This window comes from Zophobas morio, unplaced genomic scaffold, assembly GCF_036711695.1.
Source record: "Zophobas morio isolate AGI-343-1 ecotype UQ-CSIRO unplaced genomic scaffold, CSIRO_AGI_Zmor_V1 ptg000016l, whole genome shotgun sequence".
Classification (NCBI taxonomy): domain Eukaryota; kingdom Metazoa; phylum Arthropoda; class Insecta; order Coleoptera; family Tenebrionidae; genus Zophobas; species Zophobas morio.
Genome location: NW_026972121.1, coordinates 3,765,442 through 3,833,238, shown reverse-complemented (window position 1 = coordinate 3,833,238; position 67,797 = coordinate 3,765,442). Strand labels below are relative to the sequence as shown.

General features: G+C 37.8%; 12 protein-coding genes and 2 pseudogenes across 12 annotated transcripts in view; 8 read left to right on the top strand and 6 right to left on the bottom strand.

The window, feature by feature from the left end:
• LOC135129781 (UDP-glucuronosyltransferase 2B2-like) overlaps window positions 1-2,170 on the top strand; it is a 5,466-nt gene extending 3,296 nt beyond the window's left edge. The window contains exons 3-10 of the mRNA XM_064057031.1: window positions 200-361; window positions 440-550; window positions 597-816; window positions 865-1,058; window positions 1,150-1,241; window positions 1,296-1,518; window positions 1,566-1,785; window positions 1,840-2,170. Of these exons, the coding sequence (XP_063913101.1) occupies window positions 200-361; window positions 440-550; window positions 597-816; window positions 865-1,058; window positions 1,150-1,241; window positions 1,296-1,518; window positions 1,566-1,785; window positions 1,840-2,086 (1,469 nt within the window). The 3' untranslated portion in view covers window positions 2,087-2,170. The remainder of the gene's footprint in view (window positions 1-199; window positions 362-439; window positions 551-596; window positions 817-864; window positions 1,059-1,149; window positions 1,242-1,295; window positions 1,519-1,565; window positions 1,786-1,839) is intronic.
• An 801-nt stretch (window positions 2,171-2,971) lies between these two features.
• Window positions 2,972-4,659, top strand: LOC135129780 (UDP-glucosyltransferase 2-like). Its single transcript, XM_064057030.1, has 4 exons — window positions 2,972-3,790; window positions 3,843-4,065; window positions 4,112-4,331; window positions 4,395-4,659. The coding sequence occupies exons 1-4, from the start codon at window positions 2,972-2,974 to the stop codon at window positions 4,657-4,659; spliced, it is 1,527 nt and encodes a 508-aa protein (XP_063913100.1).
• A 4,112-nt stretch (window positions 4,660-8,771) lies between these two features.
• Window positions 8,772-10,530, bottom strand: LOC135129779 (UDP-glycosyltransferase UGT5-like). Its single transcript, XM_064057029.1, has 4 exons — window positions 10,493-10,530; window positions 9,327-10,447; window positions 9,061-9,280; window positions 8,772-9,012 (listed from the first exon to the last, which is right to left on the bottom strand). The coding sequence occupies exons 1-4, from the start codon at window positions 10,528-10,530 to the stop codon at window positions 8,772-8,774; spliced, it is 1,620 nt and encodes a 539-aa protein (XP_063913099.1).
• A 129-nt stretch (window positions 10,531-10,659) lies between these two features.
• LOC135129778 (UDP-glycosyltransferase UGT5-like) lies at window positions 10,660-12,425 on the bottom strand. Its single transcript, XM_064057027.1, has 4 exons — window positions 11,499-12,425; window positions 11,222-11,444; window positions 10,955-11,174; window positions 10,660-10,900 (listed from the first exon to the last, which is right to left on the bottom strand). The coding sequence occupies exons 1-4, from the start codon at window positions 12,315-12,317 to the stop codon at window positions 10,660-10,662; spliced, it is 1,503 nt and encodes a 500-aa protein (XP_063913097.1). The 5' UTR covers window positions 12,318-12,425.
• Window positions 12,426-22,811: 10,386 nt separating this feature from the next.
• LOC135129777 (UDP-glycosyltransferase UGT5-like) lies at window positions 22,812-32,443 on the top strand. The gene is made up of 7 exons (XM_064057026.1): window positions 22,812-22,824; window positions 29,310-29,924; window positions 31,165-31,352; window positions 31,405-31,627; window positions 31,674-31,893; window positions 31,950-32,169; window positions 32,414-32,443. Exons 1-7 carry the CDS (start codon window positions 22,812-22,814, stop codon window positions 32,441-32,443), a joined length of 1,509 nt encoding a protein of 502 aa, XP_063913096.1.
• On the bottom strand, window positions 23,573-25,049 carry LOC135129739 (UDP-glucosyltransferase 2-like; annotated as a pseudogene).
• Window positions 25,342-27,035, bottom strand: LOC135129738 (UDP-glucosyltransferase 2-like). Its single transcript, XM_064056984.1, has 4 exons — window positions 26,217-27,035; window positions 25,942-26,164; window positions 25,676-25,895; window positions 25,342-25,606 (listed from the first exon to the last, which is right to left on the bottom strand). The coding sequence occupies exons 1-4, from the start codon at window positions 27,033-27,035 to the stop codon at window positions 25,342-25,344; spliced, it is 1,527 nt and encodes a 508-aa protein (XP_063913054.1).
• Window positions 32,444-34,146: 1,703 nt separating the features above from the next.
• Window positions 34,147-36,157, bottom strand: LOC135129776 (golgin subfamily A member 6-like protein 25). Its single transcript, XM_064057025.1, has 3 exons — window positions 35,797-36,157; window positions 35,163-35,275; window positions 34,147-34,446 (listed from the first exon to the last, which is right to left on the bottom strand). Exons 1-3 carry the CDS (start codon window positions 36,155-36,157, stop codon window positions 34,147-34,149), a joined length of 774 nt encoding a protein of 257 aa, XP_063913095.1.
• A 269-nt stretch (window positions 36,158-36,426) lies between these two features.
• Window positions 36,427-38,087, top strand: LOC135129503 (UDP-glucosyltransferase 2-like). The gene is made up of 4 exons (XM_064056666.1): window positions 36,427-37,245; window positions 37,298-37,520; window positions 37,567-37,786; window positions 37,847-38,087. The coding sequence occupies exons 1-4, from the start codon at window positions 36,427-36,429 to the stop codon at window positions 38,085-38,087; spliced, it is 1,503 nt and encodes a 500-aa protein (XP_063912736.1).
• Window positions 38,088-38,400: 313 nt separating this feature from the next.
• LOC135129774 (UDP-glycosyltransferase UGT5-like) lies at window positions 38,401-39,998 on the top strand. The gene is made up of 3 exons (XM_064057024.1): window positions 38,401-39,443; window positions 39,490-39,709; window positions 39,758-39,998. The coding sequence occupies exons 1-3, from the start codon at window positions 38,402-38,404 to the stop codon at window positions 39,996-39,998; spliced, it is 1,503 nt and encodes a 500-aa protein (XP_063913094.1). The 5' UTR covers window position 38,401.
• A 3,302-nt stretch (window positions 39,999-43,300) lies between these two features.
• Window positions 43,301-47,122, top strand: LOC135129773 (UDP-glucosyltransferase 2-like). Its single transcript, XM_064057023.1, has 9 exons — window positions 43,301-43,369; window positions 43,427-43,547; window positions 44,197-44,975; window positions 45,024-45,243; window positions 45,290-45,509; window positions 45,557-45,758; window positions 46,025-46,108; window positions 46,877-47,003; window positions 47,067-47,122. Exons 1-9 carry the CDS (start codon window positions 43,301-43,303, stop codon window positions 47,120-47,122), a joined length of 1,878 nt encoding a protein of 625 aa, XP_063913093.1.
• A 4,430-nt stretch (window positions 47,123-51,552) lies between these two features.
• Window positions 51,553-53,158, top strand: LOC135129772 (UDP-glycosyltransferase UGT5-like; annotated as a pseudogene).
• A 7,164-nt stretch (window positions 53,159-60,322) lies between these two features.
• Window positions 60,323-62,009, top strand: LOC135129771 (UDP-glucosyltransferase 2-like). Its single transcript, XM_064057022.1, has 4 exons — window positions 60,323-61,175; window positions 61,224-61,443; window positions 61,490-61,709; window positions 61,757-62,009. The coding sequence occupies exons 1-4, from the start codon at window positions 60,372-60,374 to the stop codon at window positions 62,007-62,009; spliced, it is 1,497 nt and encodes a 498-aa protein (XP_063913092.1). The 5' UTR covers window positions 60,323-60,371.
• Window positions 62,010-67,605: 5,596 nt separating this feature from the next.
• Window positions 67,606-67,797, bottom strand: part of LOC135129770 (UDP-glucosyltransferase 2-like) — a 1,654-nt gene continuing 1,462 nt past the window's right edge. Inside the window, exon 4 of the mRNA XM_064057021.1 lies at window positions 67,606-67,797. This exon is cut by the window's right edge and continues 70 nt beyond it. Within this exon, the coding sequence (XP_063913091.1) occupies window positions 67,606-67,797 (192 nt within the window).

Sequence of the window (67,797 nt, the reverse complement as noted above, 5' to 3'; positions counted from 1 at the left end):
TAATCAGATATCTAGTAACTACAGTTAACATTACTTATTGGTTACATAACCGTAGTACCCCATTGTGATGTTACAAGGCTTACCTGCCAACTATATCGCTGCGACACAATAATGAGATATCTAGTAAATGCAGTTAACATTAGGTGTTGATTACATAGCATGAGTACTCCATGGTGATGTTATATAGCTTACGTTCCAGGTATTGAGGCAAATCAAAGTTTGTGTTTCCTTAATACAAACCTTTTGGTGTACCCGCCGAGACCTAATGTACCCGTCGTGGTCGAAATTGGACAGATGCACATTAAACCAGTGAAACCGCTTCCTCAGGATTTGCAACAAATACTAGACGATGCTACCGAAGGTGTGATCTAATTTAGTTTAGGGTCGAACGTTAAAAGCGTAAATTTAGAGAAATAAGTAAGGAACACGATAAGACAAGCTTTGTCTGAGTTACCTTACAAAGTTCTGTGGAAATGGGAGTCCGACTATTTACTTGGAAGACCAAAGAACGTGATCAGAAAAAAGTGGTTTCCCCAACAGGATCTCCTAGGTCAGTGTTTACTTATTGATTTTTCTATCATAATAAATGTTTGCAGCACATCGAAATATCCGAGCTTTCGTTACACAAGGTGGTCTTCAGTCCATTGAAGAAGCAATCTTTAGAGGGGTACCATTAATTGGGATGCCTTTCATGCGTGATCAACCTATGAATGTACAAAAAATCATCGACATGGGGATCGGATTAGGTATTGATTCTGTTACTATGAGCAAGGAAGAGCTAAAAAAGTGTATAATTGACGTTGCCGAAAACCACAAGTGAGTTATAGTTGTTGTGATTTGAGTTTAACGAAGGAACAATTTTAGATACCATGAGAGAATTCAGGAAATTCGAGACATATTGTACGACAAGCCAATGACTGGGCTGCAAAAGGTTGTCTGGTGGTCTGAGTACGTTATTAGACATAAGGAAGCGGAACTCTTGAGGAGTCCGGCAGCTGATTTTACTTGGTTTGACTATTTATTATTGGAAGTTGTCTTAGTTGCAGTTGTACTGAGTGGTACTACTATCTACCTCTGGTACAAACTAATCCAATTAACCATTTACTGACGCAAATAAAATATAAACAAACTCTTTAAATTCTAAATTAGTAAACCCTTTGTTGTATCCGCTGAGGCCCAACGTGCCTGCTATAGTCGAAATGGGGCAAATGCACATCAAACCGGTACAACCGCTTCCTCAAGTAAGTACCACCAATACTAATAAGCCACATAACCTAACATTTTGATATGTACAGGATTTGCAACAAATATTAGACGATGCCACCGAAGGTGTGATCTATGTCAGCTTAGGGTCAAACATCAAGAGCGTAAATTTAGACGAAAAACTGAGGAACACAATAATAGAAGCCTTATCTGAATTACCTTACAAAGTTTTGTGGAAATGGGAGTCCGAATACTTGCCTGGAAGACCAAAGAACGTGGTAACAAAAGAGTGGTTTCCCCAACAAGATCTCCTTGGTTAGTGATTTCTTACCACATTTTCTATTTTAGTAAATTCTTTACAGCACATCGAAATATTCGCGCTTTCGTTACACAAGGGGGTCTTCAATCTATTGAAGAAGCAGTCTCTAGAGGGGTACCACTCATTGGGATGCCTTTCATGGGAGATCAGCCATCAAATGTGCAAAAAATTGTAGACACGGAGATCGGGCTAGGTGTTGATCCAAGTACCGTGAGCAAGGACGAACTAAGACAATGTATAGTTAATGTCGCCGAAAACAATAAGTACTTGTTTTTACTTTAAGTTTAATGTTGTCTGACTACTATTTATTATTTTAGATATAAAAAACGAATCGAAGAAAGTCGTAAACTTTTGTACGATAAGCCGATGACGGGGCTGGAAAAAGTTGTTTGGTGGGTTGAGTACGTTATTGGGCATAAGGGGGCAAAACACCTGAGGAGTCCAACAGCTGATTTTTCTTATTTTGACTATTTCCTAGTGGAAGTTGTGTTAATAGCAATTGTAATGATTAGTATCATTATTTATCTCTCGTACAAAATAATCCAATGGACTAAATGTGTGTGAAAATAGTACTGAACTGTACTGTTTAGTGCCGCTAAAATAATTTACCCTTATATATGTGTTTAAATAATCATCAAATGTGTAAGCAGTCGTCAACAATTTATATGTAACGATATCGATTTTGTCGTTTTTTTCCCTTGTATAGAAAATTACAATTTCGTTAGTCGTAGTTGGAAATAATAAAAACATGTTTCTTGGATCTGTGGTACTTCTTCTATTTCCCACACCTGTTCTGTGCATCGTCTTCCAATCAATTTGGAAAGAACTATCCTTAAATGACCCTTCTCTAACCAACCTAACCGAAATTAGTGTTCGTTTCACCTACAATTTTCTAAAACAAATCAAAATTCAGGAGGTTTTATCGAAAGACACCATTGTTTTCCAAAATTTATACGAAGCGTGTCGTTTCCTATATGTGATTGTAGAAGCTGAGCTTAATAGTACAGGGTTCAGGGAACTAATAAATGACAAATATAATGAAATTGACTTGGTATTAATGGAGTGTATTAATCCCGTCATGTACCCTTTATCTGGAAGTTTCAAGGCACCTGTCGTTGGAATTTGTGTATTTGGAGTACTGACAGTTCACTACAACATTTCTGGTAGTTCTGTTTGAGGAGAGGAGACTCAGCAGTGTAACACTTCTTGCTGCTTAATACCGACAATATTTCTAGGTGCAATAATAATTTTCTACAGGGAATTTAATATATTATGTACATAAATAACCCCTTGGCTAAACTTATAGTGTGACCTGTTTTTGAACATTCACGCTGTGATTTATATGCCAGATATCGCTTTTATTTTTTGATTATAATTTATATTTTTATTTTTTTTGCACTGAGTATAAAGCGCCAACGGCCCATTTAATCGTTTAATAGTGACAAGAAAATGTACCCTGCAACTATTGTACTTCTTCTATTTTCCACACCTATCCTGTGCAGCAATATACTCGCAGTGTTCTTCTTTCCCTCAGTTAGTCACCAACTCGTTTTCCAATTAATATGGAAAGAACTATCCTTGAGAGGTCACAACGTCACGGTAGTAACAACCGACCCTTTAAACGACTCCTCTCTAACAAACCTGACCGAAATTAGTGTTCGCGTCGCCTACGACATTTTAAAACAAACCAAAATCCATGATGTGTATTCAAAAGACTCAAACGTTTTTCAGAGATTGTTTTCTGGGTACCGTTTCATGGATTCTATTGTAGAAGCCGAACTGAACACTTCTATGTTCAAACAACTAATAGCTGACCAGTCCAATCATTTTGATTTGGTTTTGGTAGAAGGTCTTCATCCCGTTATGTATGCGTTAGCTGGGAGGTTCAAAGCACCTGTAATTGCGGTTGCTACCTTTGGACTAATGGCAGTCAACTACAACATTCTTGGCAATCCCTCACACCCATTACTATACCCAGATGTTTTATTTGGTTTCCACAATGTTGAAAAATCGCTGTGGAGCAAAATTGAAAGTGTTCTGTGGAGTTTGTGGTCATGGTACCACCACCATTATATTTTGGTACCGAGATCTCAAGGTATGGCAGAAAGGTATTTTGGGGAGAGTGTGTCGTACGTAGGTGATATGGAGGCGAGTCAAAGTATGCTTTTTATTAATCTAAACCCTGTTGTGTACCCACCGAAGCCTAATGTACCCGCTATAGTGGAAATGGATCAAATACACATTAAACCGGCGAAACCACTGCCTGAAGTAAGTACCACAAACGCATTCTTATAACCTTAACTCACCTTGAAATGTGTAGGATTTGCAAAAACTATTAGACCATGCTGTGGAAGGTGCGATTTACTTCAGCTTGGGCTCTAACGTTAAAAGCACAAATTTAGATGAAAAACTAAGGAACAATATATTGGGAGCCTTGTCTGAACTACCTTACAAAGTTCTGTGGAAATGGGAGTCCGATTACTTGCCTGGAAAACCAAAGAACGTGGTCACAAGAAAGTGGTTTCCCCAACAAGATCTCCTTGGTTAGCGTTTACCTACTAATTTCCTTCTTTTAAGAAATTCTTTTAGCACATCGAAATATTCGTGTTTTCGTTACACAAGGTGGTCTTCAATCCATTGAAGAAGCAGTCTCTAGAGGGGTACCACTCATTGGGATACCGTTCATGACTGACCAGCCTTCGAATGTCCACAAAATTATAGACATGGGGATCGGATTAGGTGTTGATCCGGTTACTGTGAGCATGGAGGAACTAAAAAAGTGTATTATCGAGGTTGCTGAAAATAACAAGTGAGTTGCGGTTGTTTTTATATCGACTTTACTGAAGAGACAATACAATGTTGATTATTCTAGATATAAGAAACGAATCGAGGAACTTCGTGACGTTTTGTACGACAAGCCCATGGCAGGACTGGAAAAGGTTGTTTGGTGGACTGAATACGTTATTAGGCATAAGGGAGAAATACGTTTGAAGAGTCCAGGGGCTGATTTTTCTTGGTTTGACTATTTATTAGCGGAAGTTGTCTTAGTAGCAACTGTTATCATTACTATTATAATTTATCTCTTGTACAAAGTAAGGTCATATATTAACGGTTTAATCTCAGAATACAGTAAATAAAATAATGTGAATTATGACTCAATAAACTGTTTTAAAATTAGACCAATTAAGTATTTCAAATATTAGGTTTCCAAATTTTCCCTATGACGTAACGTTAGACAAATGGATGACTGGTAGTACGCCATATCACCTTAACAATTCATAGATAAGGCTTGAAATACATTTTTATTGTTGAGAAAATTTACAGCTATACATTTAAACGGATACCATGCCCGATTTTATTGTAACGAAGCGAATTTTCGGAGGCCACACACATTCCATTTATTTTACAGTCCCGTTGCTTGTATTTCCATTCCTCACCGGCACCGACTTCACTCTTATTTCATTCTCTCATTCTTCTTCACCCGCATCCCCATACCTCACTCCGTCACACCCTATCCTTTATACACCACTCGTACCGTTCGTTTATCCAGACCCCATTCTTTCCTCAATGCACGCCTCAATTTCCCCATCACTCCGATCACCCTACAGCTCAGACTCTCGACTTACCTAAAATTCATACGCTCACTAACTCTTATACGCAGATACTTCACCTCTTTCACATACTTCACACGCTTTTCCTGAACCGTCACCTTCGGCGGTCTCGACTTAGACAACGATCCCTTCAACAGCATCATAACCGTTTTCTTCGTGGAGATCTCGACACTCACTCCATTCCCCCAAGCAACCACCGTTTCCATCACTTCGGTTCCCACATCCTCAATCTCTTTTTATTATCCGCCTCAATCATACACAACAGATCCTCCGCATACGCCACACACGCTATGCCTTTTCTTCCAATTCCTTCCAACAACCCATCCATCATCATGTTCTAAATCGCCGGTCCACAGATAGATCCTTGTAGACATCCTCTACGCACCTTCCTTTCCATCTCATTTTCCCTTCCTACCACACACACTTTCCGATCTCTAAAATAACTCGCCCAAACTTTGATCTCCTTACATCCAACTTCCATCAATTTACTCAACACCGCATTCCAGCTCAGATTATCAAACGCACCTTTAAAATCAACAACAATTCCCAACACGTACTTCTTTTCCGACCACTCCACAACCTGTTTCACTCTTATCCACGCCTTCTGTATTCCCAATTCTTTCACGAAAGCGAACTGAAACCTTGACCTTCTTCTTTCAAGTACCCTCGCCAATCTCCCCACCAGTACCCTCTCAAACACTTTGCCCATCACACTCAAGAGGCAGATAGGTCTATACGACCTCGGTAATGACCTATCTTTATCCATGCCTTTCAAGAGGATGACCAGTCGCGCTACCTTCCATTCATCTGGAACCCATCCTTCCTCCGTACATGCATTAAACACCTTCAACACATACTCCAGAACAGTCTCCCACACAAGCGTCATCATTTCAGGCGTCACACCATCCATTTCCGGCGACTTCTTCTTCCTCATACTCCCAACTCTCCTTTCAACCTCATCATAATTCACTCTCTCGACGACACCCTCCACCCCTTTATACAATTCACAGTTCACGGGAACGTCAACTGGGAAAAACTCTCTCAACAATACCTCCATCGTATCCCTCCACGTTTCCGTTTTCCTATCACCGCCCCATACGCCTACCAGTCCTTCGTTCTTCTCACTCCTACAGAGCTTATAAACTGCACTCCACAGATCTGCATTGCCAACAAACCGGACAAAATTCCTCCACCATAAGACCTTTGTCTCCTTGATGGCCATTTTATAATGTCTGAGCAAACCTTAGTACTCGAACCTGCACCTCTCGTTTCCGTCCAAATTCCCCTCTCGTTTACGAGTCAATTGCCATTTTTTCTTGCTTTTGCAACTCGACCTTTTAAATCCTTTAGTTGCTGGGTCCACCAGGCTGCTCTTTTACCTTTACCCCTTACAAACCTTTTTGTCGCCTTGTCCATAGCAATGCAGATCCATCCGTGCAGGCTTTCTAGCTGCTCCGTATCCGGAAGTCTCGCAAAGCTTTCAAGACTGGTCATATAGACCTCCATTCCCAATTCTGATTTGAACATCTCCCAGTTGACGTTTCCCATGAACCACCCTCTTCCCTTTTTTATCTTCTCTTTGAACTTCCCTCGCACACCTTCCACACCGATTAATATACAATTGTGCTCACTCACATTCCAGTCTTCCTTAACATCCCAAGTGTCACACACAAACCTCTTCAACCAGCCACCATTCACTATCGTGACGTCTATGTCCGACTTTCCCATTGGCCCGCTAAAAGTGAACAGATCAGATGGTCTGTTCAAAACCTCCAAGTCCAATTCCCCACATACTTACTATACCACAGGGGGAGACGGCATTGGCATCCATACCTATCATCATTGCCTTTCCCTCGCATCCACCTAACACCTTCCTTATCCATTCCAAATACGGCCGAATCTCATCCCCATATCGACAATACACAGACACCACACACATGCTACCTAACTCACAGTCTATATCCAAATTTTAACCCTCCATGCTTATTTGTACAGCATCCATACCTCTGTCATCCATCAACACTGCAGCTCCACAACCATCAGCGGACATATACACTCTCATATCATCAGCCACACCAACAACCCGGCCCTCTCTTGCATATGGTTCCTGCAACAACGCCACCCATATATCATTCTCTTTCATACATACCCCTATGTCACACATCACACTATAACAACCCTGACAATTTGCTTGCAGGATTTTAAGGCCCATAAATAAATTTCCTGACCGCACCTGGCTGCTGTACAAATATCGGGCGTATACTGGGAAACACCGAGTGGCCAAATTCCTTTCCCGCTACCTTACAATTCCTACACTGGTCGATCGTCGCCTTACATTGTTTCCCTACATGTCCCTGTTCCCCACATTTCCTGCAAACCTTATTTCTGATCTTACAATCAAACGCACCATGACCGTATCCGTAACAGTTATAACACCTCAACACATCGACCCAATCTTTACATTTGAACGAATGCCAGCCTGCATACACCCTACCCTGGTCCAAAAATACCTCGCTAACTTTATTCGTAACCTCAATCACAACAATTTCGAAATTTTGACTTACCTTACCCGTTCCTGCTTGCCCGATCCTCTAGTCCCAACAATTCTAACACTATCCCCAAACTGTTCCTCGGCCATCTTCCCCACGAAATTTTTCCGATATATCGACTCAACCAATTCCTGATTCCCCATTTCCACAGGTACATCATACAACATAATCCTAAATCTTCTCCTTTTCACATCTTCCGTGGACCAGTTCGGGTTTGCCTTAGCCACTTGCTTTATCACCTCTATCTCCTCCTTATTCCTCGTCTCAGTTATTAATCCACCACTTCTGTTCCTCCTCAGATTTTCCACTTTCACGTCTACATCCATTTTGTTAACTTTCTCTCTAATCTTATCCCCATCTTCCTCAGGATCCTTAGACTTAACCATAACAGAAGATGCGCCCGTATCCCGAGGGGTATCACTTCATTGTCGAGACGGACCATCAGTCGTTAAAGTGGTTACTGAGACAATCGAATCCTCGTGGTTGCCTCTCCCGCTGGATAATGTCCTTACAGACATACGACTTTGAGATGGTGTACCGAAAGGGTGTTCTGAACCAGGTGGCCGACGTCTTGTCCCGACATCCGAAGACGTCGATCCCGTTAGCGTGGACCTGGTTGGCCATCACCGCCACCGTAATCCGAACGCTAACCGACCGAAACATATCCAGATTTGGGTGTCCCAAGGTAATGATTATAGGCAATGGCGTCCAGTTCGACAGTCGATCTTTTGAGCGTTTTCTGAATGATCATCGCCTCAAGCGAACCCCATTGAAAGAGCTAATAGCATCGTAAAAACTATGATCACCCAGTATTGCGAAACCGAAAACCTGGACAACTTTATGCTCGCGATAAAGTCCTCACAACATGAATCCGCCAGATTTTCCCCGGCATTCCCGAATTTTGACCATGAAATCCGTATCTTGGTGTCACGATCCGATGGCCGCAGCGACACCGATTCTGTTGCAGATGGCCCTTACGTCACCCCTGAGCAACATTCCTATCGTATGTCCAAGCAAGAAATAGAACCTGTCATATAGGGAACCGCGTGATGAAAAGAGAGCATCCGTTGTCATTTTAATTTTAATTTGTTACAACAAGAGTTGGATTACTTTGTACGAGAAATAAACAATAGTACTAATCATTACAACTGCTGTTAAGACAACTTCCACTAATAAATAGTCGTACCAAGAAAAATCAACTGTGGGACTTCTCAGGTGTTTCGCCCCCTTATGTCTAACAACATATTCCGTCCACCAAACGACCTTTTCCAGTCCAGTCATTGGCTTGTCGTACAAAATGTCACGAATTTGCTGAATTCTTTCACGGTATCTAAAATTGTCCCTTCATTATACTCAAACTACAACAACTACAACTCACTTGTTGTTTTCGGCAACCTCAATTATACGCTTTTTTAGCTCTTCCTTGCTCATAATAACAGGATCAACACCTAATCCGATCCCCATGTCGATGAGTTTTTGTACATTCATTGGTTGATCACGCATGAAAGGCATCCCAATTAATGGTACCCCTGTAAAGATTGCTTCTTCAATGGATTGAAGACCACCTTGTGTAACGAAAGCACGAATATTTCGATGTGCTACAACCATTTATTAAAATAAAAAAATCAGTAAGTATACACTGACCCAGGACATCCTGTTGTGGAAACCACTTTCTTGTGACCACGTTCTTTGGCCTTCCAGGTAAATAGTCGGACTCCCATTTCCACAGAACTTTGTAAGGTACCTCAGACAAAGCTTGTCTTATGGTGTTCTTTACTTTGTTCTCTAAATTTACGCTTTTAACATTCGACCCTAAGCTAAAGTAGATCACACCTTCGGTAGCACCGTCTAGAATTTGTTGCAAATCCTCAGGAAGCGGTTTCACCGGTTTAATGTGTATCTGTCCGGTTTCGACCACGACGGGTACAATAGGTCTCGGCGGGTACACCAAAGGGTTTGTGTTAAGAAAAAACAGACTTTGATTTGCCTCGATATCCCCTATGTATGGCATATCCACCCCAAAATACTTCATTGCAGTTTCATGCCCCCTTGGTACCAAAATAGCATGGTGGTAGTACCACGACCACAAATTCCACAAAACGCTTTTAATTTTGTTCCACAGTGATAACCGTCCATTGTGGAAGTTTAACAAGGCGTCTGGATACAGTACCGGGTGTGTTGGGTTACCAAAAATGGTGTAAATGACTGCCATAACTCCACGGGCGGAAATTGCAATGATAGGTGCCTTGAACCTTCCCGCTAAGGCGTACATAACTGGATGAAAAGATTCAATTAAAATCAAATCAAACTGTTTAGTCTGATCATCTATTAATTCTTTGAATTGACTACTATTAAGTTGAGCTTCTGCGACTAAATCCATGAAACGAAAAGTGGCATCCAGGTTGAGAAAGATGTTTGAGTCGTTAGACATCAGCTCATGGATTTTAATCTGTTTTAAAAAGACGTAACTGAAGTGAAGACTGATTTCGGTTAGGTTTGTAAGAGACGGGTCGTTTAAAGGATCTGGTGTTACCACAGTGACGTTGTTACCTCTCAAAGACAGTTCGCTCCATACTGATTGGAAAACGCGCTGATGACTGAATGAGGGAACCATAAACACTCCTAATATATTGATGCAGAAGACCGGTGTGGAATGTAGAAGGAGTATGACAGGTGCAGGCAACATTTTCTTGTTAGTTCTGACCACTACTGACTTTCCACACACGAAGAAATAAATAATGATTTCATGGTACATAAATTCCAGTCTGACGAAACTGGTTATAATTTAAATACAGATTCGGGCTTGGTACCTGTTTAAATGCACGTGGTTGTAAATTTTCTCGCCCATAAATGTGTGTTTTAAGCCTTATCTCTGAATTCTTAAGGTTGTATGGCGTACTAAAAGTCATCCATTTGTCTAAATTTACGTCATAAAAAAAATGTAAGCCTAATACTTGAAATAATTTAATTGAATTTTTTATTTAATATACGACCTTACTTTATACAAGAGATAAATTATAGTAATAATGATAATCGTTACTACTAAGACAACTTGCACTAATAAATACTCAAACCAAGAAAAATCAGCCCCTGGACTCCTCAAATGTATTGCTCCCTTATGCCTTATAACGTACTCAGCCCACCAAACAACCTTTTCCAGCCCCGTCATCGGCTTATCGTACAAAAGTTTACGACTTTCTTCGATTCGTTTTTTATATCTAAAATAATAAACAGTAGTCAGACAACATTAAACTTAAAGTAAAAACAAGTACTTATTGTTTTCGGCAACCTGAATTATACATTGTCTTAGTTCCTCCTTGCTCACGGTACTTGGATCAACACCTACCCCGATCCCCGTGTCTACGATCTTTTGCACATTTGAAGGCTGATCTCCCATGAAAGGCATCCCAATAAGTGGTACCCCTCTAGAGACTGCTTCTTCAATGGATTGAAGACCCCCTTGTGTAACGAAAGCACGAATGTTTCGATGTGCTGTAAAGAATTGACTAAAATAGAAAAATTGGTAAGCAATCACTAACCAAGGAGATCCTGTTGGGGAAACCAGTTTCTTGTTACCACGTTCTTTGGTTTTCCAGGCAAAGATTCGTACTCCCATTTCCACAAAACTTTGTAAGGTAATTCAGATAAGGCTTCTACTATTGTATTCCTCAGTTTTTCATCTAAATTTACGCTTTTGACGTTCGAACCTAAGCTGACATAGATCACACCTTTGGTGGCATCGTCTAATATTTGTTGCAAATCCTGTACATATCAAATTGTTAGGTTATGTGGCTTACCAGTATTGGTGGTACTTACTTGAGGAAGCGGTTGTACCGGTTTGATGTGCATTTGCCCCATTTCGACTATAGCCGGCACGTTGGGCCTCAGCGGATACAACAAAGGGTTTACATTTAGAAAAAACATATTTTGAGCCTTCTCGAGATCCCCTAAGAACGGCAAATCTTCACCAAAGTATTTCTTGGCAACTCTATGTTCTCTTGGTACCCAAATAACATGGTGGTAGTACTCCGTCCACACGTTCCATAATCCACTTTTAATTTTTTTCCACACTGACGACTCGATATTATAGAAACCAAATAAAAGATCTGGATACAGTACTGGATGTCTTGGATTACCAATAATGTTATGGTGGACCGACATTATTCCAAAGGCCGAAACTCCAATGACAGGTGCTTCGAATCTCCCTCCTAAAGCGTACACAATTGGATGAAGAAATTCAACAAAAATCAAATCAAAACGTCTGGACTGATCAGCTATCAGTTCTTTGAAGCCAGTACTGTTGAGTTCGGCTTCTACAATAATATCCATAAAGCGGGCAGTAGCATCATAGTTGTGGAAAATGTTGCCTTCTTTTGACAAAAGTTTTGGGATTGTGCTTTGTTTCAGAAAGTTGTAGGTGAAGCTAATACTAATTTCAGTTAGATTTGTCAAGGTTGGGTCGTTTAAAGGATTTGGTGTTATCACGGTAACGTTGTGACCTTTCAAGGACAGTTCTTTCCAGATTGACTGAAAGACGCTTTGGTGGCTAACTGAAGGGAATATGAACACGCCTAATATGTTGCTGCATAGGATGGACACTGATTGTAGAAGAAGTACCACGGTAACGAGGTACATTTTGTGACAAAACTAAAACCAATGAAACGTTGATGGTTCACATAAATAGTGGGCGGCGATAAAGGTACACATAAATAGTAATTTACATCACAACCTGCGTAAGTAAACTTTTTTGTCGAGGTGGATTTGACGGGCCGAGGCAACGCCGTTTTTTCTGCTACCGACACCAGTAACTAAAAAGTAATAATTGTAGTAACTAAAAAATATTTAACAAATTATCAGGAACTCGTATTCGAATGTATTCATTTCCGTAGCAACAAGGTAAAAAATTTGTTTACACATGAAGTTTCCTAAAAAATAGTTGTTCAAAGTGAAAAATGAGTGTTTTAAGTTATTTAAAGGCAATAGAAGACGCTGCCAACATTGCTTGCGCATCTCTGTTACCTGAAAAATCGAAATTACGTTATAATGAAACCTACAAAGCATTTTCAAATTGGTATACATCACGAAACACTCAAGGTGTTAATGAAACCGTAATGCTTGATTATTTTGAGGAAGGATCCGAAGCCCTCAAGTATCTTAGCAGTTTATAGTGTGAATATTCAATGCTGAAATTAACGTCGTGTCAGTTCTTCTGTTGTTACCTCAATTATGAAAGAAAATGCTGGAGGCTCATGCAATTGATGAAAATGTGACAGTTACTAATTTTGACCTCTCAAGGATAGTTCTTTCCAAATTGATTGGAAGACAATTTGGTAACTAATTGGTAATTTTTGACAGTTGGTCATTTGGTGGCTAATTGAAGGAAATATGAACACGTCTTAATGTTGCCGCACAGGATTGACACTGATTGTAGAAGAAGTACTACAGTAATGAGGTACATTTTGTGACAAAACTAAAACCAAAGTAACGTTGATAGTTGGCGTAAATGGTGAACGGCGATAAATCTACACATAAAAATAATTTGGTGATACTTAATTTAGAATTTAACGCATTTGTGTATATTTTATTTACGCCAGAAATTGGGTCACTTTGTACCAGAGGTAGATAACAGTACCACTCAGAACAACTGCAACTAAGACAACTTCCACTAATAAATAGTCAAACTAAGTAAAATCAGGCTCGGGCCTCAACTCCCGCTCTGGGAGCACCGGGGTTGTTCTCAAGCCGGAGACACGGATCTCCAGGTGGTGAGCGTCCGCGAGAGACAAGAAAATAAACTAAAACGGAAAGAAGTATTTTAGAATAAATCGGGTTTATTCCCTGCCACCAGCTGCACTGCTAAAATAATAATGTTACGACAAATTGTTCAATAATTACAAGATAAATTAAATAAACAAAAAGAATAAAACGTCCAGGACGGACTCCTCCTGAACCTGGCAGCGGGTTGGATATACGTGTTTCCTTGTCAAACATCTTACTAGTTTTATAATTTTAACTTTGGTGAAGAAATTCTCCATGCAGTACACAATCGTAAACTTGTTTCTGACCCTCTAGGTTTATTTTTTTTTGAATTGCATTTCTTGTAGAGCTTTATTTTTTTGTTGATTTTGAGCAGTGAGTAGCGCTATTTTAGTTTTTGGTGTTTTAATTTCGCTCCTTAATTTTTTTATTTTCTCAAATGTAAGAATGTCGGCTTGAATACATTTATTACTGCTTACAGATAGATAATCACCAATAAGCCAAGGTAAATTTTGGTTTTGCTCTGATAAAGGTTCAGGAACAACAAGAGAAACTACTGAGTGATGAATTAAGTAATGATTCTACAAATTAAGAAAGTAATTAAATTCATTAATTTATTATAAAGCAAATATTTACTGGTTTTTCAGTTGGGAATGGATCATCAAAGGATGTAGACGGGCATGACGGAGTGTTGTATGGTATGTCGTACTAAAAAAAATCCGTAAAACTAATGTAATTATGAGTTTTTGAGAAAAAAGTGAACATTCAAAAATAAAAATTTGATTTATAACTACACTTATGAACAGGCAGGATTAATACAGCTGGCAGTGGCCAAGCTTGTTACATCTGTACAAAATTTATTAAGAAAAAACATACAAAAAACAAACTAATGTTATAGTAAGTTTTAAAACTCTTTCATTTTACAAAGTTTAACAATACAATAATCAGACAATGAATTAAAAAAACCAAAACTGCTACTATAGCAATCGTTATCCCTATAACATCTAAGAAAAAATACGTAACCCAAGACACATGAACGGATGAAGTTTTCAAGTGCTTGGCACCCCCATGTTTAATCACGTACTCGGACCACCAAATCACATCTTCTAATCCACTTCGTGGTTTATCGGAAACGACCCCACTTATTTTCCTGATGTTGTCTTTATACCTGTAAGACTCAACTTTAATTCGTCTACCTGTAAACATCAGACACCCACATCATAGATCCAGCTACTTGAAGAATAACTTTTTTTAGCTTTCCTGCAGTAATAGAAGTCGGATTGATTTGTTCACCTATACCTAAAGCCACAAACTTGCGAACATTTTCGGGTTGATCAGCATAAAACGGTATTCCAACAATGGGTACTTCCCTAGACACGGCTTCTTCAAGCGAATGCAACCCTCCATGTGTCACAAAAACCTTAACATTACTATGCGCTAAAAAATAACAATGAAGAAACAAAACCTTAAGAACGAAACACACCTAGAAGGTCTTTCTGCGGAAACCAGTTTCTAATAACCACATTGTTGGGTAGTTTAGGTAAATCAACATCACATTTGAGTAAAACTTGATAAGGAAGTTCGGCCAGAGCTTGTAAAATATTGTCTCGGGTTTGTGGTTCCAAACGGGACATTCTCACGTTGGTTCCTAAACTAAAATAAACCACACCGGTTTTAGCGTCATCTAAAATTTTTTGCAAATCCTGAAACAGTACTTTCTTTATTTGAAGCGAAAAGTGTTATTTGGGTACGTTTGGTAAAGGTTTAGGTGAGTGGTACTCCAAAGGTAAAATTTCAACAACTGCAGGTACGTTAGGTCTCAAACTTTGTACTTGGTGATGTCTGTTAAGCAAAAACATGCTGACACTGTTCTCATACTCAGAAATGTAAGCTACATCCCCGAAATACTTCTTTGCCAGCTTATCAGCCGTCGGCAGAACCACATTCTGGTAGTAGTAAATATTCCACACAAAAAACGCCAAACTTTGAACCTTTTCCCACATCGTCATGTTTCCAGCCGGAAGGTTTATGACAAAATCAGGGTACAAAACTGGATGATTCACATTACCAACAGCATCATACTGGGTGTTGAAGATGTTCATCGACATGATTCCAATCACTGGTGCCTTAAATTTTCCAGATAATGCGTACATAACTGGATGCATTAGTTCGACAAGAATCAAATCGAACGTCCTATTATGATCCCCAAGCAATTTTTTAAATGAAGGACTGTTTAATTCTCTGTCTGCGATAATTTCCAAAAGTTGAAAAAAATTTCGCGTTATGTCATAGAAAGTCAAGTCTTTGAAAAACAATTTTTGGACACTTTTCTCTTCCAAAAGGTCATACGCACAGTGAATGTCGATTTCTGTGAGGTTTGTAAAAGCGGAGTTGTTCACGGGGTCAGGTGTTACAACGGTGACGTGGTGACCCCGTAAGGATAGTTCTTGCATGATGTTGTGGTAGACCATTTGGTGACTGATGGAAGGGTACATGAACACCCCCAAGATATTAGCACAGTTGGCTGTACCTATAAAAAGTATAAGAGTTACAATGGACATCTTTGTTTGTTGTGACCAATAGCCACTTTGTAATCTTTTGTTTGACTGTCCACTACAATGGCAAATTATGCATGACGTCCTAAATTTATCGCTACACTTGTGTAATACTAAAAAGTAGGTAAAACATAATTTATTATACAAGACGATAAAGAGAATCTTTATCTACGAGTAAAAGTTGTAGTCACGAGTGACGGTATATTCTTTATCGTCGAATATAATAAAGTATTTTAATTTTAGAACTGTAAAACGTCGGTCATAAATCAAATACTTGTATTGTCTTGGTTTCACTTTGTTAATTTGGTTTCATTTTGCAATGCTTTGCACAGTTATATATCTTTTAACGCTTCTATAACCACGTTTAAGTTTTAGTAAGTACTGAAAATTTGAAGCAGACAGTAGAAACATAGTGGAGTAAACACTAGGCCTGTAAGAAAAATTACAATTAAGTCTCCCAGATGGTAAGAAAACTACGAAATGCCAACACACATTCCATTTATTTTACCCGCAGCCCCAGACCTCACTCCGTCACACCCTCTCTCATCCTTCTCCTTTTTTTAAACACCCTTTTCGCAACTTTCATTAATCTCTCATACATCTCCTTTGATTCTAACAACCTCTCAAACCGTCTTTCCTCTTCTTCAATCCATCCGGACCATTCAAAACTCATCATATAATCCACACTCGAAAACAATATGCCAAACATTCTCTACCCTACCGCAACCACACAGTTGCGTATCACTCAGTCCTCTTTTATTCAAAAACCCATTCATTCTGCCATGCCCCGTCAACAAACATTTCTGGCTCAAACCAAATATTCTCACTCGCAAACCTCACACTCCGAACAAAATCATGAGTCACTCTATCCTTTTCGCTCATATTCCATCTTCTCTGCCAGATCTCTCACAATTTCGCATCCAACACATCCTTTTTCGCCAGATTCTCTCCCTCTTCCATCCTAATCTACATCTATCCCAATTCTCATAGACTAGATACTTCACCTCTTTTACATACTTCACAAGCTTTTCTTAAACCCTCACCTTCGAGGGTCTCGACTTAGACAACGATCCCTTCAGCAGCATCATAACCGTTTTCTCCCAGGAGATCTCAACACCCACTCCATTCCCCCAAGCAACCATCATTTCCATCATTTCCATTCCCACATCCTCAATCTCCTTTTTATTATCCGCCTCCACGCTATCCCTCTTCTTCCAATCCCTTCCAACAACCCATCCATCATCATGTTCCAAACCGCCGGTCACAGATAGATCCTTATGGATATCCTCTACGCACCTTCCTTTCCACCTCATTTGCCCCTCCTACCACACCAACTTTCCGATCTCTAAAATAACTCGCCCAAACTTTGATCTCCTTACACCCAACTTACATCTATTTACCCAACACCGCATTCCAGCTCAGATTATCAAACGCATCTTTAAAATCAACAAAAATTCCCAACACGTACTTCTTTTACGACCACTCCACAACCTGTTTCACTCTTATCCACGCATCCTTTGTTCCCAATTCTTTCACGAATCCGAACTGAGACCTCGACATTCTTCTTTCAAGTACCCTCGTCAATCTCCCCAATAGTACCCTCTCAAACATTTTGCCCATCATACTCAAAAGGCAGATAGGTCTACACGACCTCGGTAATAACCTATCCTTATCAATGTCTTTCAAGAGGATGACCAGTCGCGCTACCTTCCATTCATCCGGAACCCATCCTTCCTCCATACATGCATTAAACACCTTCAACACATACTCCGGAACAGTCTCCCACACAAGCGTCATCATTTCAGGCGTCACACCATCCATTCCCGGCGACTTCTTCTTCCTCATACTCCTCACGCACCTTTCAACTTCATCAAAATTTTCTCTCTCGACGACACCCTCCACCCCTTCATACAATTCATAGTTCACGGGAACGTCAACTGGGAAAAACTCTGTCAACAATACCTCCACCGTATCCCTTCACGTTGTGACGTCAAACTGCTTAAACAGGTGTTGCGATAGGTGGCGGCCAGCCAGCTAGTCGTGTGGGTGGGTTTCAAAAAAAGAGCAAAATTATTAGGGCGCCACGAGTTCGTTATAACGCCCCTATCGCAATCGTCTAATCCTATTTTGCCTCCCCAAACTCGAAAAAAGCAGCTAGCAACCCGCAATGAGGGGAAATAAATAATAGTTTAAAAAACTAAAAAAACACGCTTTTATTGCTAATCGAACTAAAAACTAGAAAATAATTTTTAATGACAGAGTTTAATATTACAGTAGTAGAAGATCAAACAATCAATCATAATAAATCACCTCAAATTAAAATTATAATAAAATTTAAGTTATTAACAGAATAATTCAATTCAGAGTAAAAAGCGTGGGGTGCATTTTACTGCGGTTCATAACTATCCTCTCATAGATAGTTGCCAATAGAATGATTGTAATATTTAAAATATCAAGCACCCCACGCTTTTTACTCTGAATTGAATTATTCTGTTAATAACTTAAATTTTATTATAATTTTAATTTGAGGTGATTTATTATGATTGATTGTTTGATCTTCTACTACTGTAATATTAAACTCTGTCATTAAAAATTATTTTCTAGTTTTTAGTTCGATTAGCAATAAAAGCGTGTTTTTTTAGTTTTTTAAACTATTATTTATTTTTCATTTTTTAGTCTGCGACAAATTCATAAATTGGGGAATTAATTACTTATTTAGATTTTTCTAGAAAGAACCACTCAGTGGTCTCCGTATGATCGATCAACGGGAATTAGTTTCAAAATCAATCGCCCTCCCGGACCAACGGGACACAATTCATCATTGTGGTTAGTTTTACCCCCCAAATGGTTAATTTTCCTCCATGTTTGTATTTCTGAATCAAAATTTGTTATCTTTATTTAAGTTGGTGAGAATTCATGATTAGATATGTTTTAATTATAATTAATTCCTTCTTTACCGACTGTAAAACCAAAGCTATGCAGAAATTGTCCTTGAAACAGAAATAATCGGTATAGATCGGTATAATCGACACGGAGAGAGATAACCGTGGTATATACTGACACAATTAAGATGCGATCAGCCATTTTTGCACACGTTTAGTTAATTAAAAGTCCGTTCTTGTTTTTTTCATTTAATATCCGTTATTTGTATTTTAATCAAGACTATAATTACAACGAAGAGTAAACCAGATACTACAGGCATGCGCAGATCGCGCGCTAGCTTTATCTCTTTTACTCCACTACACAGGATCCATAAAAGAATTTATAAATCCTGGCGCTCCTAATAAGGATAATGGGAAACTGTTATCAAATTATTGCATTGTCATCGATCCTTGAGACGTGTGCAAAGTTTCAAGATGATTAGACTTTTAGAAACCGATGAAAATTAAGCTCAAAGATTCCGTTACATACAACCCAAGCTAATAAAAGCGTGATAAAAAAGAACAAATTTATATCTGCAGTCTATATTGTACGGTAAACAGAAAAAAAAAAGAGTCTAGTTAAATGATGATAATGACAGATAGTGTTTCTAAAATATAATCCAAGAAGATCCAAAAATCGATAAAGCTTATCGAAGACCAAAAAAACAGTGAAAGTTGTACAAGGGTGAAATTGTTACGTTGTGAGATTGTCACACAATGAGTGAAACGTAAGTCAATATCAACTAAATGCATAAACAAATAAATAAGACCAAGTTGTTATTATATTTCGCGCACTTTATCGTCAACCGATGTTCGTGAACGTACCTTATATCAAACGCAGAGCGTATCAGCTGAGTCGAACGGCGTCTTATCAGTAACGTGATATGGAAATAAGCGATAACGCAACCAACCAACAAAATAGCGCTCCCAAAATAACAACCGGTGCACAAGTTATACCACAGTGAGGTGAAGCTCCAACTGCAGGACTACAATAATTAGGTAAGTTACACAAGAAAACCTAAATAAAAAAAAAAGGTGAATAAAATCGACAATGGCACACAAAAAAAAATGCCAAAATTAAACTGTTACAACGATGTTATGGTATTATCGTAATATACGCTCGCACGATCGTAGGTAGGATGGTATTCCGGGTACTTATCGTTCCGGTGTCCTCCACGTCACCTTCAGCTAGATGGAAGGGTTCTCCTCAAAAAGGATTCGGGAATCCGGATTTAAGTCATAATCGAGCAATCACAGCAAGACCCCGAAAATCGTGGCTCCAGGAGCTGCTGAATTTTCCTTTAGCGTCCAGGCAATGAAGCACCAAACGAAGGGAACTTGGTGGAAAACTCCGGGTGAGTAGTACACTCCAATAATAAAAGCCTAAAAAAACGAAGTTCTAGAAAATTCGCCAGGAAATTGACAATGGGGCACAAATTGGTTCATCGACGAGAAAAGTTGAAACTGTGAGAATATTTAATCATTTTACCTCTGGATGGGCGAGGCTGCTTTAGATATTGAGGGTGTGGTGGCGTCCAAAAAAAAATCCAACAAACGTTGCGTGCTTTGCAAGCACTTTTTCCTCCGTTTTTTTTCCAAAATCCTACACAATAAGTCGTTTGAGTAAGACCTTAGCGACAATTACTCCAAGCAATTTCACAAATCTAAACTTTTAGGTCTCTCAAAGCTAAAAATTCCGGGAACAGAATTCGCACAACCACACAAGAAGGTTAGCAAAAATCTAACGGATGAAGATATATTTTTTTTTTGCCTCAAAAAAGTGATCCGTCATCAGCAGAAGCCTTCCCGCCTTTTTAGGAACCAATTAGAATTAAGTTTATTTTCGACAAGATGGTGTCAATTCCGGTGGCGCTGTTGTTCAGTTCGAGTCAAAAATCCCTATTTCAGATGACAAGGCGACAGGGTTGCCAAAAGATGATGACGTGTTTTGTTTACAGTAACCTCAAATGGTGAACAACATAAAAGGTTTGCGAGGGACGCTATTCTGGCATAAATATAATAAGTGTACACTATGATGGAATAAAACGGTATCCTATTTTTATGCCGTTACAACGTTTCCGTTTTCCTATCACCGTCCCACACGCCTACCAGTCCTTCGTTCTTCTCACTCCCGCAGAGCTTATAAACTGCACTCCACGGATCTGCATTGCCAACAAACCGGACAAAATTCCTCCACCATAAGACCTTTGTCTCCTTGATGGCCTTTTTATAATGTTTGAGCAAGCCTTGGTACTTGAACCTGCACGTCTCGTTTCCGTCCAAATTCCCCTCTCGTTTACGAGTCAACTGCAATTTTTTCCTTGCTTTTGCAACTCGACCTTTTAAGTCCTTTAGTTGCTCGGTCCACCAGGCTGCTCTTTCACCTTTACCCCTTACAAACCTTTTTGTCGCCTTGTCGCAATACAGATCCATCCGTGCAGGCTTTCTAGCTGCTCCCTACGCGGGAGTCTCGCGAAGTTTTCAAGACTGGTCATATAGCCCTCCCTTCCCAATTCTGATTTGACGTTTCCCATGAACCATCCTCTCTTGTTTTTTAAATTCTCTTTGAACTTCCCTCGCACACCTTCCACACCGATCAATATACAACTGTGGTCACTCACACCCCAGTCTTTCTTAACCTTCCACGTGTCACGCACAAACCTCTCCAACCAGCCATCATTCACTACCAACAATTCTAACACTATCCCCAAACTGTTCCTCGGCCATCTTCTCCACCAAATTTTTCCGATATATCGACTCAACCAATTCCTGATTCCCCATTTCCACAGGTACATCATACAACATAATCCTAAATCCTCTACTTTTCACATCTTCCGTGGAACAGTTCGGGTTTGTCTTAACCACTTGCTTTATCGTCTATATCTCCTCCTTACTCCTCGTCTCAATTATTAATCCACCACTTCTGTTTCTCCTTATATGTTCCACTTTCACGTCTACATCCATTTTATTAACTTTCTTTCTAATCTTATCCCAATCTTCCTCAGGATCCTTAGACTTAACCATAACAGAATACGTTTCCTTCCTTCTTGGCATTTCCTTACTGTCCTGCCCAGATCCAGCACCTCCGACAACTCCAGCGTACGTCTTCCTATCCGTCGATTCCAGTTCTTTAATCCTTCCCTTCATAAAACTTGTCTCAACTGCTAGTTCCAATGCTATGGTCTCCACCTTGCCCCAAAGTCCCGATACCTAGTCATTCACCGTCTTGCCAACTCTACTCGACTCCAAAAATAGGCACGCCCACAAGGACCCCTCTAATTCCTTTACCCTTTCTGTCACAATTTCCTCCATCTTCTCTTCACTTGGCATTCCTGCCCCTCCCTTCAAACCCCTCTCGTCCAGAACAGTTATAATTCTATATTCCCAACCTCAAATCAAAGTTATTCTAAGTCCTAAAAACCAAAAACAAAATTTCTTCCTGATTTACTCCGATCTCCCACCGGTTTATTTCTATCCACCGATTTTTCTTCCCTCAGAATGTTCCAGGTCCCGAAAAATTCTCAAAAAATTTTCCAAGTCCACCGACACGGCTGTGCATGAAATCCGTTTAATCAATAATCAGTGCAGAAGTGAACCGGATGCTACAAGAGGGCGTCATTGAACTTTCAGACAGCCCGTGGAGCTCACCCATTATCTTGACGCGGAAGAAAAATGGTGAACACCGTTTCTGTATTGACTTCCGCCGAATCAACACCGTCTCCCAGAAGAATGCTTATCTGTTACCGTATATCAATTCGATATTGGACACATGGCGAGGAGCCAGGTATTTTTCCAGTATCGATTTGAAACAAGGGTATTGCCAAGTTCCTCTTGCGGAAGACAGTAAGCCAATCACCGCTTTCATCGTCCTGAACCTAGGGTTGTTTCAATTTCGAATGATGCCCTTCGGCCTCCATTCCGCTTGTGCGACTTTCCAGAAACTTCTGAATGCTGTGCTGGGTCCGGAAATGGACAGTAAAGCGTTTGACGTGGGAGGAATACAAGATTAATCTAGAAACAGTCTGCGCCACGCCAAATTGGTGCCGAATCCAGAGAAGTTCACGTTTTTCCAGACATCTTTGAAATATCTTGGGCATGTTGTTTCCGAACATGGAATGTCGACCGATCCACACAAGGTTAAAGCGATCCAGGGCATGTGGCCGGCAAGGTCCGTTCGCGGGTTACGTCGCATCCTAGGAGTAGAGTCCTGGTACCGTAAATTTGTGCCCGCATTTGCCCGAATCGCCTCTGACACTTTCGAGAAGGAATGTTTGGTCATTGTGTAGGCAATCCAGAAGATGCTCCCGTATCCCGAGCGGTATCACTTCATTGTCGAGACGGACCATCAGTCATTGAAATGGTTACTGAGACAATCGAATCCTCGTGGTCGCCTCTCCTGCTGGATAATGTCCTTACAGCCATACGACTTTGAGATGGTGTACCGAAAGGGTGTCCTGAACCAGGTGGCCGACGTCGATACCGCCGAAGTGGCCGCCAGATCCATGGCCCGCGGCACACCGTATGGCCAAGCTGAACTTAAGTCGCGCGTTCCAAATGCAGAAGAAACATTATTATCTCCCCCGTAGAAATATGGCCTGTCATATAGGGGACCACGTGATGAAAAGAAAGCATCCGTTATCATTTTAATTTTAATTTGTTACAACAAGAATTGGATTACTTTGTACGAGAAATAAACAATAGTAACAATCATTACAACTGCTGTTAAGACAACTTCCACTAATAAATAGTCGTACCAAGAAAAATCAACTGTGGGACTTCTCAGGTGTTTCGCCCCCTTATGCCTAACAACATATTCCGTCCACCAAACGACTTTTTCCAGTCCAGTCATTGGCTTGTCGTACAAAATGTCACGAATTTCCTGAATTCTTTCACTGTATCTAAAATTCTCCCTTCATTATACTCAAACTACAACAACTACAACTCACTTGTTGTTTTCGGCAACCTCAATTATACACTTTTTTAGTTCTTTCTTGCTCATAGTAACAGGATCAACACCTAATCCGATCCCCATGTCGATGATTTTTTGTACATTCATTGGTTGATCACGCATGAAAGGCATCCCAATTAATGGTACCCCTCTAGAAATGGCTTCTTCAATGGATTGAAGACCACCTTGTGTAACGAAAGCACGAATATTTCGATGTGCATTTCCACAGAACCTTGTAAGGTAACTCAGACAAAGCTTGTCTTATGGTGTTCTTTACCTTGTTCTCTAAGTTTACGCTTTTAACGTTCGACCCTAAACTAAAGTAGATCACACCTTCAGCAGCACCGTCTAGAATTTGTTGCAAATCCTCAGGAAGCGGTTTCACCGGTTTAATGTGCATCTGTCCGGTTTCGACCACGACGGGTACGTTAGGTCTCGGCGGGTACACCAAAGGGTTTGTGTTAAGAAAAAACAGACTTTGATTTGCCTCGATATCCCCCATGTGTGGTATATCCACCCCAAGATACTTCCTTGCAGTTTCATGCCCCCTTGGTACCAAAATAGCATGGTGGTAGTACCACGACCACAAATTCCATAAAACGCTTTTAATTTTGTTCCACAGTGATAACCGTCCATTGTGGAAATTTAACAAGGCGTCTGGATACAGTACCGGGTATGTAGGATTACCAAAAATGGTGTAAATGACTGCCATAACTCCACGGGCGGAAATTGCAATGATAGGCGCCTTGAATCTTCCCGCTAAGGCGTACATAACTGGATGAAAAGATTCAATGAAAATCAAATCAAACTGTTTAGTCTGATCATCTATTAATTCTTTGAATTGACTACTATTAAGTTGAGCTTCTGCGACTAAATCCATGAAACGAAAAGTGGCATCCAGGTTGAGAAAGATGTTTGAGTCTTTAGACATCAGCTCGTGGATTTTAATTTGTTTTAAAAAGACGTAACTGAAGTGAAGACTGATTTCGGTTAGGTTTGTAAGAGACGGATCGTTTAAAGGATCTGGTGTTACCACAGTGACTTTGTGACCTCTCAAGGACAGTTCGCTCCATACTGATTGGAAGACAAGTTGATGACTGAATGAGGGAACCATAAACACTCCTAGTATATTGATGCACAAGACCGGTGTGGAATGTAGAAGGAGTATGACAGGTACAGGCAACATTTTCTTGTTAGTTCTGACCACTACTGACTTTCCACACACGAAGAAAAAAAAGACGATTTCATGGTACATAAATTCCAGTCTGACAAAACTGGTTATAATTTAAATCCAAATTCGGGCTTGGTATCTGTTTAAATGCACGTGGCTGTAAATTTTTTCACCCATAAAAGTGTGTTTCAAGCCTTATCTCTGAATTCTTAAGGTACTATGGCGTACTAAAAGTCATCCATTTGTCTAACTTTACGTCATAGAAAAAAACGTGTAAACCTAATATTTGAAATAATTTGAGCTAATTTTAAATTGGTTTATTGAGTTTTTTATTTAATATATATGACCATACTTTATACAAGAAATAAATTATAGTACTAATGATAACAGTTACTACTAAGACAACTTGCACTAATAAATAGTCAAACCAAGAAAAATCAGCGCCTGGGCTCCTCAAATGTATTGCTCCCTTATGCCTTATAACGTACTCAGCCCACCAAACAACTTTTTCCAGTCCCGTCATGGGCTTGTCGTACAAAACGTCACGAAGTTCCTCGGTTCGTTTCTTATATCTGGAATAACCACAGTGCATTATTGTCTCTTCAGTAGGTAATTTCAATGTCAAAACCACTGCAACTCACTTGCTATTTTCAGCAACCTCAATTATACAATTTTTTAGTTCTTCCTTGCTCACAGTAACTGGATCAACACCTAGTCCGATCCCTTGGTCTACGATACTCTGGACATTCATTGGCTGTTCACACATGAAAGGCATTCCAATGAGTGGTACCCCTCTAAAGACTGCTTCTTCAATTGATTGAAGACCGCCTTGTGTGAAAAAAGCACGAATATTTCGATGTGCTACAAAAAGTTATTATATTATGAAAATTACCAAGTGAGCACCAACCAAGGAGATCTTGTTGTGGAAACCACTTTCTTGTGACCACGTTCTTTGGTTTTCCAGGTAAGTAATCGGACTCCCATTTCCACAGAACTTTGTAAGGGAGTTCAGACAATGCTCCCATTATGGTGTTCCTTAGTTTTTCATTTAAATTTGTGCTTTTAACATTCGAGCCTAAACTGAAGTAAACCACACCTTCGACAGCCTCGTCTAATACTTTTTGCAAATCCTACACATTTCAAGGTTAGTTGAGGTTATCAGAATGTCTTTGTGGTACTAACCTCAGGTAGTGGTTTCGCCGGTTTAATGTGCATTTGATCCATTTCCACTATAGCAGGTACATTAGGCTTTGGCGGGTACACGACAGGGTTTAGATTCATAAAAAGCATACTTTGACTCGCTTCCAGAGCACCTATGTACGACACACTCTCCCCAAAATACCTTTCTGCAATACCTTGAGATCTCGGTACCAAAATATAATGGTGGTGGTACCATGACCACAAACTCCACACAGCGCTTTCAATTTTGCTCCACAGCGATTTATCGACATTGTGGAAACCAAATAAAACATCTGGGTATAGTATTGGGTGTGAGGGATCACCAACAGTGTTGTAATGGACTGCCGTTAGTCCAAAAGTAGCAACTCCAATGACAGGTGCTTTGAACCTTCCAGCTAACGCATACACAGCGGGATGAAAACCTTCTACCAAAACCAAATCAAAATGATTTGATTGGTCAGCTATTAGTTCTTTGAAACGAGAACTGTTCAGTTCGGCTTCAACAATAAAATCGATGAGGCGGTACGCAGGAATCAGTCTCTGAAAAACATTTGAGTCTTTTGAATACACTTCCTCGATTTTGGATTGTTTTAAAATGTCGTAGGTGAAGCGAACACTAATTTCAGTCAGGTTTGTTAAAGAGGGGTCGTTTAAAGGGTCGGGTGTTACCACCGTGACGTTGTGACCTCTCAAGGATAATTCTTTCCATATTAATTGGAAAACGATTTGGTGACTAATTGAGGGAAAGAAGAACACTCCGAGTATATTGCTGCAAAGGACAGGTGTGGAAAATAGAAGAAGTACAGTAGTTGCAGGGTACATTTTCTTGTCACTATTAAACGATTAAGTGCGGCGTTAGCCCTTTATACTTAGTGCAAAACAAATAAAAATATAAATTATAATCAAAAAATAAAAGCGGTATCTGGTATATAAATCACAGCGTAAATGTTCAAAAACAGGTCACACTATAAGTTAAGCCTAGGGATTATTTATGAGCACAATATTTTTAATTCCTTGTAGAAAGTTACTATTGCATGCAAAAATATTGTCGGTATTCAGCAGAGAGACGTCTTAGACCGCTTGGTCTCCTCAATGGTGATCTCCAAAACCCCTAAATACTAGAATAGAATAAAGTGGACACGTGACAATGAAAAGTTTATTTACACAAAGTATTTAACATATTTAACCTATGTTCATTGAATTATTCCAATACACAGTTAACAGTCGAATTACTCTGTAGAAGAGATACATAGTAGTACTAAACATTAAAACTACTACTAAAACAACTTCTGCTAATAAAGAGTCAAACCAAGGAAAATCAACCCCGGGACTCTTCAAGTATGTTGCCCCATTATGTCTAATAGCATACTCAGACCACCAAACAATCTTCTCCAGTCCAGTCATTGGCATATCATATACAATGTCACGAATTTCCTGAATTCCTTTATGGTACCTAAAATTGTCCTATCATTAAAGTCAAATCACAACAACTACGACCTACTTGTTGTTCCCGGCAACCTCAATTATACATTTCTTCAGTTCTTCTTTGCTTACAGTACTCGGATCAACACCTTGTCCGATCCCCATGTCAACGATTCCAGTATCACCCGAAAATTTCTCTCCGTCCACTTGCATGTCGTAAAGCCTATCTTTTGTTCACCCTTCTCAGTAATACTTATCGTTTCCCAGATTTCAAATACCTTCCAAGAACCCTTTAGACACAACCGTTTCCACCGCTTTCTACCGACCTTTCTTTCCATTTGAATTTCACAAACTCCAAGACTCTTCCTTCATCTGCCGTACCGACAACATCAAAATAAATACGCCAAATCGCAAGTACCATATCAATCACTTTTCTTGTTAGTTCTGACCACTACTGACGTTCCGCACACAAAGAAATAAGTAATGATATCATGGTACATAAATCATTATTTCTTGTATAAATTAAGCTCATACGAGTATATCAACGGTTCAATCTCAAAATACAGAAAATAAAATAATGTGAATTATAACTCAATAAACTGATTTAAAATTAGACCAATTATTTCAAATATTAGGTTTTCAAATTTTCCTTATGACGTAACGTTAGACGAATAGATTATTTTAGTACCCCATATAACCTTAACAATTCATAGATAAGGCTTGAAACACATTTTTATGGTTGAGAAAATTTACAGCTGCACATTTAAACGGATACCATGCCCGATTTTGTATTTAAACAATAACCTGTTGTAACGAAGCGAATTTTCGCGGGCCGGAAACCACGACGCGTCCCGAGAGAACAGGGGAAAAATTACAATCGCCGCACCGACGCGGCGGAAGAGGAGGATTCTGTCTTGAAGCTTCAAAAGGTGTGAAAGTGCTGCGGCCGTTTCACCACAAGTGTATTCTTGTAGTTTGAGTTTTTGGAGAAGCCCTGAAAGAACTGACCACTAAAAGTACCGTTTTTTTGCCATTACCGTCAAACGTCGAAACCGCCGAGCACGCGTCGTGTTCCGCCACCGCACTCTCCTTGCGCGATTTCCAAGTTTCAAGTTCGCCGCCCCCAGGTCTAGGAGGAGTCCGTCCTGAAGGAAGCCGCCTTCCATGAGGGAACGACCGTGCCGGACGTTTTATTCATTTTGTTTATTTAATTTATCTTGTAGTTATTGAACAATGAGTCATAAGATTATTATTTTAGCAGTGTAGCTGGTGGCAGGGAATAAACCCGATTTATTCTAAAATATTTCTTTCCGTTTGAGTTTATTTTCTTGTTTCTCGCGGACGCTCACCACCTGGAGATCCGTGTCTCCGGCTTGAGAACAACCCCGGTGCTCCCAAAGCGGAAGTTGAGATACGAGCCTGATTTTACTTGGTTTGACTATTTATTAGAGAAGGTTGCAGTTGTTCTGAGTGGTACTGTTATCCACCTCTAGTACAAAGTGATCCAATTACATGCGTAAATAAAATATACACAAACGCGTTAAATTCTAAATTATGTATCACAAAATTATTTTTATGTGTACCTTTATTGCCGTCCACCATTTACCTTGTGTGGAAAGTGAGTTTCGTTAGTCGTATTCGGAAATAATAACAAAATGTTCCTCGAATCTGTAGTACTTCTTCTACTTTCCACACCTATCCTGTGTAGCAATATTCTCGGAGTGTTCATCTTCCCCTCTATTAGTCACCAAATCGTCTTCCAACCAATTTGGAAAGAACTATCCTTGAGAGGTCACAACGTCACTGTGGTAACACCTGACCCTTTAAACGACCCCTCTCTAACCAACCTAACCGAAATTAGTGTTCGCTTTACCTACGATTTTCTAAAACAAACCAAAATCCAGGAAGTGTATTCAAAAGACTCAAACGTTTTTCAGAGATTGATTCCTGCGTACCGTTTCATCGATTATATTGTAGAAGCCGAACTGAACAGTTCTCGGTTCAAACAACTAATAGCTGACCAGTCCAATCATTTTGATTTGGTTTTGGTAGAAGGTCTTCATCCCGCTATGTATGCGTTAGCTGGAAGGTTCAAAGCACCTGCCATCGGAATCACTAGCTTTGGATTATTGGGGGCCAACTACAACACTCTTGGTAATCCCTCACACCCAATTCTATACCCAGATATTTTATTTGGTTTCCACAATGTCGAAAAATCGCTATGGAGCAAAATTGAAACTGTTGTATGGAGTTTGTTGTCGTGGTACCACCACCATTATATGTTATACTGTCATAATCAGTATGGATTTAGGAAGAACCACTCAACTACAATGGCAGTAAATAAAGTAGCGGAAATTGTGTTCAACGCATTTAGTAAGAAAGAACATGCCTATGCAATATGCCTTGATCTAACTAAAGCATTCGAATGTGTCGCACATGATTTACTGTTAAAAAAACTGGAACTTTATGGATTCGATAGTTCAAGTCTATTATTGTTAAAATCATATTTGACAAATCGGTACCAGTATGTAAATTATAAAAACGTAAACTCAACACGACAATTAATAAGATATGGTGTTCCTCAAGGTTCTGTCTTGGGTCCCATCCTATTCCTAATATTCATCAATGATTTACCAAGCAGTTCTTTCATGACGAACTTTATTTTGTTTGCAGACGACACGACACTAGCGGGTAGTAATCAGGATGTAAAGAAATTAATAAACGAAATTACTCAAGCAGAGAATGAAATCAATACTTGGTTCTTGTCCAATAAATTGTGTAGGAATGAGAGTAAGACTCAAAGACTATATTTTTCTTTACGAGAGCTGGATACTGTTGAGGAAACAATTAATATGCTAGGGATAATATTGGATAAAAAAATGACTTTTGAACAACATATTGTTAAGTTAAGCAAATCAGTATCAAAAAGAATCTACACACTTCGCAGGCTACGACTAGTTGTGTCTGAAAAAACATTAAGAGCAGCTTATTTTGGATATATTCATAACTGTTTATCATATGCAATTTTAGTATGGGGTCATTCTCATCATTTGTTAAAATTATTTGCTATACAAAGAAAATGTATTCGCATTATAGCCGGGTTAAATTATAGAGATGACTGTAGGGTATCATTTAAAAATTTATGTATTATGACACTACCATCAGTTTATATTTATGCTTGTCTTAGATATGTGAAAGCTAATCCAAATCAGTTTAGATCCCTGGACCATGAGCATCAAACAAGATATAAAGAATGGCTACAAACAGATTTTCAAAGATTAACGAGAACAAGAACAGCTCTACGGTATTATTGTATTACACTATTTAATGTACTTCCAGTGTCATTAAAAGAGTTACCTGAGAATGTATTTTGTAAAGTTGTCAAAGAATTATTAATTAATAACGTTTTCTATTCTACATCTGAGTTTATTAAATATAAGTTTACGGACATGTGAAACATTTTTTGTAATGATTATCACGAAATATATTATTATTATTATTATTATTATTATTATTCATTATATTTTAGTACCAAGATCCCAAGATATTGCAGAAAGGTATTTTGGGGAGGGTGTGTCGTACGTAGGTGATACGGAGGCGAGACAGAGTATGCTTTTTGTTAATGTAAACCCTGTTGTATACCCGCCGAAGCCCAATGTACCCGCTATAGTGGAAATGGATAAAATGCACATAAAACCGGTAAAATCACTTCCTGACGTAAGTACCACAACACAATCTTGCATCCTCAAATAATTTTGAAACTGCATAGGATTTGCAAAAACTACTAGACGATGCTGTAGAAGGCGTGATTTACTTCAGCTTAGGCTCGAATGTTAAAAGCACAAATTTAGATGAAAAACTAAGGAACACTATATTGGGAGCCTTGTCTGAACTACCGTACAAAGTTCTGTGGAAATGGGAGTCCGATTACTTGCCTGGAAAACCAAAGAACGTCGTCACAAGAAAATGGTTTCCTCAACAAGATCTCCTTGGTTGGTGTTGACTTAGTAATTTTTCTAATTTAATATTTTTTTTAAGCACATCGAAATATTCGTGTTTTTTTAACACAAGGCGGTCTGCAATCCATTGAGGAAGCAGTGTCTAGAGGGGTACCACTCATTGGGATACCCTTCATGGCTGACCAGCCTGCGAATGTTCACAAAATTATAGACACGGGGATCGGACTAGGGGTTGATCCGGTTACTATGAGCAAGGAGGAACTAAAAAATTGTATAATTGAGGTTGCTGAAAATAGCAAGTGAGTTGCAGTTGTTTTGACATTACTGAAGAGACAAGACACTGTGGTTATTCTAGATATAAGAAACGAATCGAGGAACTTCGTGACCTTTTGTACGACAAGCCCATGACAGGGCTGGAAAAGGTTGTTTGGTGGACTGAGTACGTTATAAGACATAAGGGAGCAATACAATTGAGGAGTCCAGGAGCTGATTTTTCTTGGTTTGACTACTTATTACTGCAAGTTGTCTTAGTGGTAACTGTTATCATTAGTACTATAATTTATCTCTTGTATAAAGTAAGATCATACCTATATTAAATAAAAAACTCAATGAACTAATTTAAAATTAACTCAAATTATTTAAAGTATTTGGCTTAGAAATTTCTTTCTATGACGTAAAGTTAGACAAATGGATGACTTTTAGTACGGCATACAACCTTAAGAATTCAGCAATAAGGCTTGAACACACTTTTATGGACGAGAAAATTTACAACCGCGTGCATTTAAACAGATCCCACGCCCGATTTTGTATTATAACCAGCTTTGCCAGACTGGGATTTATGTACCATGATATTATTTATTTCTTTGTGTGTGGAAGGTCAGTGGTGTAGTAAGTGTTTATTTTTACCCTACGGGCTTAAAAGATTCTTGACACTACAATTTTTTTCCTAATTAACAAAAACCAAATAACTCATTTTTTTCCTTTACCCCATCCCCCCTTGCCCCAGTCTTACTCTTGTCCTCTCCTCTCTTTCTTTGCTCTCCTCACAGTGATGCAGCATGTGCTCTATCGTCTCTCGCCCTTCTCCACACATCCTACACATTCTCTCACCTTCGCTTACCCAAAACTTATTATTTCTTTTCTCATTTCCACACCTAAATCTCGCAATTATTTTTTTTTCTTTCGCGCTTTCTCTGTCTAGGTAATTTGGTATTGTTTCTGTTATTACCTTTCTATAGTCTGCATTGTACCTAGATTTACTACATTCGCTCTTCTCTCTTGTTTATCTATGTCTCTGTCACGTATACACAACTTTTCTCTCATACTCACCCCCATTTCTCTCTTTCTCACTATTTCCATCCATGCGTATCCTAGTCTTTTATAAGATCCTTGTCTACCCTTGTGATGTTCTTTCCCTGCTTCCTTTTTTTTCCTTCCAGCATTCATACAATATCCTACATTCCTCTCTTTCTTTCAACCTTTCATCATACTTTACAACTCTTTTCCCAGTGTATACTTTTAATTTCTCTCGTTTACATTCGTCTCTTACCATATAGCCTGGCGTCTCTTTCCGTAGCCCTAATATCCACCTCAAATATTTTTCTTGTACTGCTTCCATCTCTGCATATTCCTTCCATCCCCATATCTCCACTCCATACATTAATACACTCCCAACTACACTAAAATATTTTCATCCTTCTTCTTACGTCATGTCCAAATATTCTCTCATCTATACTCCACACCATTCCCATTATCTGCATTGCTTTGACCCTTCTTTCTGTTATGTGTGCTTTTACTGTGTTAGTTGTTGTAAACTTAAATTCTAAATATTTGAACTCCTTTACTGTGTCTACGATTCGATCTTCCCAACGCCACACTTTTTCCGCCCCTTTTCTCCCTTTTTTTCTAAACACCATCATTTTTGTTTTTTCTACATTTACCTCCGGTTTCTTTCTTTTAAAGTATCTTTGCAGATTTTTATTACCAAATCATCTGCAAACGCCAAATATCATACCTTTTCTCTTCTCACCACAATTCCTCCCGCTTGTACTCCTCTAAACATTTCCTCGATATCGCTAATGTAACAAGCAAACAGACTGGGACTTAATGGTCGTCCCTGTCTCAACCCTTTCGTCGTCCAAAACATTTCACTTTCTATTCCTCCCACTCTCACACTAGTCACTGTCTCTCTATAAATCTCTCTTCCTGCTACAATTAACTTTTCACTCAGTGCTTTTCTCTCCATGTATTCCCACAAACACTCTCTGTCCACCGTATCAAACGCGGCTCTTAGGTCTACAAACAGTGCATATACCCGACCTCCTTCCTTTAGCAACCCTTTTTCTATTAGATGAAGCAGTATATACACATTGCGTACAGTTTATATGCCGTATTTAGGAGAATTATTCCCCGATAATTCTCTACTTTTTCTTTATTACCCTTTTTATGAATTGGGCATATTTGCCCTACTCTCCATTCCCTGGGAAAATCTTTAGCCGTCCATACATCATTCATTAACACAATCTTTCAATCATCCCATCCGTCCCAAATATTCACACTTCGTTTACCAACCCATCCCTCCCCGGTGCTTTTCTTCTTTTCAGTCTTCCTACTTGTTTCCCTACTTCTTCTACTCGAATCTCAGCCTCCCTTTCTCTACCACCATTCCCGGTTTTACTATCTTTCACTACAATTCTCTCTTCCTTTCCATTCAACAGTTCCATAAAATATTTCTTCCACTGTATTATAGGTATGTCTTCACTAATCGTGATTTTGTTCTTCCGTTCTTTATTTATATACTGCCATGCCTCTTGCTCAGTTCTTATGGCTTTAATTTTTTCTTCTTCTTCTTGCTGTTTCTCTTCTTTCTTTTCTTTGAATCGTTTTCTATAATTATTTTTTGCTTGCCAGTACTCTTCTTTTATACCTTTCCCCTTTTTCTACCTTCGTAAACATTTCCTTGCTTCTGTTTTTAAATCTCTGCATCCGCTATCCCACCATCTGTTTCTCTTTTCTAAATTTCTCGTTACATTTTTTTTTCTTATGGCTGCTTTTTCAATTTCTCTTTTTAATTCTTCCATTTTCTTTTCAGTTCCATTTTCATTCCATACCCACATCTTCTTCTCTTTTCCTACTTCATTCCTTAAGCATCCGCTCCCTCTACTTATGCCCCTCACTTTTACTTCTAGTGGCATGTGATCGGAGTCCACTCTTTCTCCTATCTTGAATGTTTCTACCTCTTCTTCTGCTAATCCGTTTACTATTACGTAGTCTATTACCGATTCCCCTCTTTTACCTATCCAGGTAAATTCCCCCTTCTCGTCCCCTTCCTTCACCCCATTCAAGACTTCTCAACCTCTTTCTTCAATTAATTCCCATAGCAATTTTCCGTCTTTGTTTTCTACTTTATCTTTCGATTTTAGTGTGTATTCATTATTCTGGCATTAAACTCCCCTCCTAACAATGGAAATTCTTCTTCGGACTCTTCGATTTTTTCTTGTATTTCTTGTTTCGTGTTTCTCATTCTTCTACTATATATTGTGCCGATTATCCATCTTTTTTTATTTACAGTCGGTTTTCTTTCAACCATGCCTTCGATTTCTATCGCCCCCTCTTCTATTTCTTTTATATCTTTCTTCACTCCTGTTATGATTCCACCTTTTGCTCTACCCTTGCGTTTTTCTTTTTTTGCCCCTTGCAATTTCCACTGAAATTCCTTTGGCAACACGTCTTTCAGTTTGTTCCAGTCTCTCTCTAGTATCCAAGTTTCTGTTAGTCCCACAAAATCAAAATTTTTCACGTAGTCCCAAAATAAATTATCTTTCTTTTCCAAACCCGCAATTTTCCAAAAGAGTAATTTTAAACCACGTTTATCTTCCCCATTCTTCTTTCCCATTCCCCTATTATGTACAAAATCTACATTCTTAAACCTAAAGTCTTTATTTGTCCCATCATTACTACCCCTCCCCTTTGTGTTTCTTTCTTCGGTTAGTGCTGACTTGATTTGCGAAATTTTTCTTCCAATTTTCCTTTATTGCCATTCCATGTATACATTTTGTTCCCTACTTCCAGCTTTTTATATCCCACCCTTGTTGTGTAGCCTTTTTTTCTTTCCTCTTTAGCTACCTCCCTAATTCCTTTTTGAATTTTTTGCTTTTGTACTGTATTCTCTTTCCTCTCAGCTTATTTTTATTCTTCATCACCTCTTGTTTTTTCTCCCAAAGCGTCTAACCTTCTTTTTTGCTTTTCTTTTTTTTCCAACTTCTTCTCTAAATTATTGATTCTTTCTTCGAAGTTTCTCTCCTTTTCTTTCCATTCTTTTCTTCCTATTTCATTTATTGTCTGTAATTCTTTTTTTACCCGTCCATTTTCTTCTCTCAGTTGTTTCATTTCTTCCATTAGTTGCTTCATCATTTCCATCAACGGCTCTTGTCCTTGCTTTATTTGTTCTCTTTCTACCATTTTCAATGTTTTTGCTGGCTCTTTGGGCGGCGAATCGTCTTTTTCATTGTCACGTGTCCACTTTATTCTATTCAAGAGTTTAGGGGTTCTGAAAATCCGCATTGAGGAGACTAAGCGGTCTAAGGCCTCTCCCTGCTAAATACCGATAATATTTTTGCGTGCAATAGTAACTTTGTACAGGGAATTTAATATATTATGCTCATAAATAATTCCTAGGCTAAACGTATAGTGTGACCTGTTTTTGAACATTCACGCTGTGATTTATATGCCAGATACCGCTTTTATTTTTGATTATAATTTATATTTTTATTTGTTTTGCACTAAGTATAAAGGGCTAACGCCGCACTTAATCGTTTAATAGTGACAAGAAAATGTACCCTGCAACTACTGTACTTCTTCTATTTTCCACACCTGTCCTTTGCAGCAATATACTCGGAGTGTTCTTCTTTCCCTCAATTAGTCACCAAATCGTTTTCCAATTAATATGGAAAGAATTATCCTTGAGAGGTCACAACGTCACGGTGGTAACACCCGACCCTTTAAACGACCCCTCTTTAACAAACCTGACTGAAATTAGTGTTCGCTTCACCTACGACATTTTAAAACAATCCAAAATCGAGGAAGTGTATTCAAAAGACTCAAATGTTTTTCAGAGACTGATTCCTGCGTACCGCCTCATCGATTTTATTGTTGAAGCCGAACTGAACAGTTCTCGTTTCAAAGAACTAATAGCTGACCAATCAAATCATTTTGATTTGGTTTTGGTAGAAGGTTTTCATCCCGCTGTGTATGCGTTAGCTGGAAGGTTCAAAGCACCTGTCATTGGAGTTGCTACTTTTGGACTAACGGCAGTCCATTACAACACTGTTGGTGATCCCTCACACCCAATACTATACCCAGATGTTTTATTTGGTTTCCACAATGTCGATAAATCGCTGTGGAGCAAAATTGAAAGCGCTGTGTGGAGTTTGTGGTCATGGTACCACCACCATTATATTTTGGTACCGAGATCTCAAGGTATTGCAGAAAGGTATTTTGGGGAGAGTGTGTCGTACATAGGTGCTCTGGAAGCGAGTCAAAGTATGCTTTTTATGAATCTAAACCCTGTCGTGTACCCGCCAAAGCCTAATGTACCTGCTATAGTGGAAATGGATCAAATGCACATTAAACCGGCGAAACCACTACCTGAAGTTAGTGCCACAAAGACATTCTTATAACCTCAACTAACCTTGAAATGTGTAGGATTTGCAAAAAGTATTAGACGAAGCTGTCGAAGGTGTGATTTACTTCAGTTTAGGCTCGAATGTTAAAAGCACAAATTTAAATGAAAAACTAAGGAACACCATGATGGGAGCCTTCTCTGAACTCCCTTACAAAGTTCTGTGGAAATGGGAGTCCGATTACTTGCCTGGAAAACCAAAGAACGTGGTCACAAGAAAGTGGTTTCCGCAACAAGATCTCCTTGGTTGGTGTTCACTTGGTCATTTTCCTAATTTAATAACTTTTTGTAGCACATCGAAATATTCGCGCTTTTTTCACACAAGGCGGTCTTCAATCAATTGAAGAAGCAGTCTCTAGAGGGGTACCACTCATTGGGATGCCTTTCATTTGTGAACAGCCAGTGAATGTCCAGAGTATCGTAGACCAGGGGATCGGACTAGGTGTTGATCCGGTTACTGTGAGCAAAGAGGAACTAAAAAATTGTATAATTGAGGTTGCTGAAAATAGCAAGTGAGTTTTGACATTGAAATTACCTACTGAAGAGACAATAATACACTGTGGTTATTCTAGATATAAGAAACGAGTCGAGGAACTTCGTGACCTTTTGTACGACAAGCCCATGACGGGACTGGAAAAAGTTGTTTGGTGGGCTGAGTACATTATAAGGCATAAGGGAGCAATACATTTGAGGAGTCCAGGGGCTGATTTTTCTTGGTTTGACTATTTATTAGTCGAAGTTGTCTTAGTAGTAACTGTTATCATTAGTACTATAATTTATCTCGTGTATAAAGTAAGGTCATATATTAAATAAAAAACTCAATAAACCAATTTAAAATTAGCTCAAATTATTTCAAGTGTTAGGTTTACACATTTTTTTCTATGACGTAAAGTTAGACAAATGGATGACTTTTAGTACGCCATACAACCTTAAGTATTCAGAGATAAGGCTTGAAACACACTTTTATGGGTGAGAAAATTTACAGCCACGTGCATTTAAACAGATACCAAGCCCGAATTTGTATTTAAATTATAACCAGTTTTGTCAGACTGGAATTTATGTACCATGAAATCGTCATTTTTTTCTTCGCGTGTGGAAAGTCAGTAGTGGCTAGAACTAACAAGAAAATGTTGCCTGCACCTGTCATACTTCTTCTACATTCCACACCGGTCTTGTGCATCAATATATTAGGAGTGTTTATGGTTCCCTCATTCAGTCATCAACGTGTCTTCCAATCAGTATGGAGCGAACTGTCCTTGAGAGGTCACAAAGTCACTGTGGTAACACCAGATCCTTTAAACGACCCGTCTCTTACAAACCTAACCGAAATCAGTCTTCACTTCAGTTACGTCTTTTTAAAACAAATTAAAATCCACGAGCTGATGTCTAAAGACTCAAACATATTTCTAAACCTGGATGCTATTTTTCGTTTCATGGATTTAATCGCAGAAGCTCAACTTAACAGTAGTCAATTCAAGGAACTAATAGATGATCAGACCAAACAGTTTGATTTGATTTTAATTGAATCTTTTCATCCAGTTATGTACGCCTTAGCGGGAAGATTCAAGGCGCCTATCATTGCAATTTCCGCCCGTGGAGTTATGGCAGTCATTTACACCATTTTTGGTAACCCTACACATCCGGTACTGTTTCCAGACGCCTTGTTAAACTTCCACAATGAACGGTTATCAATGTGGAACAAAATTAAAAGCGTTTTATGGAGTTTGTGGTCACGGTACTACCATCATGCTATTTTGGTACCAAGGGGGCATAAAACTGCCATGAAGTACCTTGGTGGGGATATACCGTACATAGGGGATATCGAGGCAAATCAAAGTTTGTTTTTCCTTAATACAAACCCTTTGGTGTACCCGCCGAGACCCAATGTACCCGTCGTGGTCGAAACCGGACAGATGCACATTAAACTGGTGAAACCGCTTCCTGAGGATTTGCAACAAATTCTAGACGGTGCTGCTGAAGGTGTGATCTACTTTAGTTTAGGGTCGAACGTTAAAAGCGTAAACTTAGAGAACAAAGTAAGGAACACCATAAGACAAGCTTTGTCTGAGTTACCGTACAAGGTTCTGTGGAAATGGGAGTCCGACTATTTACCTGAAAGACCAAAGAACGTGGTCACGAGAAAGTGGTTTCCACAACAGGATGTCCTGGGTCAGTGAATACTTACTAATTTTTTTATTTTAATAAATGGTTGCAGCACATCGAAATATTCGTGCTTTCGTTACACAAGGTGGTCTTCAATCCATTGAAGAAGCAATCTTTAGAGGGGTACCATTAATTGGGATGCCTTTCATGCGTGATCAACCAATGAATGTACAAAAAATCATCGACATGGGGATCGGATTAGGTGTTGATCCAGTTACTATGAGCAAAGAAGAACTAAAAAAGTGTATAATTGAGGTTGCCGAAAACAACAAGTGAGTTGTAGTTGTTGTGGTTTGAGTATAATGAAGGGACAATTTTAGATACCGTGAAAGAATTCAGGAAATTCGTGACATTTTGTACGACAAGCCAATGACTGGACTGGAAAAGGTCGTTTGGTGGACGGAATATGTTGTTAGACATAAGGGGGCGAAACACCTGAGAAGTCCCACAGTTGATTTTTCTTGGTACGACTATTTATTAGTGGAAGTTGTCTTAACAGCAGTTGTAATGATTGGTACTATTGTTTATTTCTCGTACAAAGTAATCCAACTCTTGTTGTAACAAATTAAAATTAAAATGACAACGGATGCTCTCTTTTCATCACGCGGTTCCCTATATGACAGGTTCTATTTCTTGCTTGGACATACGATAGGAATGTTGCTCAGGGGTGACGTAAGGGCCATCTGCAACAGAATCGGTGTCGCTGCGGCCATCGGATCGTGACACCAAGATACAGATTTCACGGTCAAAATTCGGGAATGCCGGGGAAAATCTGGCGGATTCATGTTGTGAGGACTTTATCGTAAGCATAAAGTTGTCCAGGTTTTCGTCCCACTTTCTATGATCGGTTTCGCAATACTGGGTGATCATAGTTTTTACGATGCTATTAGCTCTTTCAACGGGGTTCGCTTGAGGCGATGATCCTTCAGAAAACGCTCAAAAGATCGGCTGTCGAACTGGACGCCATTGCCGGTAATCATTACCTTGGGACACCCAAATCTGGATATATTTCGGTCGGTTAGCGTTCGGATTACGGTGGCGGTGATGGCCAACCAGGTCCACGGTAACGGAATCGACGTCTTCGGATATCGGGACAAGACGTCGGCCACCTGGTTCAGGACACCCTTTCGGTACACCATCTCAAAGTCGTATGTCTGTAAGGACATTATCCAGCGGGAGAGGCGACCACAAGAATTCGATTGTCTCAGTAACCACTTCAACGACTGATGGTCCGTCTCAACAATGAAGTGAAACCTCTCGGGATACGGGCGCATCTTCTGTTATGGTTAAGTCTAAGGATCCTGAGGAAGATGGGGATAAGATTAGAGAGAAAGTTAACAAAATGGATGTAGACGTGAAAGTGGAAAATCTGAGGAGGAACAGAAGTGGTGGATTAATAACTGAGGCGATGAATAAGGAGGAGATAGAGGTGATAAAGCAAGTGGCTAAAGCAAACCCGAACTGATCCACGGAAGATGTGAAAAGGAGAGGATTTAGGATTATGTCGTATGATTTACCTGTGGAAATGGGGAATCAGGAATTGGTTGAGTCGATATATCGGAAAAATTTCGTGGGGAAGATGGCCGAGGAACAGTTTGGGGATAGTATTAGAATTGTTGGGACTAGAGGATCGGGCAAGCAGGAACGGGTAAGGTACGTCAAAATTTCGAAATTGTTGTGATTGAGTTTACGAATAAAGTTAGGGAGGTATTTTTGGACCAGGGTAGGGTGTATGCAGGCTGGCATTCGTTCAAATGGAAAGATTGGGTCGATGTGTTGAGGTGTTATAACTGTTACGGATACGGTCTTGGTGCGTTTGATTGTAAGATCAGAAATAAGGTTTGCAGGAAATGTGGGGAACTGGGACATGTAGGGAAACAATGTAAGGCGACGATCGACCAGTGTAGGAATTGTAAGGTAGCGGGAAAGGAATTCGTCCACTCGGTGTTTTCCAGTATTTGCCCGATATTTGTACAGCAGCTAAGTGCGGTCAGGAAATTTATTTATGGGCCTTAAAATCGTGCAAGCAAATTGTCAGGGTTGTTATAGTGTGATGTGTGACATAGGGGTATGTATGAAAGAGAATGATATATGGGTGGCGTTGTTGCAGGAACCATATGCAAGAGAGGGCCGGGTTGTTGGTGTGCCTGATGATATGAGAGTGTATATGTCCGCTGATGGTTGTGGAGCTGCAGTGTTGATGGATGATAGAGGTATGGATGCTATACAAATTAGCATGGAGGGTTAAAATTTGGATATAGACTGTGAGTTAGGTAGCATGTGTGTGGTGTCTGTGTATTGTCGATATGGGGATGAGATTCGGCCGTATTTGGAATGGATAAGAAAGGTGTCAGATGGATGCGAGGGAAAGGCGATGATGATAGGTATGCATGCCAATGCCGTCTCCCCCCTGTCATACAGTAAATATGTGAGGACAGGTCGTGAGAGTGAGAGGAGGGGTCGGGAATTGGAAGAATTAATTGGGGAATTGGACTTGGAGGTTTTGAACAGAGCATCCCATCTGTTCACTTTTAACGGGCCAATGGGAAAGTCGGACATAGACGTCACGGTAGTGAATGGTAACTGGTTGGAGAGGTTTGTGTGACACGTGGGAGGTTAAGGAAGACTGGGGTGTGAATGACCACAATTGTATATTGATCGGTGTGAAAGGTGTGTGAGGGAAGTTCAAAGACAAGATAAAAAAGAGAAGAGGGTGGTTCATGGGAAACGTCAACTGGGAGATGTTCAAATCAGAGTTGGGAATGGAGGTCTATATGACCAGTCTTGGAAGCTTTGCGAGAGTTCCGGGTAGGGAGCAGCTAGAAAGCCTGCACAGATGGATTTACATTGTTATGGCCAAGGCGACAAAAAGGTTTGTAAGGGGTAAAGGTAAAAGAGCAGCCTGGTGGACCGAGCAACTAAACGACTTAAAAGGTCGAGTTGCAAAAGCAAGAAAAATATGGCAGTTGACTCGTAAACGAGAGGGGAATTTGGAAGGAAACGAGAGGTGCAGGTTCGAGTATCAAGGCTTGCTCAAACATTATAAAAAAGCCATCAAGGAGACAAAGGTCTTAAGGTGGAGGAATTTTGTCCGGTTTGTTGGCAATGCAGATCCGTGGGGTGCAGTTTATAAGCTCTGTAGGAGTGAGAAGAACGAAGGACTGGTAGGCGTATGGGGCGGTGATAGGAAAACGGAAACGTGGAGGGATACGGTGGAGGTATTGTTGAGGGAGTTTTTCACAGTTGATGTGCCCGTGAAGCATGAATTGTATGAAGGGGTGGAGGGTGTCGTGGAGAGAGTGAATTATGATGAGGTTGAAAGGAGCGTGAGAAGTATGAGGAAGAAGAAGTCGCCGGGAATGGATGGTATGACGCCTGAAATGATGACGCTTGTGTGGGATACCGTTCCGGAGTATGTGTTGAAGGTGTTTAATGCATGTATGGAGGAAGGATGGGTTCCGGATGAATGGAAGGCGCGACTGGTCATCCTCTTGAAAGGCATGGATAAGGATAGGTCATTACCAAGGTCGTATAGACCTATCTGTCTTTTGAGTGTGATGGGCAAAGTGTTTGAGAGGGTACTGGTGGGGAGATTGGCGAGGGTAGTTGAAAGAAGAAAGTCGAGGTCTCAGTTCGGTTTCGTGAGAGGACTGGGAATACAGGATGCGTGGATAAGAGTGAAACAGGTTGTGGAGTGGTCGGAAAAGAAGTACGTATTGGGAATTTTTGTTGATTTTAAAGGTGCGTGTGATATCTGAGCTCGAATGCGGTGTTGAGTAAATTGATGGAAGTTGGGTGTAAGAAGATCAAAGTTTGGGCGAGTTATTTTAAAGATCGGAAATTGTGTGTGGTAGGAGGGACAAATGAAGGGAAGGTGCGTAGAGGATGTGGGAACGGAAGTGATGGAAATGGTGGTTGCTTTGGGGATTGGAGTGGGTGTCGAGATCTCCAGGGAAAAAACGGTTATGATGCTGGGATCGTTGTTTTAGTCGAGACTGCCGAAGGCGAGGGTTCACGAAAAGCGTGTGAAGTATGTGAAAGAGGTGAAGTATTTGGGTATAAGAGTTAGTGAGTGTATGAATTTTAGGCCGCAAGTCGAGAGTCTGAAAGGTAGGGTGATCGGAGTGATGGGGAAATTGAGGCGTGTATTGAGGAAAGAATGGGGTCTGGAAAAACGAACGGTACGACTGATATATGTATAAGGGATTGGTGATTCGGTGTCCTTAGTTTGGTGTGATGTGTTGAGGTTTGGAAATGTGAGGGAGTTGGTGAACAGGTGTCAAAGGAACGTTTTTGTTGATCGGGCATGGCAATGTGTGTCGACATTTCGTAGTTTTCTTACCATCTGGAAGACTTAATTTTAATTTTTCTTACAGGACTTGTGTTTACACCACTATGTTTCTACTGTCTACAAATAAACAAAGTGAAACCAAGACAACACAAGTATTTGATCTATGACCGACGTATTAAAGTTCTAAAATTAAAATACCTTATTATATTCAACGATAAAGAATATGCCGTCACTTGTGACCAAAATTTTACTCGTAGATAAAGATTCTCTTTATCGCCTTGTATAATAAATTACATTTTATCTACTTTTAGAATGTAAATAGTTTTTTTGTATTACATAAGTGTAGCGATAAATTTAAGACGTCATGCATAATTTGCCATTGTAGTGGACAGTCAAACAAAAGGTTACAAAGTGTCTATTGGTCACAACAAACAAACATGTCCATTGTAACTCTTATACTTTTTATAGGTACAGCAAACTGTGCTAATATCTTGGGGGTGTTCATGTACCCTTCCATCAGTCACCAAATGGTCTACCACAACATCATGCAAGAACTATCCTTACGGGGTCACCACGTCACCGTTGTAACACCTGACCCCGTGAACAACCCCGCTTTTACAAACCTCACAGAAATCGACATTCACTGTGCGTATGACCTTTTGGAAGAGAAAAATGTCCAAAAATTGTTTTTCAAAGACTTGACTTTCTACGACATAACGCGAAATTTTTTCCAACTTTTGGAAATCATTGCAGACAGAGAATTAAGCAGTCCTTCATTTAAAAAATTGCTTGGGGATCATAATAGGACATTCGATTTGATTCTCGTCGAACTAATGCATCCAGTTATGTACGCATTATCTGGAAAATTTAAGGCACCAGTGATTGGACTCATGTCGATGAACATCTTCAACACCCAGTATGATGCTGTTGGTAATGTGAATCATCCAGTTTTGTACCCTGATTTTGTCATAAACCTTCCGGCTGGAAACATGATGCTGTGGGAAAAAGTTCAAAGTTTGGCGTTTTTTGTGTGGAATCGTTACTACTACCAGAATGTGGTTCTGGTGAAGGCTGATAAGCTCGTGAAGAAGTATTTCGGGGATTTAGCTTACATTTCCGAGTACGAGAACAGTGTCAGCATGTCTTTGCTTAACAGACATCACCAAATACAAAGTTTGAGACCAAACGTACCTGCAGTGGTTGAAATTTTACCTTTGGAGTACCACTCACCTAAACCTTTACCAAACGTACCAAAACAACACTTTTTGTTTTAAATAAACAAAGTACTGTTTCAGGATTTGCAAAGAATTTTAGATGACGCTAAAACCGGTGTGGTTTATTTTAGTTTAGGCACCAACGTGAGAATGTCCCGTTTGGAACCACAAATTCGAGAGAATATTTTACAAGCTCTGGCCGAACTTCCTTATCAAGTTTTACTCAAATGTGATGTTGATTTACCTAAACTACCCACTAATGTGGTTATTAGAAACTGGTTTCCGCAGAAAGACCTTCTAGGTGTGTTTCGTTGTTAAGGTTTTGTTTCTTCAATGTTATTTTTTAGCGCATAATAATGTTAAGGTTTTTGTGACACATGGAGGGTTGCATTCGCTTGAAGAAGCCGTTTCTAGCCAGATCCCCATTGTTGGAATACCGTTTTATGCTGATCAACCCGAAAATGTTCGCAAGTTTGTGGCTTTAGGGATAGGTGAACAAATCAATCCGACTTCTATAACTGCAACAGAGCTAAAAGAAGTTATTGTGAAAGTAGCTGGATCTAAGATGTAGGTGTCTGAGGTTGCCGGTAGACGATTTAACTTGAGTTTTCTAGGTATAAGGACAACATCAGGAAAGTAAGTGGGGTCGTTTCTGATAAACCACGAAGTGGATTAGAAGATGTGATTTGGTGGTCCGAGTACGTGATTAAACATGGGGGTGCCAAGCACTTGAAAAGTTCATCCGTTCATATGTCCTGGGTTACGTATTTTTTCTTAGATGTTATAGCGATAACGATTGCTATAGTAGCAGTTTCGGTTTTTTTAATTCATTGTTTGATTATTGTATTGTTAAACTTTGTAAAATGAAACAGTTACTATACTTACTATAACATTACTTTGTTTTTTGTATGTTTTTTCTTAATAAATGTTGTACAGATGTAACATGCTTGGCCAGATAAATAATTATAAAAAAAAATAAACCTAGATCGTCAGAAACAAGTCTACGATTGTGTACTGCATGAAGAATTTCTTCACCAAAGTGATGCAATTGTCTTGTCGTTTTTAATTAAATACACTTTTAGATGATTTGTGATTTATTAAAACAACGTGATTACATTCAGTACGCCATGTTAGTTTCTTGTTTGCTTCTGCAACCCGTAATGCTTGTATGTATTCTCACTACATCTCCCTTTTTTCAATAAAAACATAAATTCTTAACATTACAAAAACTACTTATCCTACTTCTTACTATTTAGAAATTCAACTTAACAACAGGCTTTACAATACGTCCATAGCGTGTTATTCTCGGTTGATTTACGTCACAATTTGGTCTGTTTACATTTTGATTATTATCAGAGGTTGATTTGCAAGAACTTTTCGTTTGTTTCACTTGCTCCTCATCCCCCTTACAATTTTTGGCATTTTTAAAATTATAATGATTGTTAAAGTTCAAATCTACAGTGTTGCGTCTTAAAGTCTTATTAGTATTTAAATCTTTGATTATTACTGAACGCGGTGTATGCCATGGTTTTACGATTTTTGCTGGTTTCCATATTTTTTTATCATTATCCCTATACATAATAAATTTTTTATTTAGATTATAATTTCTTTCTTTGGTATTTTTGTGATGATTTATTTTTGTTTTAAGTTTGTGATTTTCAAGCATGTTATGAAAGTTTTCGACAATTTGTGGTTGTAACATTGTTTTCAACATAGGTAATTTAGTTTTCATTTTTCTGCTGTACAATAACATTGCTGGTGTGATTCCTGTATTGAAAAGGGGTGAATTTCTGTAATCGAGTAAGATACTTTCAATATCTGTCCCTGTTTCGTTAGATTTCGTTAAAATTTTTTTACAAATGCCAACATATCGTTCACTCAAACCATTACTACGAGGATATCTTGGACTGCTTGCAGTTATTGAAAAATTCCAGTTGGTAGCAAAATTGTGGATTTCGAACGAATTGAATGGCATATTATCAGCAATTAATTTATCAGGTATTCCATGTGTCGCAAAAATTTCTTTGAGTGCTTTAATAACAGAGTCTGAATTTTTGTTTGGTAGTAATTTCAATTCTACCCAATGTGAATAATAGTCCGCTAAAACTAAATAATTTTTTCCAGCATATTCCAGAATATCACAACCTACTATTTCAAACGGAAGTGAAGGAATTTCGTGAATTATCATTGGTTCATGGGCATTTTTAGGTCTATATTTTTGACAAGTTTGGCATTTCGCAATTAGTTCTTCAATTTTTGAATCCATATTAATGAAATAAAATAATGATTTTGCTCTCCACTTGGTTTTGTAAATACCTAAGTGTGATTCATGGACTTTGTTAAGAATAAAAGTTTCTAGGTTTTTTGGAATCATTATTTTATTTTGTATGTAGACTATTCCGTCATTTACAAAAATGTCATGCCGCATTTTATAATAAAATTTTACATGTTCATTAACTTTTGATTTATCTTGTGGCCAACCATTGATACATAATGATATTAATTCTTGTAAGATTTCATCTTTATTCGTTTCGTATTTTATTTTTTCGATTATTTTGTCGCTCACATTAACTGTATGAATTACTTGATTCAATTCTATGTCAGTTTCAATATTTTCAGCTGTTGAACATGCTCGACTTATCGCGTCTGCAATTAACATGTTTTTACCCGGATTGTACACTAATTCGAAATCATACATTGATAACTTGAAACGAATTCTTTGAAGTCGACTAGATGGAATTTGATTTATTTCTTTATTCATTATCCCAATTAAAGGTTTATGATCCGTTTGAATTTTAATTTTTTTACCATAAATGAAATAATGAAAACGTTGACATGCAAATAATATCGCTAAAAATTCTTTTTCTATTTGTGCATATTTGATTTCATTGTCTGACAAACTTTTTGATGCAAAGCTAATAGATTTTTTATCCTGCAAGAGTACACAACCAATGCCATTTTTGCTACTGTCAATTTGTATTACAATTTCTTTATTTCGATCAAAATTATTTAGTGACGGCGCATCACTTATCAATTTTTTAATGTTATTTAAGCATTGAGTATGACCATCTAACCATACAAATTGTGAATCTTTTTGAGTAACTGTCTTAATGAGATGGATTTCTCAGCCAAATTTGGGATAAAATCGCGCAAATAGTTAATTAAACCCAACAGTCGTTGCAAGTCTTTTTTATGACGTGGTGTATCATATTGCATTATTGCTTTGATTCGTTCTGGATCAATTTCGACAGTACCATTATTAAAAATGTGCCCTAAATATTTAATTGATTTTTGTTTATATTGGAATTTATTTAAATTGAATTTAATATTCATTGCTTTTGCCCTTTCTAGAACTTTAATTAGCGTTTGATCATGCTGTTCTTCAGTTTCTGCAAAAATCAATATATCATCAATATAAATAAAGATGTTATCAATATCTCCGAAAGTTTGAGAATTGAATTTCTGAAAGACTTGGGCAGATATTTTCAAACCAAATGGTAGTCTTTTAAACGCATAACTACCATTGTTGAAAAAACACAGTGTTGTATACGACTTTCATCAAGCCTAATCTGCCAAAATCCCTCCTTTAGATCCAAACAACTAAAAAATTTGGCTTTACCAAGTTTAGATTTTAGATCAGACAATGTAGGTATTTCAAAATGTTCGCCTTTAATACTTTCATTTATATATTTGGGATCTAAACACAGTCTCAACGCTTTATCTGGTTTTTCTACAACAGTGAGTCTACTAGCCCATGCTGTCGGTTGCTCATATTTTGTAATAATATCCAATTTACACAATCTGTCTAATTCATTTTTAACTTTATCCTGCAATTTTATAGGAATTCTGTAAGGTGGCAAAGATACAGAATTTGCCTCGTTTTTTAATTCGATTTTATATTTATTTGGAAAACAACCTACACCTTTGAAATTTTCACTGTATTTTTCAATTAAATTTTCTTTACCATTGTCCTTTTCTCTTTTATCAACTTTCATATTGATTAAGTTTAATTTTAAACATGAACTTAGTCCCAAGATTGGTGTAAAATTAGCTTTGGTGACAATACATTTTTCAACGGAATTCATTGTATCAGTCTAAACATTTAGATCAACATGTCCAAAATGTTTTATTGTTGAACCTCCATACGCTTCTAATTTGAGATTACTACTCGTTAATTTTAATTTTTTTTTACGTGGTTTTTTGTAGATTTTCAGACATTGTATGGTATTAAATTAACATCTGAACCAGTGTCTAATTTAAAATTTACATTTACATTTTCAACTTTCAGAAATTTACTGCATGAGATTGAATTTACCCTGAATTTCCTAACATTATTACAATAATATGTGTTATCGTCGTCATCAATGTTGGAAACTTCAATTGAATTTGAAATACTATTTGCTAGCGTTTTACACATTTTTGAAAAATGATTAAATTTGAGACATTTCTGACACTGCTTGCCTTTTGCTGGACATTGTTGTCTCTCGTGTCTTCTCCCACAGCGTTGACAATTTCCTGGACTGTTTCCAATGTTTCTTTCGTATCTCTCCTTCTTCTTGTCGTGGAACTTTCCATCTGTATTTTTGGGTCTCTCATAGGAGGAAGAAGAAGGGGTTTCTCTCCATTTTTGTTGAACAAACTTTCCATTTTTCTGTTGGTTCTCCTGTTTCTTTCCAGCTACCAGGTTGACTTCTTTTCCATGGATTTCTTGGGTTTGTCTTCTTACCAGTTCATCAATTCGAAATTTTTCAATGGCGTCTTTTAACTTGATATCTCCCAACTTTATAATCGTGTCGATGGTGTCCGTGTCAGCAGCATCCAATACTATTTTGTCCCTCAAGAGTTCATCGGCATTCTTGAAGTTACATGCTTGTACCAAAGTTTTGCAATCAGTTAAAAAGGTATCAAACGGCTCGCTTTCTCGTTGTTTGCGATTGTAGAAGAGAAATCTTGCATGAAGTATGTTCTTTGGATTACAGTACTCTTCAAATGCTTGTAATACTTTCTCTATTTTCTTCTCATCACCTTTTCCATACTTGAATGTTTCGTGTAGCTCGACTGCCGCTGGTTCAATTAGATTAAGAAGAATTGCCACTTGCCTTTCTTCTGGTCCCTTGTCGTACGATGATGCTGTCATGTATACGTTGAAGCTCTTCTTAAACTTTTTCCAGTTTTTATATAAATTTCCATTGAGATTTAGCGGTGCTGGGACTACGAAGTTCGACATCTTCAATTTTGAGGTTAGATTTTCTTCTTTTCCACGAGGTCGTTGATTTTCTTCATTAATCTTCAAAATTTAACTTTTCACACATTACTTTAGGTTCACTGTTTCGACTGCGCCATGTCTTGTCGTTTTTAATTAAATACACTTTTAGATGATTAGTGATTTATTAAAACAACGTGATTACATTCAGTACGCCATGTTAGCTTCTTGTTTGCTTCTGCAACCGTAATGCTTGTATGTATTTTCACTACACCTCTCAAACACTTTGCCCATCACACTCAAAAGACAGATAGGTTTATACGACCTCGGTAATGACCTATCCTTATCCATGGCTTTCAAGAGGATGTCCAGTCGCGCTACCTTGCATTCATCCGGAACCCATCCTTCCTCCATACATGCATTAAACACCTTCAACACAAACTCCGGAACAGTCTCCCACACAAGTGTCATCATTTTAGGCGTCACACCATATATTCCCGGCGACTTCTTCTCTTTCATACTGCTCACGCTCCTTTCAACCTCATCATAATTCACTCTCTCCACGACACCCTCCACCCCTTCATACAATTCATAGTTCACGAGAACGTCAACTGGGAAAAACTCTTTCAACAATACCTCCACCCGTATTGCTTTATCACCTCTATCTCCTCCTTACTCCTCGTCTCAATTATTAATCCACCACTTCTGTTCCTCCTCACATTTTCCACTTTCACGTCTACACCCATTTTAATAACTTTCTCTCTAATCTTATCCCCATCTTCCTCAGGATCCTTAGACTTCACCATAATAGAATACGTTTTCTTCCTTCTTGGCACTTCCTTACTACCCTGCCCAGATCTAGCACCTCCGACAACTCCAGCGTACGTCTTCCTATCCGTCTATTCCAGTTCTTTAATCCTTCCCTTCATAAAACTATTCTCAAACGCTAGTTCCAATGCTATGGTATCCACCTTGCCCCAAAATCCCAACACCTGGTCATTGGCCGAAATTTCTTTTTTACCTTCATTTTGTTTCTAAAACAAGCTTAATTTTTAGAGTTTTCACACGATAAAAAATATATTTCGAGCAAGTTTTAAAATTATTATTTGTCGTTGAAAATAAATACTGCACTCACAATTAATTTTGTTAAAAGCTTTTCTACGACGTATCGCTAGACGTATGGATGACCTCTACTACGTAATATAACCTTAACTACTCACAGATAAGGTTTGAACTACATTTTTATGGTTGAGAAAATTTACAACTACGTGTATTTAAATAGGTACCACGTCCGATTTTGTATTTATTCTATAATAACCAGTTTCGTCAGTGCAATTTATGTACCATGACATATTTTATTATTTCTTTGTGTGTGGAAAGTCAGTAGTGGTCAGAACTAACACGAAAATGTTGCCTACACCGTCTGTTATACTCTTTCTACATTCCACACCAGTCTTGTCCATCAATATATTAGGAGTGTTTATGGTACCGTCCATCAGTCATCAGCGCGTCTTCCAATCCGTATGGAGCGAACTGTCCTTGAGAGGTCACAACGTCACTGTGGTAACACCAGATCCTTTAAACGACCCATCTCTAACAAACCTAACCGAAATCAGTCTTCGCTTCACCTACGATTTTCTAAAACAACCCAAAATTCGAGATATTATGTCAAAAGAATCAAACATTTATTTAAACCGGGATGCTACCTTCCGTTTCATGGATGCGCTCGCAGAAGTTGAACTTAACAGTACCCAATTCAAAGAACTAATAGATGATCAGACCAAACAGTTTGATTTGATTTTAACTGAATATTTTCATCCAGTTATGTACGCCTTAGCGGGACGGTTCAAGGCACCTATCATTGGAATTTCTTCCCGTGGAGTTATGGCAGTCATTTACACCATTCTTGGTAACCCGACACATCCGGTACTGTATCCAGACGTCTTGTTAAACTTCCACAATGGACGGTTATCAGGTTATCACTGTGGAACAAAATTAAAAGCGTTTTATGGAGTTTGTGGTCGTGGTACTACCACCATGCTATTTTGGTGCCAAGGGGGCATGAAACTGCAATGAAGTATCTTGGGGTGGATATACCATACATAGGGATATCGAGGCAAATCAAAGTCTGTTTTTTCTTAACACAAACCCTTTGGTGTACCCGCCGAGACCTAATGTACCCGTCGTTGTCGAAACCGGACAAATGCACATTAAACCAGTGAAACCACTTCCTCAGGATTTGCAACAAATACTAGACGGTGCTACCGAAGGTGTAATCTACTTTAGTTTAGGGTCGAACGTTAAAAACGTAAATTTAGAGAACAGAGTAAGGAACACCATAAGACAAGCTTTGTCTGAGTTACCTTACAAGGTTCTGTGGAAATGGGAGTCCGACTATTTACCTGGAAGACCAAAGAACGTGGTCACAAGAATGTGGTTTCCACAACAAGATGTCCTGGGTCAGTGAATACTTACTGATTTCTCATTTTAATAAATGGTTTTAGCACATCGAAATATTCGTGCTTTCGTTACACAAGGTGGTCTTCAATCCATTGAAGAAGCCATTTCTAGAGGGGTACCATTAATTGGGATGCCTTTCATGCGTGATCAACCAATGAATGTACAAAAAATCATCGACATGGGGATCGGATTAGGTATTGATCCTGTTACTATGACCAAGGAAGAACTAAAAAAGTGTATAATTGAGGTTGCCGAAAACAACAAGTGAGTTGTAGTTGTTGTGGTTTGAGTGTAATGAAGGGACAATTTTAGATACCGTGAAAGAATTCAGGAAATTCGTGACATTTTGTACGACAAGCCAATGACTGGACTGGAAAAGGTCGTTTGGTGGACGGAATATGTTGTTAGGCATAAGGGGACGAAACACCTGAGGAGTCCCACAGTTGATTTTTCTTGGTAGGACTATTTATTAGTGGAAGTGGCCTTAACAGCAGTTGTAATGGTTGTTTCTATTGTTTATTTCTCGTACAAAGTAGTGCAACACTTGTTGTAACAAATTCCTCATTGTAATTAGACTCCAATTCGTCTCTATACAGTCGCCATTAAAACGACATCCTTTTCTCTACAAAAGCCCAAAAAGCGATGTGTCTTTTCTTATCGATCTTTCCCTTTGTTCCCTGTTCTCGTGGTGCTAGAATATTAGGAGTGTTCTTGTTTACCACATAGAACTAACAGAAAGTCTTCCAACCTAAATATATTGTACGATCTATCGTTAAGTGACCAGGAAGTCAATGTCTGTACCACATTCGCCTTAAACAACCCAAACCTAATCAGTCTAACCGAAATTAATTCGGGTTCGGCATTCCCCAGTGAAGCTTGGCGCCTGCCCCGAGGTACCAGGCTTTGTTAATTCCAGGGTACGCCTCGAACTGATAGGTACTGCTCAACCACCCAGTCCGTACCTTTGGAGGTGGGATTGGCAAAGAATTACTTTTCATTGACGCAGCTAATGATTTTGAAGTAGTTTGAAAGAATCTTGGGTACCCCTTGTATCTGGTTTATGAACTATGTAGTTTGAAGAAAATCTACAAGAAAAAGTATTTAGTTAAATTTAAAAAATCGTCGAAAATGGATCGAAATTTGCTAGAACAAATCAGTCTTATTTTAAAAATTATTAGCCCCGCCCACCCACCCTTATTTTCTTAGAGAATATGTCATTGGCAAAAATCAGTTTCATACTTGCCAAGATAAGATTGATTTTGGCGGATGAACTACTCTTCTAAGAAAATAAAGGGTGGGTGGGCGGGGCTAGTACCTTTTCTTAGAAGAGTACGTCATTTGTCAAAATTAGTCTTATTTTGGTAAATACTAGCTTGGCTCACCCGCCTTTTATTTTCTTAGAGGGTAGGTTATTTGGCAAGCACTAACATAGTGTAAAATTTCATTTTTGAAAAAGTTGTCTAAAAATTCTGGCAAAAAAACTCGACGTGCTGATTCCAAAAATATAGCACGTTTATGGTAAATTGCGATATTTCAATGGACGATTCTGGAAAAACGGTTTAAGTTATCGAAGAAATGAAGCCTGAAGTGACTTCTACGGCCCAAAATCTACATGGAAGTATTTAGTTAAATTTCGAAAATCGTCGAGAATGAGTCGAAATTTGCATAAGGGACGTAATACCAATAAATAATTGGAAATTTTATTTTTGAAAAAGTTATCTAAAAATTCTGATTAAATTCAAGGATATAGATCCCGACGTATTGATTACGAAAACATAGCGTGGATATGGTCACGGAGTAATATTTTTTTTGAAATGTATCTATTATCCATTCTTGGTTAAAAATATTTTATTCCTGTTGAATAAAATCAAGATTTATTTCTTGAAATTTATTTTCAGCAGTGTATGAAGTTGTTATTCAATTCCCTTTCAGCTTTATGAAAAATTCGCTGATCCGAACAAATCGCTAATCCGAACACACCCTTCCCCAATTAATTCGGATTATCGAGGTTATACTGTGGCTTTAAACATCTCTGGGACCCCCTTGTGTCTTGTTTTTGAAGTGGTTTTTACGTATTTCGGAGACCTCTTGTGTATTACTTTTGAAGTAGGTTGAAAGAATCTCGGGGACCCCTTGCATTTAGTTTTTGAAGTAGTTTGAAAGAATTTCGAGTAACTCTTCTGTCTGGTTTTTAAATAGCTTAAAGAATTTTGGGGATCCCTTAAGTTTTGTTTTTGAAGTGGGTTGAAAGAATCTTGGAGACGCCTTATATCTAGTTTTTGAAGTAGTTTTATGTATCTCTGAAACTACTTGTATATTGTTTTTGAAGTGGCTTTAAGTATCTCGGGGACCCCTTGTGTCTTGTTTTTGAAGTAGTTTTAAATATCTCGGAGACCCCTTGTGTTTTCTTTTCGAAGTAGGTTGAAAGAATCTTAGGGACTTCTTGTGTCTTGTTTTTGAAGTACTTTTAAATATCTCGGAGAACACTTGTATTTTCTTTTTGAAGTGGGTTAAAAGAATTTTGGGGATACCTTGTGTTTTGTTGTTAAAGTAAGTTGAAAGAATCTCGGGGACCCCTTGTGTCTTGTTTTTGAAGTAGTTTTAAGTATCTCTGGGACCACTTGTGTACTGCATTTGAAGTAGGTTGAAAGAATCGATGGGGACCCCATATATCCATTTTTTGAAACAGTTTTAAGTATCTTTGGGACTTCTTGTGTATTGCTTTTGAGGAAGGTTGAAAGAATCTCGGGGACCCCTTGTGTCTAGTTTTTCAAGTAGTTTAAAAGAATCTAGGGGACGCCTTGAGTTTAGTTTTTGAAGTTGTTTGAAAGAAGCAAAGAGACCCCTTGTGTCTACTTTTTGAAGTAGTTTGAAAGAATCTCGGGAAGCTCTTGTGTCTGGTTTTTGAAGTAGTTTTAAGTATCTCGGTGACCTCTTGTGTATTATTTTTGAAGTAGTTTTAAGTATCTCGGGAACCTCTTTTGTCTGGTTTTTGGAGTAGTTTTAAGTATCTCGGGGACAACTTGTGTTTTGTTTTTGAAGTAGGTTGATAGAATCTCGGGGAACTCTCATGTCTAGTTTTTGAAGTAATTTGAAATAATCTCGGGGAACTCTTCTGTCGGGCTTTAAATAGTTCGAAGAATCTCGTGGATCTCTTAAGTTTTGTTTTTGACGTAGGTTGAAAGAATCTTGGGAATCTATTGTGTCCAGTTTTTCAAGTAGTTTGAAAGAACCTCGGAGATCCCTTGTGTCTTGTTTTTGAAGTAGTTTTAAGTCTCTCTGGGGCCCTGTTGCCTTGTTTTTTAGGTAGTTTTACGTATCTCGGGGACCTCATCTGTATTCCTTTTGAAGTAGGTTGAAAGAATCTCGGGGACCCCTTGCATTTAGTTTTTGAAGTTGTTTGAAAGAATCTCGGGGAACTCTTCGGTCTGGTTTTTAAATAGCTTGAAGAATCTTGGGGATCCCTTAACTTTTTGAAGTAGGTACAAAGAATCTTGGAGACCCCTTATACCTAATTTTTGAAGTAGTTTTATGTATCTCTGAAACTACTTGCATCTTGTTTTTGAAGTAGCCTTAAGTATCTCGGGGACCCCTTGTGTCTTGTTGTTGAATTATGTTGGAAGAATCTCGGGGATCCCTTGTGTCTTGTTTTGGAACTAGATTTAAGTATCTCGAGGACCTCTTGTGTACTGCTTTTGAAGTAGGTTGAAAAAATCTTGGAAAGCCCTTATATCTAGTTTTTGAAGTAGTTTTAAGTATCTACGGGACCTCTTGTATATTGGTTTTGAAGAAGGTTGCAAGAATCTCGGGGATCCCTTGTGTTCAGTCTTTGAAGTAGTTTAAAAAAAAATCGGAAAATACTAGTGTCTAGTATTTGAAGTAGTTTGAAAGAATATCGGAGAACTCTTGTGTCAACTTTCTGAAATAATTTGAAAGAACCTCGGGAACCTCTTGTGTCTGGTTTTTGAAGTAGTTTTAAGTATCTCAGGAACCTCTTGTGTCTAGTTTTCGAAATAGTTTTAAGTATCTCGGGGACCTTTTGTGTTTTGTTTTTGAAGTAGGTGGATAGAATCTCGGGGAATTGTCATGTCTAGTTTTAAGTATCTCTGAAACTACTTGTATCTTGTTTTTGAAGTCGTTTTAAGTATTTCGGGAACCCCTTGTCTCTTGTTTTTGAAGTACTTTTAAATATCTCGGAGAACCCTTGTGTTTTCTTTTTGCAGTAGGTTGAAAGAATCTTAGGGACTTCTTGTGTCTAGTTTTTGAAGTAGTTTGAAAGAAGCTCGAAGATCCCTTGTCTTTTGTTGTTGAATTAAGTTGAAAGAATCTCGGGGACCCCTTGTGTTTTGTTTTTGAACTAGTTTTACGTATTTTTTGAAGTGGGTTAAAAGAATCTTGGAGGTCCCTTATGTTTTGTTGTTGAAGTAAGTTGAAAGAATCTCGGAGACCCCTTGTGTCTTGTTTTTGAAGTAGTTTTAAGTATCTTTGTGACCTCTTGTGTACTGCATTTGAAGTAGGTTGAAAGAATCGATGGAGATCCCTTATATCCAACTTTTGAAGTAGTTTTAAGTATCTTTGGGAATTCTTGTGTATTGCTTTTGAGAAAGGTTGAAAGAATCTCGGGGACCCCTTGTGTCTAGTTTTTTAAGTAGTTTAAAACATTCTCGGGGACGCCTTGTGCCTAGTTTTTGAAGTAGTTTGAAAGAATCAAGGAGACCCCTTTTGTCTACTTTTTGAAGTAGTTTGAAAGAATCTCGGGAACCCCTTTTGTCTCTTGTTTTTGAAGTACTTTTAAATATCTCGGAGAACCCTTGTGTTTTCTTTTTGCAGTAGGTTGAAAGAATCTTAGGGACTTCTTGTGTCTAGTTTTTGAAGTGTTTGAATGAAACTCGGAGATCCCTTGTGTTTTATTGTTGAATTAAGTTGGAAGAATCTCGTGGACCCCTTGTGTCCTGTTTTTGAACTAGTTTTAAGTATCTCGAGGACTTCTTGCGTACTGCTTTTGAAGTAGGTTGAAAGAATCTTGGGGAGCCCTTATATCTAGTTTTTGAAGTAATTTTAAGTATCTACGGAACCTCTTGTGTATTGGTTTTGAAGAAGGTTGCAAGAATCTCGGGGACCCCTTGTGTCTTATTTTTGAAATAGTTTTAAGTATCTCGAGGACTTCTTGTGTACTGCTTTTAAAGTAGGTTGAAAGAATCTTGGGGACCCCTTATATCCAGCTTTTCAAGTAGTTTTAAGTATCTTTGGAATTTCTTGTGTATTGTTTTTGAGGAAGATTGAAAGAATCTCGGGGACCCCTTGTGTCTAGTTTTTCAAGTAGTTTAAAAGAATCTCGGGGACACCTTGAGTCTAGTTTTTGAAGTTGTTTGAAAGAATCAATGAGACCCCTTGTGTCTACTTTTTGAAGTAGTTTGAAAGAATCTCGGGAACCTCTTGTGTCTGGTTTTTGGAGTAGTTTTAAGTATCTCGGGGACCTCTTGTGTATTATTTTGAAGTAGTTTTAAGTAAGTATCTCGGGAACTTCTTTTGTCTGGTTTTTGGAGTAGTTTTAAGTATCTCGGGGACATCTTGTGTTTTGTTTTTGAAGTAGGTTGATAGAAACTCGGGAAATTCTCATGTCTAGTTTTTGAAGTAGTTTGAAAGAATCTCGGGCACCTCTTGTGTCTGGTTTTTGGAGTAGTTTTAAGTATCTCGGGGACCTCTTGTGTGTTATTTTTGAAGTAGTTTTAAGTAAGTATCTCGGGAACTTCTTTTGTCTGGTTTTTGGAGTAGTTTTAAGTATCTCGGGGACATCTTGTGTTTTGTTTTTGAAGTAGGTTGATAGAAACTCGGGAAATTCTCATGTCTAGTTTTTGAAGTAGTTTGAAAGAATCTCGGGAACCTCTTGTGTCTGGTTTTTGGAGTAGTTTTAAGTATCTCGGGGACCTCTTGTGTATTATTTTGAAGTAGTTTTAAGTAAGTATCTCGGGAACTTCTTTTGTCTGGTTTTTGGAGTAGTTTTAAGTATCTCGGGGACATCTTGTGTTTTGTTTTTGAAGTAGGTTGATAGAAACTCGGGAAATCCTCATGTCTAGTTTTTGAAGTAGTTTGAAAGAATCTCGGGCACCTCTTGTGTCTGGTTTTTAAATAGTTTGAAGTAGTTTTAAAAATCTCTGGGTCGTCTTGGGCATTGGTTTTGAAGTTGGTTGAAAGAATCACGGGGACCACTTGTGTATAGTATTTGAAGTAGCTTGAAAGAATTCCGGAGAACCCTTGTGTCAACTTTTTGAAGTAATTTGAAAGAATCTCGGGAAACTCTTGTGTCTGGTTTTTGAAGAAGATTTAAGTATCTCGAAGACCTCTTGTGTATTATTTTTGAAGTAGTTTTAAGTGTCTTGGGAACCTCTTGTGTCTGATTTTTAAAGTAGTTTTAAGTATCTCGGGGACACATTGTGTTTTGTTTTTAAAGTAGGTTGATAGAATCTCGGGGAACACACATATCTAGATTTTGAAGTAGTTTGAAAGAGTCTAGGAGATCCCTTATGTCTACTTTTTGAAGTAGTTTGAAACAGTCTCGGGAAACTCTTGTGACTGGTTTTTGAAGTAGTTTTAAGTATCTCGGGAACCTCCTATGTTTGATTTTTGAAGTAGTTTTAAGTATCTCGGGGACATCTTTTGTTTTGTTGTTGAAGTAGGTTGATAGAATCTTGGGGATTTCTCACGTCTAGTTTTTTAAGTAATTTGAAAGGCTCTCGGGCACCCTTGTGTATAGTTTATGAAGTAGTTTGATAGAATCTGGGGGACCTTTTGTGTCTGGTTTTTAAATAGCTTGAAGTAGTTTTAAAAATCTCTGGGACCTCGTGTGTATTGCTTTTTAAGCAGGTTGAAAGAATCTCGGAGACCCTTTGTGTCTATTTTTTGAAGTAGGTTAAAAGAATCTCGGGGACGTCTTGTGTCTAGTTTTTGAAATAATTTTAAAGAATCTCGGGGACCACTTGTGTCTTGTTTTTGAAGAAGGTTAAAAGAATCTGGGGAACCTCTTGTGTCTTTTTTTTTAAATAGTTTGATAGAATCTCGGGATCCTTTTTGTCTAGTTTTTGAAGTCTTGAATCTTGGAGTCTCGTCATGTATAATCTCTATGTTTTAAAAGATTCTACATCCACCATGTTACATTAGAGCGGCGTTTTCGCTGAATCTGATGCGTTTTTAATGTGAATGAACAAAGTCATGAACTCCATACCTGTGCGAATGACTCAGCTCTTATAGACCACTTTTGTAATCCTTTCCTAACATTCCGGGCAGACCAACCAACGTTTACAAACTTGTCAAACAAGAAATTGGAAAACACTGAATTCTGTGGCCGTGACTCCCGAGGAACTAAAAAACTGTGTTGCAGAAGACCAAACGCAATTTTCAGCTATAGAGAAATTTCACTTGACAAAACCTTCTGGAAGATGTAATATGAGTTTTTCTTATAAGACTAGTGTTTACTTTTCTATGTTTCTATTGTCTGTTGCTTATGAAAGTGTTAAAAACATCAAACCGTGCTTAATTGCGTTCGAAATAAAAATAAAAATAAAGTTTATTTTTATTTCGAACGCAATTTTCAATTTTCAAAGCATAATAATGTAGTTTATATTCTATTTTATCTACTTTTAGAATGCAAATAGTTTTTTCCTTCACAAATGGCGCGATAACTTTAATGTGTCGCACATTAGTATTTATCATTGTAGTAGACAGTCAAATAAAGGTTTACAAAGTGCCTACTTGTCAACACTAGCAACATGTACATCCTTCTACTTTTCATTGGTACAGCCAACTGTGCCAACATCCTGGGACTGTTCATGTACCCTTCTCTCAGTCACCAACTGGTCTACCACAACATCATGCAAGAACTATCCTTACGAGGTCACCACGTCACCGTTGTAACTACCGACCCCGTAAACAACCCCGCTTTTACAAACCTCACAGAAATCGACGTCCGCTGCGCCTACGACGTACTCAAAGTGAAAAACGTGCAAAAATTGTTTTTCAAGGACTTGACTGTGTACCAAGCGGTCGAAAATTTGTACAAACTTTTGGACGTTATCACCGACACAGAATTAAGAAGTCCTTCATTTCAAAAATTGCTTGGGGATTATAATAGCACGTTCGACTTGATTCTTGTGGAACTAATGCATCCAGTAATGTACGCACTATCTGAAAAATTTAAGGCACCAATGATCGGGATTTTGTCGATGCCCATTTACAGCGCCCAGTATGGTGCTGTTGGTAATGTGAACCATCCAGTTTTGTACCCCGATCATAGCATGAACCTTCCGGCTGGAAACATGACGCTGTGGGAAAAGGTTCAAAGTTTGGCGTTTTTTGGGTGGTACAGTTTCTACTACTGGAATGTGATTCAGTCGAAAGCTGACAAGCTGGCCAAGAAGTATATCGGGGATGTAGCATACATTTCCGAGTACGAGAAGAGTGTCAGCATGTTTTTGCTTAACAGACATTACCAAATACAAAGTTTGAGAGCAAACGTACCTGCAGTGGTTGAAATTTTACCTTTGGAGTACCACTCACCTAAACCTTTACCAAACGTACCAAAATAACACTTTTCGTTTCAAATAAAGAAAGTACTGTTTCAGGATTTGCAAAAAATTTTAGATGACGCTAAAACCGGTGTAGTTTATTTTAGTTTAGGAACCAACGTGAGAATGTCCCGTTTGGAACCACAAACCCGAGACAATATTTTACAAGCTCTGGCAGAACTTCCTTATCAGGTTTTACTCAAATCTGATGTTGATTTTCCTAAACCACCTACTAATGTGGTGATTAGAAACTGGTTTCCACAGGAAGACCTTCTAGGTGTGTTTCGCTCTTAAGGTTTTGTTTCTTCAATGTTATTTTTTAGCACATAGTAATGTTAAGGTTTTTGTGACACATGGAGGGTTGCATTCGCTTGAAGAAGCCGTGTCAAGGGAAGTACCCATTGTTGGTATACCGTTTTATGCTGATCAACCCGAAAATGTTCGCAAGTTTGTGGCTTTAGGGATAGGTGAACAAATCAATCCGACTTCTATTACTGCAACAGAGCTAAAAGAAGTTATTGTGAAAGTAGCTGGATCTAAGATGTAGGTGTCTGAGGTTGCCGGTAGACGATTTAACTTGAGGTTTCCAGGTATAAAGACAACATCAGGAAAGTTCGTCAGGTCGTTTTCGATAAACCAAGAAGTGGATTAGAAGATGTTATCTGGTGGTCCGAGTATGTGATTAGACATGGGGGTGCCAAACACTTGAAAAGTTCATCTGTTCACATGTCTTGGTTTACTTATTTGTTCTTAGATGTTATAGGGTTAATAATTAGTTTAGCAGGGTTATTTGTTATTTTAGTTCATTGTTTGATTATTGCATTGTTATACTTCCTAAGTTGAAATAGTGATAAAACTAAGTACAATATTAGTTTTGTTATTTTATATTCTTTTTATGTTTATTTTTTTCAATAAATTTCTAGATCAATTGATCAGGTCAGGTTAGATCGCTTTGTTACGACAGACTCGTAACCATTAAACCACGGTCAGGATGCCCTACGCTAAAATGGTTTTGATTTCGGTCTGGTGGCAGCAACATCGGAGTATTCGGAGCTCCGTTTCAGCTTAAGGTGGTATCACTCAGAATTGTCACACAACAGTTGAGCATAAATAACTCTTCACGAAGTCCAAACACTCTCTAATGTTCTCCCGTTTTAATAAAAATTTGTCTGGACCACTGGAAAAGGGTGGCAAAAAGCAAAAAGTCCAGAAATCGAAAAATCCAGAACGTGAAAAACCCAAAAGTCGAAATACTAAAAAATCCCAAAATTGAAAAATTGAAGAATCGAAAAACTGAGAAAACTCACAAAATTGAACAAAATATCCAAAAATTGTGAAATTAAAAAATTGAAAAATTGGGAAATCAAAAATCCGAAAAATTGCAAACCTAAAGAATCGAAAAATTGAAGAATCTGGAGCCTGAAATATCGAAAAATTGAGGAACTGAAAAACTGAAAATCGAAACTTTCGCAAGTCGAAAATGAGAAAACCAAAAAATAAATTAATTGAGAAATCGGAAAAATTCAGAAACGTCAAAATTTGAAAAATTGTAAAATAGAAATACTGAAGAACTGGAAAATCAAAAAATCCAGAAATCCAAAAATCTAAAATTTAAAACATTGAACAATCGAAATATCGCAAAATTGAAAAATGGAGAAATCCAAACATCAAAGAATCAAAAAAGAAAAATTCGAAAATCTAAAACTTAAAAATCGAAAAACTGAAAAATCGACAAATTGAAACTCCAGAATTTAAAAAAATTGAAAAATCGAAACATCGAGAAATAGAAAAAAAATTGAGAAATTGATAAATTCAGAAATTCAGCAATCAAAACATCCAAACGTCTGAATTCGATAAATCGAGAAATAAAAAAAATTGAAAAATTTTAAAAAAGGACAAATTAAAACATCGAAAATTAAGAAACCGAAGTGTAAAACTGTCGAAAATTTGAGAAATCTAAAGTTTAACGAAAAATTGAAAATCCAAAAAGTAAAAAAGGGGTGGAAACCCAAAAACTGCAAACTGAAAAAATTTTAAAATTGGAAAATCGACGAATTGGAATCGATGGGCCTGAAAATTTGAAAAATTGAATAAACGAAAAATTGTGATATAAAATCGAGAAAATGAAAAATAAAAAATTGGTCTAAAGAGTTTAGACAGTACTTCCCTCGCTGTCGGAAACTTGACGACTGCATGCCTATTGTGTTTTTTTTCTCATTACATTTTTGTAGTGGGAATTTAAACAAAAATTGCGATGACGTCATCAACATTTTTGCAAGGACACGTATATCAGTTGGGATAGATGTAGTGTAATACTAAGAATAAAATTATTATATTCTCAAATTTTCGGGAAAATGAATTGGGTCGTTTTGAATATTGATTTGTAATAATCAATAAAATAACGAAACAATTTACTCACGTATACGTCTCAGAGGCAACTGAAAATCGTGTATGTATAAACATTCTTAATTTAAGATGACAGGCGTAACAGCATACGTGAGAGTCAAACAGAGAAACTGTAAACAAAACGACCATCGGTTTTATTGCTTCGACTTCCGCTTATTATATAAAACATTGGGTTTTATTTTAATTCTTGACGGTGAAATTCACAATTGGTTGATTATAAACATGTCTATTTCACATTCGCGGAACCAAGTGAACGCATAAAACAAATGCAGGTCTGTAATGTTAAAGTCGATGTAAATAAGCGTGCTACCCTTATGTTTCAACCGAGTTTTTCCTTTAACAAATTTTGTGTCTACCAAATTGGGTTGGTTGGGGTGTAATACTAATAATAAGTGTTGCCTTTAATTTAATCAATAAAATAAATTGACTTCATTAATTTTTTTGAACCACCTCTTAAGAAAATCTAAAAAAATAGAATGGAATGATAAATCACAAGTACAAACTCATCATATTTTTTGCATTTTAGATAGGATTTATTTAGCAAAATTTAAGGGTGACGTCATCAATTTTTTTAGGAGGGATGAACAAATACATTTTGAACAAAAGTTTACCATGCTTATAATAACTTTAAAATATTCCCAAGATTTCAAAGCATTCGGTTTTCTAATTCCTGATTAAATCGATAAAATAAATTCACGCCTTCATTAATTTTTTTGAGTCACCCTGCATATGCAAATCCAAAAATATGAATGGAATGATAAATCACAAGTACAGACTCATCATATTTTGTACATTTTAGATACGATTTATTCGGCAAACTTTTGAGCTGACGTCATCAGTTTTTTGTAGAAGATAACCAAATATATTTTGACTAAAAATTTATTATGCTCTTTATAACCTTAAAACATCTGCAAGATTTCAAAGCATTCGGTTTTGTAGTTCCTGATTAAATCAATAAAATAAATTTACGCATTCATTAATTTTTTTGAGTCACCCTGTATATGCAAATCGAAAAAATTTGAATGGAATGATAAATCACAAGTACAGACTCACCATATTTTGTACATTTTAGATAGGATTTTTTCAGCAAAATTTTGTGGTGACATCATAAATTTTTTAGGGGGGACGACCAAATACGTTTTGATCAAAAATTTACCATGCTTATGATAATTTTAAAATATCTTCAAGATTTCGAAGCATTCGGTTTTGTAGTTCCTGAGTAAATCAGTAAAATAAATTTACGCTTTCATTTATTTTCTTGAATCACCCTGTATATGCAAATCCAAAAAATATTAATGGAGTGATAGATCACAGGTACAGACTGATCATATTTTGTACATTTTAGATATGATTTATTCGGCAAATTTTCGAGCTGACGTCATCAAGTTTTTGGAGGGGATAAGCAAATATATTTTGACTAAACATTTATTATGCTCTTTATGACCTTAAAACATCTGCAAGATTTCAGAGCATTCGGTTTTGTAGTTCCTGATTAAATCAATAAAATATATTTACCCATTCATTAATTTTTTTGAGTCACCCTGTATATGCAAATCCAAAAAATATGAATGGAGTGACAGATCACAAGTACAGACTCATCATATTTTGTACATTTTAGATATGATTTATTCCACAAACTTTTGAGCTGACGTCATCAAGTTTTTGGAGGGGATAAGCAAATATTTTTTGACTAAAGATTTATGATGCTCTTTATAGCCTTAAAACATCTGCAACATTTCAAAGCATTCTGGTTAGCAGATTAAAAATTAAATTTCAAAATGTTGTTTTATAATTTTGATTTTTTTTCCAAAAATCTGGACGTTTCGGGTGAAAAGTCGATTCAGAGTTGTAAACTACATGTGTAGGACTATGTTATTTTATACAATTGAAAACCCATTTACTATGTACAATTTTGAAGTGACGTCCTCGCATTAGTGGTGGGGATGATTAGACAAATTTTGGTTAGCGTTTTACCATCTACATGATATTCTTAATATAAGTACAAAATTTCACAACAATCGGTCGAGTACTTTCGGAGATTATCTGTCTAATAAAAATCCGGGACGGCAGACGGACAGACGGACGGACAGACGGACGGACAGACGGACAGACAGACGGAAATGGGAGACCTATTTCTTCGTCTTCTAGGGGTCATGAAAGATCGAGAAAACGTAAAAGTAGAGAGTCGGCCGACGGACTCGATTACAATACTTCCTTTGCTTACGCTCGGGAAGTAAAAATCGAGAACTTGAAAAATTGAGGAAACGAAAAAATCGAAAATGACAAAAATTAAAAATTGAGAATGTGAGAAAGAGAAAAATGAGAAACTGTAATATCGAAAAATTCCAAAATTAAAAAATTGCAAATCAAAAAATTGAAAAATTTAGAAGCCAAGAAACTGTAAAAATTAAAAATTAAAAATAAAAAAACCAAAAAGTTTATCATGAAACTTGAAAAATGTCAAAAGTGAAAATCAAACACGAAAATTTGAAGAAACGAAAATCGAAAATTTGAAAAATCAAAAGATTAAAAACTGAAAAACTTAAAATATCGAAAATTTGAAAGATTGTGAAAAGCGAAAGTTCAAAAAACGAAAAATTGAAAATCCAAAAAGTAAAAAGTTGAAGAATCGAAAAATTCAGAACGTGAAAAACCCAAAAGTCGAAATACTAAAAAATCCCAAAATTGAAACATTGAAGAATCGAAAATATGAGAAAACTCACAAAATTGAACGAAATATCCAAAAATTAGGAAATTAAAAAATTGAAAAATTGGGAAAGAGAAAAGTTGAAAAATTGCAAACCTCAAGAATCGAAAAACTGAAAAATGTGGAGTCTGAAAAATCGAAAAACAATTAAAAATCGAGAATGCGAAAAATGGAAAAATGAGAAACTGTAACATTGAAAAATTTGGAAGTCGACAATTTGTAAAATTGAAAAATCAAAAATGAAAAAACGAAAAAGTGTATAATAAAAACTTAAAAAATGTACAAAGTGAAAATCAAACTTGAAAATTTGAAGAAAAATTGAAAAAACCTGAAAATTTAAAAAAATTAGTAAAGGAAAAATTGTAAAATTGAAAGAAACAACAAAACATAAAAGGAAAATTGTGATATAAATTCGGAAACAAAAAATTGGAAAACGGAAAAATGAAAAATTGAGAAACTGAAAAATCGAAAAATGAAAATCTGTTATATTGAAAAATTGCCAAGTTGAGAAACTGATGCTAACCAAAAAATTGAAGAAACGAAAAATTGAAAAGTTTGGAAGTCGAGAAATTGTAAAATTGAAAAATCAAAAATAAAAAACGAAAAATTACAAAATGAAAACTTGAAAAATCTTAAGAATCGAAAAAGTGAAAAATCAAAAAAAAAAGAAATATGTATTATGAAAAATTTAAAAATTGAAAAATTGACGAACTGAAAATTCTAAGCCTGAAAATTTGAAGAATTGTAAAATCGAAAAAAAACACAGAAAATAAAGGAAATGAAGAAACGGACAATTGTGATATAAAACGAGAAAATAAAAATTATAAATGCGCCACACTGAAAAATAAAAATCGACAACATGAAAAATTGTGGAAACGAAAAATTGAGAAACTGAAAATTCGAAAAATTGTAGAAACGAAAAATTAAAAAAATGAAAATTTGTGACAAAAAATCGAGAAAATGAAAATTAAAAAAATCGAAAAATGAGAAACTGTAATATCGAAAAATTTCAAAATTAAGAAATTGCAAATCGAAAAATTGAAAAATTTCGAAGTCAAGAAACTGTATAAATTAAAAATTAAAAATTAAAAAACCAAAAGTTTATGATGAAAACTTGAAAAATGTCAGAAGTGAAAATCAAACATGAAAATTTGAAAAATCGAAAGAAAAAGAAAAACTTCAATTTCTAAAAACTGAAAAATAATAAAAAAAGAAATATGTATTGTATTTTTTTTTGATCTACAGATTTATTATTACAACTGAACCCTGAAAATAAACTCTAAAAAAAGGAACGTTTAGAATACGTGCCACAATATAGTTTCAACATTATTTGAACTTATTCACACTGTTCAATACTAAAACAATCAGACTATAAATTAAAAGACCAATTACTGCCACTACGATGATCATAAAGACAACAACATCTAAGAACAAATAAGTAAACCAAGACATATGAACAGCTGGATTTTGAAAGTGTTTCGTATCACCATGTCTAATCACATACTCGCACCACCAGAT

Bases quoted from the DNA above. Each gene is read 5' to 3' on its own strand.
- LOC135129780 (XM_064057030.1), top strand. From the start codon at position 2,972: ATGTACCCTGCAACTATTGTACTTCTTCTATTTTCCACACCTATCCTG. The intron at 3,791-3,842 runs GTAAGTACCACA...TGAAATGTGTAG, and splicing joins CGGCGAAACCACTGCCTGAA to GATTTGCAAAAACTATTAGA. The intron at 4,332-4,394 runs GTGAGTTGCGGT...TGATTATTCTAG, and splicing joins GAGGTTGCTGAAAATAACAA to ATATAAGAAACGAATCGAGG.
- LOC135129779 (XM_064057029.1), bottom strand. From the start codon at position 10,530: ATGGGCGAGAAAATTTACAACCACGTGCATTTAAACAG. The intron at 9,281-9,326 runs GTCAGTGTATAC...AAATGGTTGTAG, and splicing joins TCCACAACAGGATGTCCTGG to CACATCGAAATATTCGTGCT. The intron at 9,013-9,060 runs GTGAGTTGTAGT...GGACAATTTTAG, and splicing joins GAGGTTGCCGAAAACAACAA to ATACCGTGAAAGAATTCAGC.
- LOC135129778 (XM_064057027.1), bottom strand. From the start codon at position 12,317: ATGTACCTCGTTACCGTGGTACTTCTTCTACAATCAGTGTCCATCCTA. The intron at 11,445-11,498 runs GTAAGTACCACC...TGATATGTACAG, and splicing joins CGGTACAACCGCTTCCTCAA to GATTTGCAACAAATATTAGA. The intron at 10,901-10,954 runs GTACTTGTTTTT...TTATTATTTTAG, and splicing joins CAGGTTGCCGAAAACAATAA to ATATAAAAAACGAATCGAAG.
- LOC135129777 (XM_064057026.1), top strand. The intron at 31,353-31,404 runs GTAAGTACCACA...GAAACTGCATAG, and splicing joins CGGTAAAATCACTTCCTGAC to GATTTGCAAAAACTACTAGA. The intron at 31,894-31,949 runs GTGAGTTGCAGT...TGGTTATTCTAG, and splicing joins GAGGTTGCTGAAAATAGCAA to ATATAAGAAACGAATCGAGG.
- LOC135129738 (XM_064056984.1), bottom strand. From the start codon at position 27,035: ATGTACCCTGCAACTACTGTACTTCTTCTATTTTCCACACCTGTCCTT. The intron at 25,896-25,941 runs GTTGGTGCTCAC...AACTTTTTGTAG, and splicing joins TCCACAACAAGATCTCCTTG to CACATCGAAATATTCGTGCT. The intron at 25,607-25,675 runs GTGAGTTGCAGT...TGGTTATTCCAG, and splicing joins GAGGTTGCTGAAAATAGCAA to ATATAAGAAACGAACCGAGG.
- LOC135129776 (XM_064057025.1), bottom strand. From the start codon at position 36,157: ATGCGGATTTTCAGAACCCCTAAACTCTTGAATAGAATAAAGTGGACA. The intron at 35,276-35,796 runs GTGATGAAGAAT...GGGCAAAAAAAG, and splicing joins TTTGGGAGAAAAAACAAGAG to AAAAACGCAAGGGTAGAGCA. The intron at 34,447-35,162 runs GTAAATAAAAAA...GAAGAGAAACAG, and splicing joins TGGTTGAAAGAAAACCGACT to CAAGAAGAAGAAGAAAAAAT.
- LOC135129503 (XM_064056666.1), top strand. From the start codon at position 36,427: ATGTACCCTGCAACTACTGTACTTCTTCTATTTTCCACACCTGTCCTT. The intron at 37,246-37,297 runs GTTAGTGCCACA...TGAAATGTGTAG, and splicing joins CGGCGAAACCACTACCTGAA to GATTTGCAAAAAGTATTAGA. The intron at 37,521-37,566 runs GTTGGTGTTCAC...AACTTTTTGTAG, and splicing joins TCCGCAACAAGATCTCCTTG to CACATCGAAATATTCGCGCT.
- LOC135129774 (XM_064057024.1), top strand. From the start codon at position 38,402: ATGTTGCCTGCACCTGTCATACTTCTTCTACATTCCACACCGGTCTTG. The intron at 39,444-39,489 runs GTCAGTGAATAC...AAATGGTTGCAG, and splicing joins TCCACAACAGGATGTCCTGG to CACATCGAAATATTCGTGCT. The intron at 39,710-39,757 runs GTGAGTTGTAGT...GGACAATTTTAG, and splicing joins GAGGTTGCCGAAAACAACAA to ATACCGTGAAAGAATTCAGG.
- LOC135129773 (XM_064057023.1), top strand. From the start codon at position 43,301: ATGAAGGGAAGGTGCGTAGAGGATGTGGGAACGGAAGTGATGGAAATG. The intron at 43,370-43,426 runs GTGGGTGTCGAG...TCGTTGTTTTAG, and splicing joins TGGTTGCTTTGGGGATTGGA to TCGAGACTGCCGAAGGCGAG. The intron at 45,244-45,289 runs GTGTGTTTCGTT...GTTATTTTTTAG, and splicing joins TCCGCAGAAAGACCTTCTAG to CGCATAATAATGTTAAGGTT.
- LOC135129771 (XM_064057022.1), top strand. From the start codon at position 60,372: ATGTACATCCTTCTACTTTTCATTGGTACAGCCAACTGTGCCAACATC. The intron at 61,176-61,223 runs GTACCAAAATAA...GTACTGTTTCAG, and splicing joins CACCTAAACCTTTACCAAAC to GATTTGCAAAAAATTTTAGA. The intron at 61,444-61,489 runs GTGTGTTTCGCT...GTTATTTTTTAG, and splicing joins TCCACAGGAAGACCTTCTAG to CACATAGTAATGTTAAGGTT.